Source organism: Lycium ferocissimum, chromosome 10, assembly GCF_029784015.1.
Source record: "Lycium ferocissimum isolate CSIRO_LF1 chromosome 10, AGI_CSIRO_Lferr_CH_V1, whole genome shotgun sequence".
NCBI classification, from domain to species: Eukaryota; Viridiplantae; Streptophyta; class Magnoliopsida; order Solanales; family Solanaceae; genus Lycium; species Lycium ferocissimum.
In genome coordinates this window covers 25424834-25496922 of record NC_081351.1, presented here as the reverse complement: position 1 = coordinate 25496922, position 72089 = coordinate 25424834, and the positions used below count along the sequence as shown (strand labels likewise).

Below are 72089 nucleotides of genomic sequence, written 5' to 3'. Positions count from 1 at the left end.
AAGCCCATGTCTAAAGTAGGATTTACAAGCAATTTTAAACAATGGAAGTTTAAGAAACTTCAAAATTATCAGCTACCCACAAACAGATCAGACAAGAAACAACAAGCAACCGCAACATAGATTCAAGAAAAGCAACCTCAATGAACTCAAAAAAGACAAAATATTGACAAAAAAATCAAGAAAGTAACTAACTTTACCAATATAACAGGAAAGCTGACCAAAAAGATTAGAACCCCATGTCCAAAGTAGGATTTACAAGCAATTTTAAACAATGGAAGTTTGAAAAACTTCAAAAACCTTAGCAAGCCATAAACAGATCAAACAAGAAACATCAACCAACACCAACATAGATTCAAGAAAGCAACCTCAATGAACTAAAAAACAAAACTTTGACAAAACATTCAAGAAAGTAACTAACTTTACCTCACAAACAGATCAAACAAGAAACACCAAGCAACCCCAACAAAGATTCAAGAAAAACAACCTTAATGAACTCAAAAAAGACAAAAAAAAATCAAGAAAGTAACTAACTTTACCTGATATAACCGTGAAGCTGACCAAAAAATTAACACAAGAAAAGGGAAACAAGTACAGACAACCCCTTTTACAGCAGCTTTTTTTTCAAACCCCTAAACAAGAAAGATGACCTTTCCAAAATATCTTTCTCCAAGTGTGTGTGTTGGCTGTTTTTATGGGAAGTTTTTGTTTTGGTATGTATATGCTGATGAACTGTTGGGAGTTGTGATAATATCTACACAATAAAATAATATTAAAGTTGATAAAAAAGTGCAAGAGAGAGAAGCCTTTCTTTTCTTTTTTTTTGGTATAATATTATATGCTTATGTACTGTTGGAGTTGTGATAATATCTAAAAATAAAATAACATTAAAGTTGATTAAAAAGTGCAGGAGAGAGAAAGTCTTTTTTTTTTTTTATAGAAAAGTGTGGAGGTCGAGTATTAAGATAGAAGGGTAGTAGATGGTCGAGTGAGAGGTAGGGGCTAGTCCCCTCTACACGTATTTTTAGTAGTAGTAGTATTTAGTGATCAAGTAATTGTCTATTCTTCGATATGTATTCATTCTATTGGGTCTTTGCTTTGTATCTTGTTCTCTTGTTGTTATTTTCTTTTGTTCTTATTTTATATTTTTTTACTGTTCCATCGAATTCCTTTTTCTTTTTTTTTTATTTAATTTTCTTTCTTTTCGAGCCAAGGATCTTTTAGAAATAGCCTTTCTGTCTCACAAAAGATAGAGGTAAGATTTTGCGTACATCCTACCCTCTCCAAACAAATTATACTTGTATGTTGCTATTGGTATATGTATATGCTGATGAACTGTTGGCAGTTGTAATAATATCTACAAATAAAATAATATTAAAACTGATAGAAAAGTGCAAGAGAGAGAAAGAGGAAAGGGGTGTCATGTGGGACCCTGTCCTTTTCATGAAAGGAAAAGTTAGGCCCTCTCTTGCCCCTTGCCCCCTACCCCTGCCCCCCACCTCCCACTAGGAGGAAAAGTGTGTGATGTGGCACTCTGTCTTTCCTTGATATTTTTAGTCTTGAATAAAAAATAAATAAAAAATAAAAAAAGAACATTTTGGCAGATTTTATGAGTCATTTAGATTTAGATATTTTAAGAGCATACATCACAAAGTTGCACCTCCAACTATTAGTTCTCATTAACTTTTTCCTAACTACCATTTAAATATACATATCTAACCTATTAAATATCTGATGTAAGTCAAAGGCATTCATTACAAATGTAAAAGATCAAAATTACTTAAAAGTATATTTGATAAACTATTTTAGACCAATTCCTGAAGATAAGGGACCATTTGTCATTTTCTCTAGCTTGATGACTTGGTTTTTTTTAAAACTTTCATGTGCACTAGCTAGATATATACAGACAGATAAAAGGTGTTTTTGACACGTACAAACATATCATTAGTATCTAGTGATGTCAAATATAGAGTATAAGCCCGTTTGGATTGGCTTATAAGTTGATCAAATCAGCTTATAAGTCATTTTTAATTTATTTGGATATTTGATAAAAATAAAAAATAGCTTAAATTAAATTAAAAAGTGCTTAAAATAAGTCAAAATCAAGAAGTTGCTCAATCCCAACTTTTTTTTAGCTTAAAAGTCATTTTGGTTTGACCAACAACTTTACCCTTTTATCCCTTATATTTTCTGTTAATTTCAATACTACCCTTAACTTCTAAAAACCCTTTAAGCACTTTTATCCAAACACATTAACTCCTTATTTATAAAATAACTTTCAACACTTAAAAAGTACTTTAAGCATTTGTGCTTAAAAGCTACTTTTTTTTTTCAGCTAATCCTAATAGGCTCTATATTATGAAATAGTATGATTAGTATTTAGTTAAGATAAAAAAAACTATACCTAGGTTTCTTTTTATTTTATAATCATGGTGTGGGATCGGAAATAGGTTTTTTATCTTCACAAGGTAGTTAGTGTGATAGTGTCTGATCATTTTATTTTATGTGCACCTCAATTAATTTTACATATAAAAATTTTGCATAGTATGTTTGTCCTCTACGAAAATTTGAATATATCATGATTTTTAATCCGTTTCATTAACCCACTTGTTCACATTCTTTGACTTCAACATTGTGCTTTGGTTTTGCCTCTTACTTCTCATACGTGATTTTGAATATGTTAGTGCACTTGTCCATCATGGATTGTGCAAGATTTTTTAAGGGAATTTAATTATTCTGGATTACTCCACTAATGGGTTTTTAAGATATTTATTTATACCGAAAGCTTAGATTATGTAATCACTTATAATTGTTTTAGCCGCTTAACCAATCAAATGAACCCCCATGATCTGCATCATGTCCAAGTACCTTTTTCTTTTCCAAACAAACTATCCCTTTCAAAGAGAAGATTTGGAATTTGTTTAAATTTAGATGAAATGATTTTTTTTTATCAAAGAAAGAGATAAAATTTGAAAAAGAAAAAAGGTTGTTTGTTTAATGAAACCCCCTCCAAAAGCCAATTGCTAAGACTTGAGAACCATTTTGAACCTACCCTGAAAAGAAGGCACATTTTTGTTATTTTCTCTCACATTTTAAGTAAGATATTTATCATATTTAATCAAAGTTACTTTTGTGACAGGTGATGCAAAGTTAAATGATTTTATGTAACCCAAAAAATAAAAAAGTGGCTTTTGGGTACATTTTTTTGCACGGATTTTCCTTCAGAGGTGCTGGTCTTTAATTTTGCCCCTCAAATTACAGGTCTTTAATTTTTTGCCCTTTGCTTAAAAAAATGGCCGAAAATATCTCGAGGTTCTGGGCTCGAATCTCGCTCAGTAAAAAAAAAAAAAAAAAATTTCGCCAAGCAAGGTTTCGCAAAAATTCTGCCTTATAAGGCAGAATATAGTTATGTCTTAAGGCAAAAGTTTGCCTTGCGAAATTTCGTAAAGGCAGCAGTTTTTATTTACTTTGCCCGAATAGGTCTAAGTTGCTACGAAATTCTGTCTTGAGGTTTTTTTTTTTTTATACTCTACTGGGGTTCGAATCCAAAATCTCAGGGATATTTTCGGCTACTTAAAGTGCCGAAGGGAAAAAAATTAAAGACCAACAATTTGAGGGGCAAAAATTACATATCACCCCTGAATAAGGGCATTTGTGCGAATGACCCTTTTGGATAAATAACACAAAGGTGGATGACCAACCATGAAATTTACTCCCTAAATCCCTTATTAATTATGTTCGTGATTTTTTTTCACCATTCTATTTAATTCATTCAATATACTCTTTTTACAAAAAAAATGAATTAAAAGGGGAAATGAAAAGTTCTCTCTTCTCACACAAAAAAGTTCATACTAAGGAAGTGTATGGTATTTACATGTATTGTTTTGACCTAATCATATTAAATCCTATTAATTAACACATATTCTCGCTTCAATTATTAATTACTTAATAAATTAATATGATACGGTACAAACACAAGGTGCGGATACATTTCTTCCTTAACCCCACCACCTTTTCAAAATTGATATATGAAATGTCCTAGAATATAGAAAATACTCAATCATATTCACTAAAATAAAAAGGGAAATCCAAAATCTTAATTGGATTTGCTTCACTGTTTTGTCCATGGACAATAGTACAATGACATTGAGTTGAGCCAAACAGAAAGAGAACAGCAATTTTGGAAAGAAAGAGGGATAAAAATAGAAATAGCAAATCCAAATGTTAATAATACCATAACAATAGTTTGATAGTACTAAAGCAGTAGTTTCTAGAAATGCTATGTTTTCAGATAAGGCATTTGAAGTAGTCCTATTTAACAAGAGTACAAAGACAGTTCACAAAGGGAACAATGATAAGACGAGTGAGTGAATGAGATTTGAACCAACCAAAAAGGTCCCCCTTCTCTATTAAGCAATGTGTCCCTATCTCCTCCTTTCAAGGGGATGTTTTTTCCTCTTTACTTTGGATAATGTTTAAATTTGCTCTTGTGCTATTCGAAATTGAAATATTGAATAATACTTCCTCCGTCCAAATTTATGCGATATAGTTTGATTAGACACGGAGTTTAAGGAATAAAGTAAGACTTTTGAATCTAGTGATCTAAAACAATCAAAAGATATTTGTATGGTTATAAATCATCTCGTTAAGCGTAAAAGATAAAGTTTAAAGTTAAAATGTTATCAAATAAGGAAATGTATCATTTTTTTTTAACGAACTCAAAAGGAAAGTGTATCATATAAATTGGAATGGGAGTAGCATTTTTAGCCAAGTCTTTAAGAGAGCAAAAGTGTTTATTTTTAAAAAAAAGTGAGGTGTTTGGTGAGTCCAGAACCAAAATGACCCCAAAAAAGTGCTTTTGAACCAAAATACCCCAACAAAAAAAAAGTGACAAAACTACCTTTAGCGCAGTAAATTACTGCGCTAAAGGAATTAAATGTAGCGACGTTAACTCCTTTAGTGCGGTAATTTGCGCTAAAGAACCCTTTTTTTTTTTTTCTTTTTTTCTTTTGGTTAACTCACTTTTTCTTTTTACACTTTTTAACGTACTTTGGCCATAGATTAATTATCTTCAGACCCCGAAACTTCAATATTTTATATAGAACCCTATTTATTTTTGTGCGATTAATAAGATAAGACTCAATACATCAAGGATAAGCAAAATTTTGTATTGCCGTTTTAGTGGTTGAAAAGTGCTTGAACTCTATTTTTGTTTGAAAACTTAGTGTCATTAGCTTTAAGTTCTTTATGAAAATACTTAAACTTGTTCATTAATAATAAATCGAAAGTAGTAAAAATACAATCATCAAAAAAAGAAAAAACTTAAAATACATTCATCAATTCATGCCCTTGAGTTGATGAAAAACTAAACATACTAATATTCTTCAAAATAACAACATCATCATAAATTAAACATAAAACTAAAATCACAATATTCTTAATCATCATCGAATAGAAGTCCTCGATATCGTCCTCGAACAATGTTTTTGGGTTTCTTAAGACATATCTTTTTTTTGTAGATGTTAATTCCCTACCAATTGATGAAAATCTACAACGTCTTGCATTTTGTTGTTTTCTTTTCTAGCCAATTTAGCATGTAACATCTACAACGTAAGTTGTTAGCATTTTGTTGTTTTCTTTTCTAATCCTTTGTACGGCGAAATAGAGTCTTATTTTTTTGAGCTTATTTTAAGCACAAAATGACTTTATTTACTCGAGGCATGGTTATTGAGTACCTTGTTGGGATTTGAGCGTTGAAATTTTGCAAGTCACGAACAAGAAGTTGTGATTCGGCGTACTGATATGCCCATTCGCGATGTAAACCACAATAATATTCACGTGGATCTGTATATTTCAGTTCACGAAAATCGTCATTACGCATTATTAAAAGGTGAGGCTTGAAATCGTCTAGCACGAATTCACTGTTATCAATTGAGGAATCACCAGAATAGTTGCTATGATTTGAGTTGTCATCATCACTGCTATTTGAATCCTGTGGAAAAAATACCGATCAATCTATATTTCTACGATTCGACATTAAATTTTAAGTAGATACTAAGTAGCAAAAGGTATTGAATTTTAAGTAGATAAGAAGTAGCAAAAGGCTCTTTCTATAGGAATCAAACTCAATAGGCTGTGGGATCATGACTATGACCCCACCAACTTTATTTAATACGGACAACTATTAATAATATCATGGGGAATCATCTTCATTTGACATTTCACGGTCCGAATCACTTGGATATGAATCGATGTAACTATGTTGACCATATTCTACCCCGAGGCAACGTATTTTCATCCGATTGTTCTCTTGCGAAAACGTTTAAGAAAGCAAAATTCAACTCTTGTGGAGTGCCACGAGGCATTGACATAGCACATCTTTTTGGGCGTTTAAGCCCTAGTGACCTCAAGTTTTGTTCCGTCTTTGCCTCCTAAAATGCCAATTCCACTCGTCCGTCATCATATTGTTGTAACGTTGGTTGTATCTCTGGTTCGGGTTATTCGAGTATTCAAAATCTTTACCCAATTCCCATGTCCTACCCATTGCGTCGAATATGTCTCATAGAGAGAACGATATAACACGACTAATATCTCCAAATTGATTAAAAAATGACATAGTAACTCAATTTTGTATGAAATTTTGTGTGGTTGGTAGTTATTTGTCAAATTACGTTATATAACACTTGTTGCATGAAACACAAATTTTGGATTTGAATTATGTCGTTTTCCTGTATGACAACTGAGGGTGACAACTGTTACACCTCGAAAAATTTCGCGTTACCAAGACTGTAGACGGCTTAGTAGGAGCTCAAGGGAGAGTAAAGTTATACAAGGATTAGGGATGAAGATTATATTATATGAGTATAATAACAACATATATATGACATTTGGAGACCGTATGGTATAAATCAGTTAATACGTTACTTGATGAATAGCCCTCGTAACCGTAAGTTAAGGTGTGGCCCATATGGCGGGGTTTTATAAAGGACATATGAAAAGTTATATGAGTAGTACATGGGAAGTTGAGCAAGTCTTAAGAAGGACCCTTAAGCCAAATATGGGCATAAGCCCTCCAAAAGGATGATTTAAGTATACGTTTTCGGATTATCTGACTTAAAGAGGCCAAAACGCCATTATAAGTTTGGAATTTGAAAACACACCAAAAATGAAAGTTGTAGATAATTGAAATAGCTTTCCAACCATAGGTCGTGATCCCTCGTACGATATCGAGATCAAACGTTATAAGCATTTTAAGACAGACTGTCAGAGCAGAGGAATTTACTCTGCGCAAACGCCCCCCAAGGTGGCGCGATCGCGCTGAGCAATTTTTGAGTCGGTGCAGGCAGATTCTAAAATGTTATATAAGGGGGCTTACCCCCTTATTTTCAGACCAAACACCCCTAAATATTTCCAAAAACGCTGGAGAGTTCTCCCAACCTCCCTTTATCAAATTTTAACCCAAATCGCGTATAATCCCCGGATTCTGGTCCGGACAGCGTATAATTACTATTACAAAATCGTATAGAGACGAGTTTTGGCTCAAGTTCAAGGTGGAAAGTGAAGATATCGCAATATTAACATGAGTAAGGTATGAATCTCTTCTTATTAATGTTAGTTTTGGTTTATTTACGGAAATAAAGTTGTTAAATAGTCGTATAACGAGTTGGTAAGTTGTGAAACTTGACAAACATCGTGTGGGATGTTTATGGAACATGATGGTGTTGGAAATGATGTTGTTGATATTGGTATTGTTGTTGTTGTTGGTTGTTGAATTATGATTTCGGGCTGGACACGTAAACGGGGAGATGCTACTAGAATTTCGGCAGATTTTAAGGAGATTAAATTTGAAGGCTTAGGATAAGTATATAACAATGGGCCTAACCATAGTATGAATGATCTTATATGTAGATTGCGAGACCAAAAATAGGTGGGAAAGCCGAGACGTGAATTTTCAGGTATGTTAAGGCTAGCCCTTTCTTTCTAATGGCATGACTCCTTTCTTGAGAATCCATAAATGTTTTCTAAAATGTCCGTATTCTCAAAAGCCAGAGATTTATGATTCTGTAAGCTTTTATGACAACAACAATGAGTATGTTTTATAATGATAATGATGATGTTAAGATAAGATGTATTATATGATGATTATGTTGACGATGATGATTCCATTTCTAGAAACTACAAAGTTTATGATTTTAATGTTATTATGAGAATGTTGAGTTACTTCATGATTTTCTTGATTCTGTTCATTGTTATTGATCTCACCTTATAATAATTGTTCCTTCAAGGTGAGGTAGAGCGATGATGATTATTCCATAATATAATCGGAGGCTACCGACCTTACGTCACTCCGATAGAGTTGTAACTTTTGTTTGGGATCTCATGCATGCTTATGTTATGTATGACTACACTGGGCCTAGTTGGCTGGGCAGACACCACTACGCTGGGCATAGTGGGCGGCTTATAGATAATGATAATAACACCGTGTCCACATGGCACGGGCAGACACCACTACGCTGGGCATAGTGGGCGGCTCATGAATAATGATAATAACACCATGTCTATATGGCACGGGCAGTCACCACTAGTGGGCGGCGTGAGATGGTTACCCCAGACGCGGGCTAATGATTATGTTATGTATATATATATGAGAAATGTTTTCTTTAAAGTTAAGCATGCATAGTATCTGCCTTAAGAGGCAATCAGGTATGCAGGTTATCTCTTTATTTCATGTTATGTTCCATATTTCTTATCATGTTATTGTTCGTGCCTTACATACTCAGTACACTGTTCATACTGATGTCCTTTCTTGTGGACGCGTTGTTCATACCCGGCGAGTTCGGGTAGTCGATCGGGTGAGCTGAACCAATAGGACTCTCCCTCGGCCCGCGGTCGGTGCGCTCCATTTGGTCCTGAGTTCTGTGAAATTTTGGTTATCTTTATTTTTTTTGTGTAGATATGTGTAGATGCAGGCCTTATCTTTTTTGCTACGAGATATATTCCTTACAAGTCTCAGAACGATTGTATATAGTGGGAATATCATGTATCTTTATGGTCTCCTATTTTACTGCACACGTACGAGCGCATGTAGTAGCCATATGGATGTGTTGTCATCCGTTGCACGTATGCCTATATATACATATCCACGTGTATAAATTATGAGTTTTTCGAGACAGAGTTTATTACATAAATTTTGCAGCAGATGCTATCGCTCAGATATGAGTTAGAAATGGGCCACCAGGTTATTCAGCATATGGTAAGTACGAGTTTAGAGGTGCTTGGTCAGCAGTGATCGGCCACTCGTCACGGTCCATGGGTTTGGGTCGTGACAACAACACATTGCAGTCATATAGCGCAGTGAATTACTGCGTTATGTCAAAATAATGCAACGCAAGAATTACTACATTATTCGACATAACGCAAAAGATTTACGCTATTCGCATACACCTGACATACTTATTGTTAATCCGTACGTTATGCAACACTCCGTACTTAATTTGATTTGACGTAACCTTGTAAGACACACTAATTGCGTAAATGCGTTGGTTGAATATTCAAACTTCAAACCTTATTAATACAGATTTTGTATGAAAGAAAAAACACAATTTCTAAGTTTCATCCAATTTTTAACACAAATTCTAAGTTTCATCCAACTTTTACATTTTGTGCTCCTCCTAAATTAGCCAAAAAAAAGGAAGATGTTCCAAAAATTAGAGTTTCTTTATTCTGGGATATAGAAAATGTATTCGAGGAAAATAATTTGTATTATGATTCTCCCCTAAAATACCATGTTAAGTTTTCACTTAACTTAAAATTCTCAAAACTACTCCAAGCCTTGTATAATAGACTAAAAGTTAGTAGGAGTGATTTTAATTTAAATATAAGTGGAAGATATCCAATGTCATTTACACCATAAGGTGTAACTAGTTATGGATAGTGAGTGGTACATTCAAGACGATGGTTCTTTAGCGGATTATTCGAAGGCGCGCGCATGATTATAGGGAATGCGTAACTTTAAACGTCCTTGAAATGTACGTGAGGGTCCCCGTTAATCGACTTGAATTCATGGCTACGGCTCGGGAAGCCGAAATAGACCTCGTCGGAAGCCCGTCTAGAATTGGTAGAGTCACTCAAGCGGAACCTACTTATGAACACAATTACCTTGACGAGTACTTATGAAGGCATTTTGACGACGAAATGCCTGCGGATAGTTTAAGTCGACAATTTGATGGGCGGTGGTAAATATTCATTATTTACATTATTATTATTATGTGTAGTGGCATATATTTATTACTTGAATGCTACTAATGATGTTGATTATATTTTTAGGGGTTATACACGATATGGATCATATCGGACGGACGTCTCTCAATCGGGATGGATGAATCGGTTGGAACATTCTCGGCTATCCAACTACTCAAAACGATGGTCCTTATCGGTTTCGGTGCGATTGATTACTATCGGTACGTCTATTTTTTTTAACATTAATAGTATTATTTGATGTGTAGTAGTTAAAATACTCTACTTTCTTATGTAAGGAGAATGTGGTGGTTGCACCAAATTATAGGCAAAGACCTGCTATGGATAGTCCGGATTATCCGAATTATATAATGACATCATCTAGTGATAGTGAGGAAATACCTAATGCGGAGGAAAGTGAAGATGAGATTGAGGTTGGAACTAATCCTTAATATCAAGTAGAACTTTGGCGATTGGTCGCACATGATGAACGATTCGACACCAGAAGAATCGAATTCACATCACCCATTTTGAACAACAAGAGTCGACCCAAGGATCCCGTTGCAAAAGCCAATTTCAACGAAAGTAAGAGTCGACCTTGGGCATAGGTTCGGTGGCATGAATCTTTTTTGCAATTTTGACTAAAAAATAGTACACTTAAATCTAAACCCTAAATCATAAAGGACTTAAAGCTAATGACACCAAGTCTTCAAACAAAAATGGAGTTCGAGCACTTTTCAACCACTAAAATGGCAATCCGAAGTTTTGCTTATCCTTGATATATTGAGTGGGCGAGCTACCTTATTAATCGCACAAAAATAAGTAAGGTTCTATATAAAATATTGAAGTCTCGGGTCCCGCATGATTAATCTATGGCCAAAATCGTTAAAAAGTGTAAAGAAAGAGGAGTTAACCAAAGAAGAAAAAAGGGGGCCCTTTAGCGTAGTAAATTACTGCGCTAAAGGAGTTAACAATTTGTCGTCGTTACACTCCTTTAGCTCGGTAATTTTTAAAGGTAGTTTGTTACCTTTTTTTTTTGTTGGGGTATTTTGGTTCAAAAGCACTTTTTTGGGGTCATTTTGGTTCTGGACTCGGTGTTTGGTAAGCTTTTAAAAAAAATAAGTGTTTTAGGAGAGCAGTAGAAACTCACTTTTGGGAAAATAACTTAGAAACACTTTTTAAAAACTTGATCAAACGCTAATTGCTCCACAAAAGTATTTTTCAAATTAATTAGTCAAACACAAACTGATTCTCACCAAAAATATTTTTGAAAATAAGTTGGTTTTAGAAACTTGATCCAAGAGGCTATAACTTTGTTTCCGTTAAACTTCTGGTTTAGTATTATTTCGTTAAACTTCTGGTTTAGTATTATTTCAGTCATTAGCGAAATTTTTTATTTTTGCCTTTAATTCCTAATAGAGCTCATAATTGAGTTTAATTCAAATCACAATCAAAGTTAAAGGCTAATTTGGACTTTTTCCTTGAAGAATTTGGAGTTGGGGAGTCCCCCCCTAATTGACACTGAAGCTCGGTTAATGGGAATGACAAATGCAAAACGAATTGCTAGCAACAACTATAAATGGACTAAAAATATAATGGAAGGCAAAATTTAAAAAATTCAAATGGTACAAATCTGAATATTTGCCCTCCGATTTTAAATTTTATACTATGACATAGTAAATATATATATATATATATATATATATATTTATACAACCAAACAAATGTTTTGTCTTTTTAAGTGCCTATATTAAAGATTGATTAAACTATCTTATAGTTCAACAAATACTTATATAGTAGAAGATTTAAAGGATCGTTATGTTCTCTAAGCTTCGGTGATTTGCATGATCCGAAAACGAGTCGGATCATGTTGGATCCATTCTATGCAACTTTTATTTTATATTTTAATGAAATGTCGTTTTTTCTTAACATATGACCTCATACAATGGTAATTCTTATTGTTACGTCAATTTTTATTTGTTTTTTACACCTATCAAAATATAAAAGTTAATTTCTATTTTCGCGATATAAAATATGGATCTCCTTATTATAGGGACCTCAGTAAATCTGCTCCAAATACTTGCATAATTCTAACCAGCTACCATACGACTCCTAATTCACCAAAAAGATATAATTAAAACCACACTTAATTAACATTTGAATTTAGGTCTTCAAGGATTTTTGAATCCTTTTGGCACTATACTAAAAAAAATATTATATCAAGAGCATTTAATAATTTATATATAATTAACCTTATTTATGCGATGTAATTTTACGGTCAAAGAAACGTTGATCTCTTTATCCGAACCCAACTCTGCCCACGAAAGGAATGGAGTGGTGAATATGAATGCACATTTCATTTCCCACTGCCACGTAAAAGATAAGAGAAAATGAAAAAGCAGAAAACGACCATTACCCTTTTGTTGTGAAATTTTTTCTGAAAAGATTGTGATTTTCTTAAATGCTTTTTTTTTCTTAAAAAAAAAATCGTTGTGCCTTCACAAAAACTAAAATAAAAGTAAACACACAATTTGGGAGCTAGAAGCCTTGATTAATTAATACATTAAGCTTTGACCAGATTGTATTTGTAGATACGTGTCTGAAAAATGACTTACTCCACTATTATTTAAGTTTGGTTGAATTAATTAGTGATCTCTATGAGTGTTAGAAAAATTAATCATTTTTAGCTGAAGCTATGATTTAAACTTCACATTTTTTAAATTTTATGATAGGGGTATTAGTAACTGCTTTCTGAATTTAATTTTATATACATATTTAGTGAAATTTTTAATGCACACAAAATTTAAATTTTATTGAAGCTATTGGTTTGGCCGAATCGTAGCCGTAGGCAATCTTCTAGCTCAGTCCTCGCTTTTTACTTCTTCATGTTTAACTTATAGCTTGAATTTAGCAATTACAACTTATAGCTTGAATTTAGCAATTACAACTAGAAACTCAAACTTAGAGCTCTTTTCTGGTGTGAACAATGCAGGGAAATTTTGTTTATGTATCTATAAAAGTGGAAAAATAAATTAGAAACTTAATCAAAGCATGCTAAATATATATTAATGTATCATTTTTTTTTAACAGATTCATATATAATGACACGGAAAGTAAATAAAATTCATACATAATGACACAGATGGAGTAATATACAACAATTCGGAGTTTTCAAATTATCTCTATAGAATTTAACAGAATATAGCGGAGTACTTACTCATTTGAGGTCACTAATCGCTTTATTTATTATAAAAGATATTTGTAATTTTCTTTTAAATAATCAATATCTTCCAGTGCGTGCGAAGTGTTTTTTTCGATTCTATACGCTAATAAATTATTGGGTTCTGAAAATATCTAGAGTTAGATATTTTGTTGATAAAAAGTGCAAGAGAGAGAAAGAGGAAGTTGGGTGTGATGTGGACCAATCTTTTAATGAAAGGAAAATTAAAGTTTACCGTCCTTTTTTTAAACAATATTTTAATTTCATTACACATTTTACACACTATGCTTAGACTTTGCCCCTCCAACTTCGTTTAATGTTGAATTTGATTGCATTTACTTTCATTTGTCTTAGCCTTTTAACCTATCATTTCATGTCAAACGATCATTGCCCTTTCCAGACTATAGTATATCCCTTCCTTTTTCAACGTGGGATTGTACTGGGTATGTTATTATTGTTGTCGTAATATATCGCTTCTAAACAAAGAGGAATTGGAAAAATTACATGTTTATACTGTACAATAACAACATACTCGGTGTAATTCCATATATGGAGTCTGGGGTGGGTGGTGTGTACATTGATCTTACCCCTACCTTGTGAAGGCAGAGAGGTTGTTTTAGAAAAATCATCGGCTCAAGTAAAACAATATTAGGCATGTTTGGAAAAGAAATACAGTCATGAAGAAGCCATGTTGAAAATAATAGAGAAAAAAAATTAAGAACAACAATAATATGATGACCGAAGTAAAGGAAACAACAGGTGGTAATAAAATTCGCAGAATAAGATAAGGAAGTAACAATACTATTAGTAAGAAAAACTAGACAACGCTCGACTGCCAACCTTCAACCCAGATTTTCGACTTTCATACGCTTCTATCAAGCGTCATGTAGTCGGTAAGGTACAGGTGTATCATGTCTTGTCTAATAACCTCTCTTCAATAATTTGGCCTACCTTTACCTCTCCTTTGACCCACCATAGCCAACCTCTAACACGTTCTCACTGGGGCATCTCCTCTTCTTATGCCTGAACCACCTCAGCCAAATTCATGATATCTAGTCAGCACCTAATGATCTACTACCTATTAGGTGAATCATCAATAATGGGTAAATGCTGATTTTGGTCCTTGTGGTATAGTATGACTTTGTGCATATAAATTTTAACCGATTAAAATGTGTGTTTTTGGTACCTTTATGTAAGAAATATATATATATATATATATATATATATATATATATATATATATATATTTTTTTAGGTATATTACTCTCAAATATGGAGTAATAATATAATCTTAACATAACATGTGTAATTAAATGGTGAAACGATTAATACTTCAAGAAATTTGTGATTATTCACAAGTAAGGGATCAAAGTGCAAAATTCAAGTAATTGACGATTAAATATGCCTAGTCAAACGTCAGAAGGAATAAAATTAAAGTTTATCTATAATTGAGGGACTAAAAATAGAATCGGGTGATTAATTCTATAGCACTTTTCTTCTTAGTTAAACCCATAAATTCTAAAAAATGGTAAATCTTTTTACGGAAAAGGGCCAAATATACCCCTCGTTATACTTTGGATCCAAATATATCCTAACTTCGTTATCTTTTTTAAAAAATATCCCATACTATTAAAGTTGACGCGGTGGACATCTAATTACATGTGCACTAATATTTGATGACGTGGATGCCACGTGGCATGCCACCTATCGAAGACTAACCTATTTTACTCCTCTCCTTTAACCACTAAAATTTATTCCCTCTACCACCGTTGCCACCATAACCGCCACTAATACCGGCGTGTTGTGCAAGATTTGGTGGGAACTTGCCTGTTTTGATTTTTTTTTTTTTAATTTCTTTACAATTGTTTGATGTTTTTGGTTGACACGTGTGCCTATTGTTTGTTGTTTGGGTTTTCCTGGTATAGGCACTTGTGCGGGGTTGCTGCCAAAGAAGCTTGCATTATCTTAAAGAAATAAGAATTTCTGATGGCAAGCTGCAAGAAAAATCTTGATGCGACATGCTTTCCGACGGCTAGCTCGCAGAAATATTGTCCAAGAATTCCCATAATTTCCGACGGATGAACTCAATTCAACAGTTAGCCGCAAAAAAAAAAAAAAAAATTCATGGTAGAATTTATACCAATACACCTCCAAAATAATAGGTTAGCCTCGATTCATCTGTCGATCCTTCAAGTCTATTCTTGCACAGCACACCAATATTAGTGGCGGTAATGGTGGTGGAGGGGAAGGAAATTTTAGTGGTAAAAGAGGAGTGGAGTAAAATGGGTTAGTGGTGATGAGGTAGCATGCCACGTGGCATCCACCTTATCAAATATTAGTGTCACATAGAATTATATGTCCACCTTGGTCAACTTTAACGGTAGAGATATTTCGTCTTCAAAGTAACAATAAGAGATATTTGGGACCCAAAGATACTCTTGAGGGATATTTGGCCCTTTTCCGATCTTTTTAAATTATTTTAGTAATGTGATTTTGAGTTTAGTTCGTACCTTTTTATCACATCCTATCATCGTCCTATCTCATCTAAGGATTAGCACTTTTAAAAATTCACCTATGAGGCTATGACTAATTACATTACTAAGTAAACTATATATTCCTATAATATTATTTTTTTTCCTCAGCTCAAAAGTTCTCCATCACTGTCACAAACAACAAGATATTTCACTAATTAGACTTTGTGAACTTGAAGTTTTGTCCAACAACTAAATCAACAAGTGTCATCCTAGCACAGCGAATATTTTGGCAAGAATAAGGTATAATAACAAAATAAAATCAAAGTGAAAGATCTCATTGTTAACAAATAATATAATACTAACAATCCAAATTAAAGTGCTAGTATTATATTGTTTCAGATAAGGCATTATAACTATTTATAAGTATTTAATGAGGTGGTCCACTTGTGGGAACAATGACTTAGACTTATGAGTGAGATTGATCCCAATAAAAGATCCTCTTCTCAATTACCATTGAGCCCTCCTTGTCTTGACAAAATATCATGGGACTTTTCCATTTTGAGTCACAAGTGCAACTTATTACTCTAGATTCCTCACTAAGGTTACACTAAAATAATGATAACTTTTCCTCTTTTCCCCTTTTTAAATAAGAAAAAAGAAGATAAAGAAGGTTCTTGGTAAGATTTAGACTTAAAGAGAAGAAGGTCAATTGTGAAATTGGAATTAACACCTAAATGATGTATTTGTAAAGTTTTTAATTGATTAGTTATCTGGTGTCTAGAACATGCGTTCATCCCTACAAAGTTTTTTTTTTTTTTTTTTTTTTTTTTGCTTTCTCTAAGGCTCGAACTCAAAATCTCTGTTTAAGTGTAGAGAGATGTCATCCATCCCACCACATTTCTTAGTGGTGACGCACTTGTAAAGTTGTGATTAGTTGATTGGTAGCATTGACAAAAATTTAACTTGTAACCCTTCTTAAAATGTGGAATTTGTAATCTTAAAATAAAATAGATTATCTACTATAACAGGTAGAGATGACCTTGACCTGATGCCTGAAGGCGTAAAAGCTCTTTACACTGGCAGTGTAAATAAAATCAGTTAGTAGTATATTTGATTGTTGGTCTTGTGCACCCGGATCCAGAGAATTGTTGGCAGGGGCGGAGCTAGCCCTTTGGGCGTGGGTTCGGCCGTACCCAGTAGCTTTGGTCCGAACCATATATTTGTATTAAACGTTTTGTCAAATATGTACAAATTATTAATTTAGAACCTAATAACTTTAAAGAATTAGAGCCCCAAACTCACAAACTTCAAATTCTGGCTCCGCCTCTGATGGTTGGTAGCTTGTATTTTAACAGTTCACTTCTTTGGATAAGACATCTATTCAAATTCAAACTAAATGACATACTTGGTTGGCCAGTTGGGTTGTTTCAGGTTGGATCTTCCTCCATTCAACTCCTGGTCCAATGACCTTTTCAGCATCTAGCCCAATTGAATTTTCAGAAATGGGCTTGTTCACAACAAAATAAGTCAATTTTGTTAAAAAACTTTAGTTAAGTCAATTTTTTGCGCGGATTGTCCTTCATATGTACTGGTCTTTAATTTTTGGCCCTCAAATCGCTGGTTTTTAATTTTTATCACTACTTCTCATTTAATGAAAATTTGTGGGCCAAAATACCCTTATTCGCTGGTCTATGAATCCAGATATTATGGGTTCGAACCCCAGTACTAAAAAAAAAAAAAAAAAAAAAATCGCAAGACAAGATTTGCATAGAAACTATGCTTATTCGAACATAGTTACATAAAACTATTCTTAGTTCTGTAGGATAACCTAATTTCTATAGAACTATGCCAGAAAAAACATAGTTTCTATGTAACTTGCCCGAAGAGGCATAGTTTACTATGAAATCTTGCCTTGCGATTTTTTTAAAACTCAACTGGGGTTTTAACCCAGAATGTTAGGGGTATTTTTAGTCATTTTTTTATCACTTAAAGTGCCGAAGGACAAATATTAAATACCAGCGATTTGAGGGACAAAAATTAAAGGCCAGCCCAAGATAGGGCAATCGTGCGAATTGCCCTAGTTAAGTTGTTGATCAACATCTGAATTTACATGGATGGAAACACGATGAATGAAACCAACAGGAAATAACATTTTCTTTTCTCTAAGTTAGGTGATTTTGCATTCGACCAAGTCTAGAAATAATTTTCGAATGTTTTCATTCTAGAATTCCACTTCTAAAGAAGAGAATAATGTTTTCCATGAATGATCATAACTGTTATTCCATTGCATAAATGTCATTAAACTAATTTTTATAACAAAAAAAAAAAAAAAAGGCTTAATGCATATGGCCCCCCAAACTCCCCCCCCCCCCCCCCCCCACCCCCACCCCCCCCCTTTTTTTTTTTTTTCTTTTTCACACTCAACTTCAAAGATTATTCTCCTATCAACTGTTAACAAGCCAGCTGTGTATCAAACACAATCCGACATACATAACATATATATATGAGTTTCATTTTTTTAGCCTTAACGCGTGAATGTCAATCGCATCCTACGTAAAACTCAACAATTAAAAAACCCCACCTATATTGAATTGTAAAATCGATAGAAAGAAGTGTGCTACTGTGTTATATAAGTGAAGAACCACCATTTAAACAAATCAAATAACAAAACTGGAAAATACGAAATCAAAATTGAAAACTAAAACTGAAAAATAAGAAACCAAAAATGGAAAATAAAAACTGAAAAATAAGAAATCAAAACCTATGTGGAAAACTCAACCAATTAAAACACCCCACCTATTTTAATTATACACATCAGATATTAAGTTTTGGTTTTGATTTCTTATTTTTCAGTTTTTGATTTTTCAGTTTTGGTTTCTTATTTTTCAATTTTAGTTTTCAATTTTGATTTCTTATTTTCCAGTTTTGTTATTTGATTTGTTTAAATGGTGGTTCTTCACTTATATAACACAGTAGCACACTTCTTTCTATCTGATGTGTACAATTCAAATAGGTGGGGTTTTTTAATTGGTTGAGTTTTCCACATAGGATGCGATTGACATTCACGCGCAAGGCTAAAAAATGAAACTCACTATATATGTTATGTATGTCGGATTGTGTTTGATAGACACACTGAGCAAGCTTCATTTCAAAGAGAAACAACACTTACTGAAAGTGCTACTTTAAAAAAAAAAAAAAGAAGTTTAGGGGGCCGCATATGCATTAAGCTAAAAAAAAAAAAAATCAACATTATCTTAAAAACCACAAAAAATCACTAGATAATCATTCATAACCAAAAGGTCACTTAACTTTCTTAAGTATCATAAAAAATGTAATTATTTGTTTTCCCCTAGTGATTTTTTGTGATACTTAGATAAAATTAATTTAATTAAAATAATTTTTAAAATTAAATGAAATTTTCTATAAAAATAATTTAAATAATTTTAAAGTTGAGTTACTAAAAAGAGACCAAACTCCGCCCGTGAAAGGAGTGGAGTGGTGAATATGAATGCACATTTCATTTCCCACTGCCACGTAAAAGATAAGAGAAAATAAAAAAGTAGAAAACGACCATTACCCGTTTGTTGTGAAATTTTTTCTAAAAATATTGTGATTTTCTTAACAGCTTTTTTTTTTTACTAGAAAAAAAATCGTGTGCCTTCGCAAAAAAAAAAAGAAAAGAAGAAGCACATTTTGGGAACTGGAAGCTATGATTAGTATTAAGTTTTGACCAGATTGTAAATGTTGATTCGTGTTTGTCTGGAAAATGACTTCTTCTTCTTCTTCTTCTTCTTCTTCTTCTTCTTCTTCTTCTTCTTCTTCTTCTTATTATTATTATTATTATTATTATTATTATTATTATTATTTAAGTTTGGTTGGATTAATTAGTGATCGCTAGGAATGATGGGGAAAATTAATTATTTTTAGGCGAAGATATGATTTGAACTTTACAGTTTTTAAATTTGCGATAGTGATATCAGGTGTTAGTAATTTAATTTTTGTACATATTTAATGAATTTTTTAATATATACAAGATCCAAATTATACCGAAGCTACTGAGTTCGGCCGAATTGGAGCTCGTAGATAATTTTCTAGCTCATCAGTCCATGCTTTTTACTTCTTCATGTGTAACTTATAGTTTGAATTTAGCAATGATAACTAGAAACTTCAACTGTAGAGCTTTTTCTTGATGTGAAGAACGCGGTCAAATTTTGTTTATGTTTCTATAAAAGCTTTTTCTTTTAAGAAAAAAAAAAAAACTTAATCTAGCATTTTATATATATAAATGTGTCATTATTTTTGGAACATTTTTTTTGGTTTACCATTGCACCCAGATTCGCACGGGTTCCGATTATATCCCGGATTCGCACCGCGTAGGGCCCCATTCCTAGGGGGAAGCGCTCCTTATCAAGGATTTTTCCATATCCAGAAGCTTCGAACCCATACTTAGCTACGAATAAGAAATTTCCCCCATCCACTGCACCACATTCTTTAGAAATTTTGAACATATTCAAAAATGAAATATTATATAATGAGACAGATGGAGTAATATACAGTATTAATGTATTTCTTTCAACGTTATCACTATAGAATTTAGCGGAATATAGCGGAGTACTTACTCATTTGGGGTCACTAATCAATATTAGTTATTATAAAAGATATTTGTAATTTTCTTTTAAATAATCAATATCTTCCAGTGCGTGCGAAGTGTTTTTTGGATTCTATATGCTAATAAATTATTGGGTTCGGAAAATATCTTAAGTTTGATAATTTGTTGATAAAAAGTGCAAGGGATAGAAAGAGGAGGTTGGGTGTGATGTGGACCAATCTTTTTTAATGAAAGGAAAATTAAAGTTCACCGCCATTTTTTTTTATTTTTTAACAATAGTTTAATTTCATTACACATTTTACACACTATGCTTAGGTGCCGTTTGACCATAAAAATTATTCACTTTTTTTTTGAATTTTTTTTTCATTTTTGGGCGTTTGGCCATAAATATTTCGAATACAACTTGAATAGTTGTAAAAAAAAAAAAAAACTTATTTTTCAAATTTTTTTCATTTTTTTTTTTTACTTTTTTACAACTACATTTCACCAAAAACTACAATTTCAAAACTTATGGCCAAACACAACTCCAACTCCAACTTCAAAAATTCTAAAAAAAATGAATTTATTTTTGATATTTATGGCCAAATGGCACCTTAGACTTTATCCCTCCAACTTCGTTTTAATGTTGAATTTTTGTCCATTTACTTTCATTTGTCAGGCCTTTTAACCTATCATTTCATGTCAAACGACCATTTCCTTTTCCGGACTATAATATATCCCTTCCAAAAAGAGGAATTGGAAATATTGCATGTTTATATATACTGTTAGGGGTCCGTATTACGCCATAAATTTATGAGCCACAGTCAACACTAACGAGGTACTATCTACTAGGCGAGTCATTAACACAACAACAACAAACAACAAATATCTGATCCCTAATGCACCAACACAACGCCATAAATTTATGAGCCATAGTCAACATTTAACGAGGTACTATCACTATCTCTTACCTTTGTCTCACAAGCCGAGAACCGCAAACCTTATCTCTACCTTTGGTGCAAATTAAACCGTTTCCTATAGATCATCGACTCAAAAGGAAATAGACAGATACACATATCGAAGAATAAATAACTACATGATAACTGAGTGCTATCGCTAAGGCAAAAGAAAAGAGAAGAATAAGTATTGTATTCTAATCCTCGACCTCCACACCTTTCTATCTAAGATCAGATATCTATTGTATTCTTTCTTGGTTAAACCCTTAAACTCCAAAAATTTATAGTAGGCCTTTTTAGATAATTTTAGTGATTTAATTTTAAGTCTATTTCTGTCTCTTTTTTTACCACATCCAATTATCATCTTATCTCGTCTAAGGATTAGCGCTTTTAAAAATTCACCTGGGACATTACTATTAAACTATATATTCCTATAATGCTTTCTTACTTATTTTATTTTTTTTCAGCTCAAAAGTTCTCTATCGTTGTCATAAACAACAAGATATTTCACTAATTAGACTTTGGGAACTTGTAGTTTTGTCCAACAACTAAATCAACAAGTGTCATCCAAGTACAGCGAATATTTTGGCAAGAATAAGGTATAATAATAAAATAAAATTATAGTGAAAGATCTCATTGTTAACAAATAATATAATACTAACAATCCAAATTAAAGTGCTAGTATTATATTGTTTCAGATAAGGCATTATAATTATTTAATGAAGTGGTCCACTTGAGGGAACAATGACTTACGACTTATGAGTGAGATTGATCCCAACAACAGGTCCTCTTCTTAATTACCATTGAGCCCTCCTTGTCTTGACAAAATATCATGGGACTTTTCCATTTTGAGTCGCAAATGCAACTATTACTCTTGATTCCTCATTAAGGTTAACACTAAAATAATGATTACTCTTGATTACTCATTAAGGTTAACACTAAAATAATGATTAATTGTCTTCTTTTCCCCTTCGTAAATAAGAAGAAAGATAAAGAAGTTTCTTGGTAATATTTAGACTTAATAAAGAGAAAGAAGGTCTATTGTGACTGATAGTCTGGTACTCTTAACAAACAAATTTAACTGGTAAATCTTCTTAAAATACGGGATTTGTGATTGTTAAAATTAGATAAATTATCTGCTATAACAGGTAAAGGTGACTTGATAATGTAAAAATTCTTTACACTGACTGTGTATATAAAATCAGTTAGTATATTTGTAATTTGATTGTTGTTCTTGTGCACTCAAGATTGTAACCCGGAATAAAAACTATTTGTAAGTTAGTGAGAATTGCTGGTAGTTTGTATTACTAATACCTCCGTTCCAATTTACGTGATGTAGTTTGACTGGACACGGAATTTAAAAAATAAAAGAAGACTTTTGAATATTTTGGTCTATAAGTCAAAGATATTTATGTGAATACAAATCATCTCTTTAAGCGTAAAAGATAAATTTTAAAATTAAATTATTGCCAAATAAAAATATATTATTGTTTTTGAAACGGATTAAAATGAATAATGCTTCATATGTTTACTTGTTTCGATTTACTTGTTTCGATAAGAGACATCTAGTCAAATTCAAACTAAACAGACATACTTGGACAGTTGGGCTGTTTCGTACATGGCTCTTCCTCAATTTAACTCCAGACCCAAGTACCATTTCACCATCTAGTCTAGCCCAATAGAATGTTGAGAAATGGCCTTGTTCACAACAAAAAGAATGGTATTTGCATTTATGGATTTATTTATTTTTTTTGCGCGGATTGCCCTTCCTTTGGGGTGGTTTAAATTTTATCCTTCATATTTCCAGTTTTTAAATTTTACGCCTCCATATTGTCATTGCTGCCTTTAATTTTTGCCCCTTCGTTGCAACCGAGCTTCTGACAAAAAATCATGAGGTTACGGGGTTCGAACCCCCGCTCAAGCATAAATTAAAAAAAATCGCAAGACAAGATTTGGGTTGCGTGTATGCCGGATCCGGCATATACTTGTTAAGGAATAACCAAAGTTATGCCGGACTTCCTTAACAAGTGTATACCGGGTCCGGCAGACTTTTAGTTAAGCCTTAACTAAAAGTCTTTTCCTAGTTATGCCTTATAGGGCAGACTTTTAGTTAAGGCATAACTAAAAGTATGGTCCTAAGGCGGAACTTTTCCTTAGGGTATAAACTTTGCTTTATAAGGCGGAACTTATAGTTATGCCGAGTCCGACACAACTTTAGTTATTCATTAAGGAAAAGTTCCGTCTTATGGGGCATACTTTTAGTTATGTCTTATGGGGCAAACTTTTAGTTAAAGCACAACTAAAAGTTTACCTTGAAAAGCAAAAAAAAATAAAAAAAAATATATGCCTCAAGGCAAAGTCTGCCCCCATCGGCAGACTTTTGGTTAAACATAACTAAAATTACATGGGGGCATAGCGAAATTTAAAATCTGCTTTGTAATTTTTTTTTAAAATTTTTGACAGAGTGGGGGTTGGAACCCGGAGCCCATGGGAAAATTTAAAGATTACGAATATGAGGGGCAAAATTTAAAGACCACCCCAAAAGAAGAATTGCCCGGATTTATTTGCATTTATATTGTGCTGGTTTTTAATTTTTGTCCCTCAAGACAAAGCAATTATTTTGTAAAATATAAATTTATATTTTTACATCATATTATCCCACAAATTATACCCCACAAACTTAAACAACTTATGTGCCGTTAGGTATAAGTTCCATTTTGAAGGCCAAAAATTAAAGACCAATTCATTTAAAGGGGGGACCGTGCAATTTTAAAGTATAGAAAACCTCAGTTGGTTGTTGACCAGTGGCAGAATATACATGCACGGAAGTAGGGGTGGACATAATTACCGAAAACCGAAAAACCGGACCGAACCGAATTAATTCGGTTTTTCGGTTTTCGGTTTTTCGGGTTTTCGGTTCGGGTTCGGTTTCAATTTTAAAAAAATTTCGGGATTCGGTTCGGTGTTCGGGTTTAGTATTCGGTTTTTCGGTTTTCGGTTTAAACCGAAATATTATGTATTAGCCCAAAAATATTAAATAGTCCAAGCCCATGCCTATTAAATTTAAGCCCAAAATAAATAAAACCCAAGCCCACTTTTATTATTTTGTATCAAATATCATTCATCAGAGTTCAGACATCAAAGTTCTAACCTAACGTATCCCTATTCCTAATTTAATTTTCACTTCACCGTTCACCACAACTCAGGTGTGTTTGCTTTCTTCCAATCTCGGCGACTTCTCTTCCAAGTTCGAAGCGACGGAGTAAGTATTTCTCTCTCCTCGGTTCTCTAATTTCAGTCCCCGACTAATCACGTTTGGTTGTTTTTAGGCTGCCGTGTTGTTTGTCCGTTTGTCGCTCGTGTTGTTTGTCGTTGTTCGTCGTCGAACCGCGCCCAACTGCCGCTCGTCGAAAGCTATATTTCATGGCAATTCATTCTTCTTTGTTGCTCGATGGTAGAACAAGGAAACTTTTAGAGTTTGTCGATTGTTGTTGCTACTTGGTCTATTTTTTTTTCTACTTGCTAAAAGAATGAATTGGATATTCCAGTTAAAGGAAGCTGAATATTTTCTTTCGAATTCCAAGTAAAAGATGTGCTACACTCCTACTGTTGTTGAATAGTTATATAAAAATTAGCTTCTTCAGTAAATAATGTGAAAATGACATGTTACTCAAACTCATCAAGAACCGCGCCGTTGAAAGCTGGTCTTTGAAACCCCGAATTGAAAACACCGAATTGAAAAAATCGAAAACCGAACCGAACCAAACTTAAAAAACCGAAACCGAAAGAATCGAACCGAACTAGGTGTTCGGGTGTCCACTTTCAAAACACCGAAACCGAAATATAGCAGAATCAAGTAAGGGAAACCGAACCGAAGAACCGAACGCCCACCCCTACACGGAAGAAAGACAAATGAAATCAACAGAAAATAAATATTTCCTTTGTCCACATTTTTTTTGCGCGGATTGCCCTTCAAACGCGTTGGTCTTTAATTTTTGCCCTCAAATTGTTGGTGTTTAATTTTTATCTTTTGTCCAAAAAAGTGGCCGAAAATGTTTCGAAGCTATGCGTTCGAGTTTTGGCCCAATAATAAAAAAAAATTGCAAGGTAAAGTTTCACGAAAGTTATGCCGTATAAGGCCTAACTTAGTTATGCTGTAGTTCCAAGCTAGGCCTTATAAGGCATTACTTCTGTAGTTCCAAGTTATATAAAAACTATGCCTTACAATTATTTTTTTATTCTGCTGAGATTCTACAGAAGGTAGGCCTTAAGGCCTAACTTTTATCCGAATAGGCGTAATTTGCTATGAAATTGTGCCTTGCGAAATTTTATTTTTTATACACGCTGAGGTTCGAATCCAGAATCTCAGGGATATTTTCAGCCACTTAAAGTGCCGAACGACAAAAATTAAAGACTAGCAATTTGAGGGGCAAAAATTAAAGACCACCCAATACGGATGAGAATAATTACTTGGCATAGCTACTTCTAAGAGGTAATTATTGATAATAACTACTTTTTAATTTATTTATATTTAGTAGCTACGGTGATTTTATAAATTACCATTCGTTGCTATACCAAAATACATCAAGCTTTTGTGGCTGGAGTAGTTATTGGGTGTGGCTCTGGCTCTGCCAGCCCAAGTTTGAACCTAGGGATGGCAGTGGTGCGGTGCGGTGCGGGTGCGGTGCGGGTTCTGTCTAAACCCACAAAATTATAACCCGCCCCGCCCCGCCCCGCATTGCCTCTAAACCCACGAAAACCCGCCCCGCACCCAAACCCACATAAACCCGCCCCGCCCCGCCCCGCGTTTTTGTTTTAATTTTTTTTTTGAAAATTACAACCAGATTTCTTTTTCATGTAAAATTTGAAAGATATCAGAAGACAAATTTATAATCCCACACTCTTCTGCAGCTAAACATTCTTTGATACCATAAGCCAGAATGATGATTTAAAAGCAAGTGAAACTTTTAGATCCCTTATATAGCTCATTAAACCATAGAACTATGGAATGATAGCTTTTTATCCATATCAATCATATCCACTTTCTTCAATTTGAAACTCAAAAGCAGTGAGAGAAAGCTAGGAGCGGAAAAGATGGAGGCTTTTCATTCTATTTAGATACATCTGGTTAAAAATTGAAATTACTTTTCAGTTTTTCCCATTAAAAGAAGTGTGTTCTGTTTTTTCTATATAAGTAATGCTTCTCTTTTAGCAAAGACCACTTTGAAAGTGCCACGAACCAGTTATATCATAGGCCTTCTACCAGTCTAATGAGATCTGCTAAACAAACTCCCAAACTACGTACAAACAGATGGAAAGTGAGGAACAAAGTGCAGCAAGGTACAATGATGATGTGAACATCGTAAGTGTTTGGCTGTCAAATTTGCAGTACAGGTTTGCTGATGCGTCTGCTTTTTTCCTTGTCATAAACAGAGATGGAAAAATCTTGCGCAAGAAATGTTCCATTGATGTCACTCCACTGTTCCAAAACGGAGACACACAAACATCAAGGACTACCAAGTTGACGAACTGAAACGAAACAAAGTTGCGTAGTAAATAACAACACTACAGTTGGAATGAAAATACTCCAAGACGTAAAAATTTAAAGCAGCAGCAGCAGCAGAAGAATGAGTCTCAACAAAGACAAAAGTGGAAGTATGAATCAGCAAATATAAAGAGCAAACATCAAGTGTGATAATACAGTTGGACTGAAGTAGTTAACAGGAGGCATAACAGCAAATAGAAATAAAATCAAAATTTGCAAGCAATAAACTAATAAAGTAGAATTAGCACTAACTGAAGACTGTAGTGTTGTTATTTACAAAGTTGACGGAACTGAAACGAAACAAAGTACATAAAGTAGCTATAGCCCAGTAAGTCCACTTGAATCCGGCTCTTCCTCTTCGTCAAGTAATGTTGGACATGAAACTTTGTCGACCGTAGAAGTCAAACCTGAAAAGAAACGTATGCAATCCAATTGTTTACTATACATTAGGAGGAGTAGAAATTCTGACTAATATATATATTTGCACATATGACTTTATTATCATATGTAAAAAAAAGTCATTGAGAGAATTACCTACCATTTACTTCGTTCCATAACCAAGTGCGAGCACACATCAAAGCCTCCAAAGTAGTAGGATGAAGTCTACTACGATGCGGACTAATCAACCTCCCACTAGTGCTAAATGCCGATTACGAAGCAAGCGAGAGACAGGAATAGCTAAGATGTCACGAGCCATATTCTGCAAAGTAGGAAACTTTAATCCATTTGTCTTCCACCAACTTAAACTGTCAAACGATGGAGTTCGAGGTAGCAAACTTTCTTCTAAATACAAATCTAGCTCCGATCTTGTGACCACATTAACCCTACTCGAAGCGACAAATCTATCAAAGCTAGACAGACGATCGACCTCAATAAAACCAACAACGTCATTAGAACTAGATGCTCCATGTGTAGCAGGTACTCTACTCTTATACTCTTGAAAGAGATCGAAACAGTAGGTTCGAACTTCTTGAATCTTATCTAAAGCAATTGTTTCACCATAAATATGTGGAAGATAAAACTCCACCAACTTCATCTTATACCTCGGATCAAAGATAGCAGCCACACCCATAAAAATATGCACGTCATCCCAATATTTCTTATATTTCAACAACATTGCCGATGCCATAGAGCTAATTAAAAGATTAGAACTTTTAACCCAAACTTCCAATTCTAGCTTAATTTCACAAACTTTTGAAAAGTACTGACTTGAAGTTGGATATTGACTTCCTGAGAATTGTTCAGAATATGATAAAAAAGCTTCAACTTACAACAAACTTCTTCTGCTGCACTCCATTGCCCTTCAGTTGGATAACAACGATAACTAGTGTCAGTTAGACTCAACTTCATAAACACATCTTTATAGTCTAGGGCCGTTTTCAACATTAGATATGTTGAGTTCCAACGAGTTGGACAATCATACTCCAACTTTTTGTTATAAGAAATATGTAACAACCGTGCTTGACTTCTTCAAACCTTTCAATTCTACTTGATGACCCTATCCAGTATAAGACAACATTGCGCATTACTAACACTATCTCCTATCACCTTTAGCCCTTCTTGCAAATCAAATTCAAGATGTGTGCAGCACAACGCACATGAAACAATCGACCCATCAACAATAAATCCCTTTTACAAAGTTTCTCATCTAACAAAGTCTTCATCATTGCATTGTTTGTGCTACAATTATCAACTGTAATGGTTGATAATCTTCTTTCAAGATTCCACTCTAACAAACAATTAATCAACGCACTACACAAAGTATCCTTATCATGTGGGGCAGGTACATAAACAAATCTAAGAATATGACTTTGAAGCCTCCATGAATCATCAATAAAATGCGCTGTAATAGCCATGAATCCTTTTTTGTTATTGTCCGAAGTCCACATATCAGTAGTAATTGCAATTCTACTTGTGAGTTTTTCCAATAAGTTAGAAGTTTTTGACTTCAAATTGTCAAAAATCCTCAAAATATCATTTTTGATTGTGTTCCTTGACACCATTTTGAACAACGGCTGAAGACTAGCAACAAACTTTCTAAATCCTACATGATCAACTATAGACAGGGGATATTCATGCAATATAATGGCGTGAGCAAGTTCTTTACGTGAAACATCTTGATCGAAATAATGTTGGCTACTATCATCACCCCCCGAACCGCTATCGTTTCCCAAATTTCTTGGCTTATTAGGACATCTACGAAAATGTTCTGACATAGACGATGTCCCGCATTTTCTATTTGCTTTGATACGAGCATTACAGTAATTACAAATACCATAGCGAACACCATTAACGCTTACCGGTTTAAAATGTCTCCATGATTTAGACTTCAATTTCCTTTTTTCAGATTCAGTAAATTCAATAATTTGAGAAGACCTTTGGCTCTCACCCTCAATGGGCACAGGAAGAGTACTAGAAGATGAACCAACCGGATTTTCTTCATTTTGAGATTCCATGCTTACCTATAAGTACAAAATACAGAATTTAAATACTATTAGTGAGGCTCAATGGGAACTGTACAGTGTTTTTGGTTGCAGACAAGGATAATCTTTTGAAGAATTTAAATGCAATAACACTACCAAGAAATAAAATAAAGAGAGAGGCTCACACAGAAATAATATAAAGAGAGCAAAAACAAGAGAGACTAAAGGACATAATAATCAAATAAAGAGAACGAAAATAAGAAATTAGCAGAGGTTTATACATTTACCTTGAGAAATTAGCAGAGATGGTGTTGTTTTAGGGCTTAGCAGAGATGGAATAGCAGAGATGGACAGGAACTGAGCCGTTGTCTTACTCTGTCAAGAAAAAATAAGCTGTAGTCCTTTTTAAAAAATCCCCTAACCCGCACCCGCACCCGCCCCGCACAAAATTAATTTTTAAAAATTTAGACCCGCCCCGCCCCGCCCCGCACCCGCCTGTACCCGCACCCGCGCATACCCACCCTTGCCTAAACCCGCCCCGCCCCGCACCCGCACCGCCCCATTGCCATCCCTATTTGAACCTAGCCAACGGATTTGCGTTCAACCAAATCTAGAATAGTTTTCGAATATTTTCCTTACCTGTTTGGAAAGCCACCCAGGTAATTGGAATTGGGGTGGTAATTGGGTGTAATTACACGCTTTGGCTTTGTTTGTTTGACCAAGTAATTTTACGCTAGGGGGGAATTGAGTGTAATTGACGGTGTAATTACACTCTCCAATTCTCAAGAAGTCGAGACCGGGTAATTACACCCCGTAATTACGGGGTTACTTTTTAGTTTGTTTATTTTTACTTTAATTTCTTTTATTTTTAATTTCTATTATTTTAGTTTTTTTTTATAATTTTAATATTTTTTATTTCTATAATTTTAATTTCTTTTTTTTTTTTACTTTTGAATTATTATTTTTTTAAATGTATTTTTTCTTTTTATATTATTTATTTTTCATTTTCTTTCTTCTCATTCCCAACCTTTACTTCTTGTGGTTCCATGTAATTGCTCGTATTTTTTTTATTTTTTTATTTTATTCATTTAGCATAACCTTGTTATTATTCTAATATTTGAAACTACACCTCTTAATATTGGAAAGAATGAGTCATTAACAAACTTGACATACAATGGTAGCGTTTTATTAAAGTAGAATTTCATTGTGAATGAGGTTATAGACTTATATTTTTCCTTTCTTTTGAATTATTTACTTAAGTTACGTTGGAACTTACTTATGTAATGTGAGAATTTGACATAAGAGTTTATGTTGAATTTTTTTCTTTTGGATTTTGAATTTAAGTATATTTCCACTTTTAAGTTATTTGCTTTCACATTGCATGTTGTTTATTTTTCACTTACATTGTTGGATTTTGTGTCAAACATTTGAATAATGTTATGGCATTATATTTATTAATTTATCAAACATCTAATCCATGACGTTCTCACAAAAAAAGAGTCTTCTTTTAAGTTTTATAATTAATTAAAATTAAATATTAATTTGAAAAATATATATCAATTATTTTTGTTACAATATTAGTTACAAATATATGGATTATTAATCAATATATTTTCAAGAAACAATGTGTTATTAAATAACTAATTTAATATCATTTATAAAAGCAATATTTTTTAACTATTAATTTTAAATTTTTTATAATTAAATTTTATTTTTAAATTAAAACATTTTGTGTAATTACAACGTGCAACCAAACGATACTTGTAATTACACACGTAATTACGTCATGACAAACAAACGGTCGTTGTAATTACACTTTTTTCTTGTAATTACTAGTGATAATTACTACTAGTAATTACACCAATTCCAATTACCAGGTGGCTTTCCAAACAGGCCCAATAAATCCGCTTCGGAAAACAGAGAATAATCCGAAATCCATTTTTCTCGGAGGAGGTGAAGAAACAGTAGTGAAAATCTGTATTTGCCTCATTTCACTATAGGGTGGGTTGGCTCGCTTTGAGAGTTAAAACTATTTACGAATGATCTTTCTCGTAGAGCATATTGCTGTGTCTTCCTCGTTCTATGAATCAATCCTAAATTGAACATTTCCAAAAACTTTTCAAAAATTTAAATAAAAAGTGTCTAATAGGAACACTGTGTTTAAATGAAATTTACTAGCAAATTTAAGGGGCTATCGATATATTCCGCTTAACAATTATTTTCTTATTATCACTGCTTAACAATCCCTATATAACTAATCACCATATAAACAATCCGTACAATTTTTTTTGTGCAATAGCTCAACCACACATGAGATATAAACCGCACTAGATAAGCCCGGGGTACGTGCAAAGCTGCGATTGAGAAGGTACAGTAAGAAAAATCAATCCCGAATATCCCATATGGAAAAGCACTCACTCAACCAACTCAGCCAATTCGTGCGGATAACAATTCCCTACATTGTTAACTCACGCATTACTTCTATGTAGCTTATCTCCAAACTAATGAATCACTAAAGGTTTGAATAATGTATTAGAATAACTAAATTACTTATATCTTCATAAAAGCCAGGCATTAAAAGGAAAAGATGGATAATTTCATAGATGATCATAACTTTATTTTATTGCATCAAAGTTACTAATCTATTTTTAATATCAAATAATCATTTTAAGACTTAAATATCACCCACAAAAAAAAATCATTATCTTTTTCAACAACAAAATCACTCAACTTCTCTAAATATCATAGAAAATATGTAATTTATTTTCTCCTTGTAATTTTATGTGATACTTAAGCAAATTCAGTAATTTTTTATTAAAAAATAATTTGTTGGCTTTATGGTAATAATTAAGTAAAATTGAATAATTTCTTGCTACAAAATGAGTTTACTAATTTTAATAATACGGAAAGGGGTCGAACATACCCCTGTACTATTGAAAAAGGGCCAAATATGCCGCTCGTTATACTTTGGGTCCTAATATACTCCTACTGTTATACTTTTGGATCAAATATATCCTCATCCGTTAAAGTTATCCAAGGTGGATATATAATCCTACGTGGCATTAACATTTGATGAGGTGGCATGCCACATGGGATGCCACCTCATCACCCCTAAAATAAAATTTTTTCTTCCCTCCACCACCATTGCCACCATTATTGGTTAAAATATGCCTCTCTCCAAAGTGGAATCTCCACCCACATTTTTGATATTGGCAAATCTACGGCCATATTTTTGCCGGAATGTCATTTTTCCGTTTTCTATGACTTCTCCCTCGGTGTAAACATCATTAATGAGCTTGAAGTAGTCAATACTCCCTTTCCAAACTGCGTTAACGAGTTTGTAAGTCGATTTCGATGCCTCTTTACTGCGTTTGGCTATTGGGGAATTAGATAGAGAGAGGCAGCAATGACACGCGATAATTTCTTCATTGTGATGAAGTAGTTAGATGCACGAATCATCCAATGGTTTCTTCTTATTGCCGCTCTTGCCCATAGTCCATGCTCGTTAAGGTGCCTCTCCATTTGTTCATCCAAACTCTTCGAATCAATTTGATCGGCACAAACCCATCACTCCCCCTTCTCTATTTTGTTTTCTATGTACTGCATTCAAATTGATGGATTTTGGGTAATGGACTAGATAATGCATACTGATTGGGTGTTTGGCATTTATTGTTTTACTACTTTTGGAAATGTGTGAGATTCCTTTAAGAGAGACCTATTTTAACCGGTAGTGGTGGCAATGCTAGTGGAGGAGAGGAAATTTTATTTATGAAAGAACAAATAGAGGAGAAGGTAAAATGGGTTAGGGGTGATGAGGTGGCATCCCACCTCATCAAATGTTAATGCCATGTAGGATTATATATCCACCTTGGACAATTTTAATGGTAAAGGGGTATATTTGATCCAATAGTATAATTCAAAATAGGGATATATTTGGACCCAAAGTATAGCGAGGAGCATATTTGGCCCTTTTCCGATAGTACAGCGGTATATTTACCCCTTTTCCGTTAATATATATATATAATAAATTGAAAGTTGAGGGGCCGCCTCCCTGACCAAAAAAAAAAAAAAAAAGAAAGAAAACAAAAAGGACCAGAGAATTTATGCCCTTTATGAAAAGAAAAAATAAGTGAAATGAAAGGAGGAAGATGGGGAAAAAAAAATAAAAATTATGCCCCTCTCCTTCCCTTTCTTGCTCTAAAATATAACGAAAAGGTATATTTAAACACAAAGTATAACGAAAGTTATATTTAACCTTTATCTAATAGTATAGGGGGCATATTTGACCCCTTTCCATAGCCTAAAACATCTCACTATCTTAGTAAGGGGTTCAAAATACTAAAGAGGTCAAAACAAAGTGAATGCTTAGCATCTACTCTATAGATATATACACACACATTAAAAAATAATTTTAACCGTATATAAACATTAAATAGTGTACTTTCGCTCTACCTAAGAAGTTCACTACCTGCTCCGGCCCTGAATTCAGATCTCCCTCGCTCTGCTACTTCCATACGGAAAATCCCATATATACAGAAACAAAAGAAGAAGAAGAAGAATAGTTATAGGTATGCATAAAACAGCACAATCATGGTTTACGGGTGGACCAAGTAACGATCTTGGAAAGACACAATCATCATCCCTTTTAGCTGATTGGAACGCTTACGCTGCAACACAAGATGAGACTTCATTATCATCATCATCTGATTTTGGGTTCGATCTTGAAGCTGCTCTTAGAGATAAAGTCTCCGGTACTTTTAACGTGTAAGTCTCTTAACTATTTGGATTAAAAATAAAACCCAGTTCAATTTTTTTTTTTTTTTTTTTTAATTTTGTTTGACGTGTTATGATGTTTGGTTAAAGAATTCGCTCTTAATGTATCTGAAAAATGGAAATTCAAATATCTGTATTAAAACCCAGTTCAATTATTTGGATTACAATCCAGTTTACTATTCGGTTATTTTTTTTTTGATGTGGTATGATGTTTGCTTAAAGAATTTGCTATTAATATGTCTGAGAATGAAAATTCAAGTATTTGGATTAAAACCTAGTTCAATTTTCATTTAAAAAATAAAATAAAAAATATTTGGATTGAAACCCAGTTCAATTTTCAATTTTGTTTGATATTTGGATTGAAACCCAGTTCAATTTTCAATAATTTTGACCATTATGATGTTTGCTTAAAGAATTAGCCATTAAATATATCTGCAAAATGGAAATTCAAATATTTGGATTAAAACCTAGGAGGTGGGGCAGCTTAATTTGTGATTTACATTCGGACGTAAATCTTTCGAACAGGAGGGGGCAGCTTAATTTTCAATTTTTGAACTTGTAATACCTATTACTGAGCTAAGGAAGGTGATCTAGTACCTTTCGATAGATGTAGTTTATCTCATTCTGCAACCCCATTTTGGTGTGGCGTGTATGAGCGTGATATTTGAGACTCAATACCTTGTCGGGGAGGGGGTGTTTATGGAGCAAGTTCTTGAGTCCCACATCAGTGTTATCAAGAGCGAAAACCGCAAAAAAAATTCTAAGTTCAGCTGAGGCTTTAAGCATAAAGAACAAATAAGCGTGGGCTTTAATTAAAAAAGGCTTTAGTATTAGTCCAAGACTAATAATAATAATAAGCATGAATAACAAATATATGGACAAAGAAATTGTAAAAACATTACAATAAAGTGAAATATCAATTATCTAGTGTAGAGAGGCTCATTGGCAAGGAAAACTATGTCTTAGAGTCTTGCTGATGACACTGAAGCGCACATAAAGTGAGTCGAAGCGCTCAACTTGTTTTGAGCCTCGCTTCAGGCCTTAAGCCCGCCTTTGACAACTCTGGTGAGATGATCTCTTTGACTATCTTACTTCATGAGCTAGCTTTTGGGGTTGAGTTAGACTTACAGTCCATTTCTTTATATTAGAGATTCATTGTTTACCTGATGTTGGCCCCTATCTTATATTGTGCATGCTCCAGATGTTCAGTTTTAGGCATGCGAGAGCTTTAGGGTGGGATGATTTTTGTATATAGTCTTGGACAGTCCTTACCTCATGAGCTACTAGGGCTGGGCATAAATCACCGAAAATTGGATTGCCGAACCGGGAATTTCAGTAATTCGGTTGTCGGTACTCGGTACGATATTCGGGAGTAAACTTTCACAATTATGGTATTTGGTTTGGTAGTCGATACGAGACATTAATACCGTTCGGTATTCGGTACTACCCTATACATTCATTTGCCAAACTCAGGCTTTTTTTCTGAACATGATCTGTTCTTGAAGCGTATTAAAATTGTTGCAGAGTTATGAAATGTTGAAAGAATGATATCTTTTTTCTTCGTCTACTGCTCCAGTGAAGAAGATGTCATCTTCTTCTTCTGTTAAGATCTTGTACTTCTCAAATGTGAAGCTCTCGATGTCTGGCAGTCATTTTCCTCTTCCTCCTTTACATATATCTCCTTCCTTCATCCAAGGAAATAAAATGCACCACAATAAAAGGACCTTAAATTTTGTTAGAGGCTAAAGAGCATGTTGTTTTTGAGGCTGAACTTATCAGTTAGAGCTGAAATTTATACTAGTGCCGACTCCAACTTCAATACAGTGTTACCGAATTATCATACGGGATTTTCCGTGCCGAAGTTTGATTTACCGTACTGGACCCGGACCGAACTTTAAAGAAGGGTTCCATTATGAAGAAAATGGGATTTGGGGTAAAATGGCTTAAATGGATCAAATATTGCATCTCCACAGTCAAATATTCAATTCTGATAAACAAAGGGCCCGTGGGTTTTTTCTCTCCACAGAAAGGAATCAGGCAAGGAGATCCACTTTCACCTTTCTTGTTCATCTTGGCTATGGAAGGTCTAAGCAAGATGCTGGAAAAAGCTAGACAGCTGCAATGGATACAGGGATTTAGTGTGGGCACAAATACAGGAAACACAATGACTATCTCACATTTACTGTATGCTGATGACACACTGATATTTTGTGAAGCAGAGAAGTCTCAAATCCTTTATCTGAATCTTACACTGATGCTTTTGAAGCATTGTCGGGATTGCACATCCACATGTTGAAAAGTATAATTTATCCAGTTAATGATGTTCTTAACATGGAGGAGCTGGCAGGTATTTTGGGGTGCAATATAGGATCTCTTCCTAGCACTTATTGGGCCTACCTTTGGGTGCCAAATTCAAGTGTCGTGATATATGGAATGGGGTGGTGGAGAAATTTGAAAAAAGGTTATCCAGATGGCAAATTCAGTATCTCTCATTGGGCGGAAGGCTCACACTTATCAGTAGTGTTCTTGATAGTATACCAACCTATCTCATGTCCTTATTCCCCATTCCCAAAAAGGTGCTAGATAAGCTGGACAAGATCAGGAGAAATTTTCTATGGGAAGGGAATAGCAGCACACACAAATTTCATTTGGTAAAATGGGACAAAGTATTGCTCCCAAAGTGCAATGGAGGCCTAGGAGTCAAAGATTTGGCAATTCATAACAATTCCTTACTCATGAAATGGCGTTGGAGGTTTGGCTCAGATGATGATGAAAGCCTCTGGAAGAAGGTGATCATAGCTAAACATGGTAAAAAGGACAATTGGAGCTCTAACACTGTACTTTTACCTTATGGAGTTGGGCCATGGAAGTATATCAGTAAGCTGGGTTCTGAGTTTTCTCATGAAATCCACTTCAAGCCTGGTGATGGTTTTCATATTAAGTTTTGGAAGGATAGATGGCTCAACAATACATCTCTCATGGAGGAATACCCCAGCCTCTTCAACATTGCCAGAGACAAGGATTCCTCAATTGCTCAAAACAGGATCAACAACAGTTGGGATGTGCATCTCAGAAGGTCTGTACAGGATTGGGAACTTGGGAGTCTGATGGAAATGTTAGCAAAGGTGGAAGCTCACAACATTGATGAAAGTGCACCAGACAAGTTGAGATGGGGAAACAAAGGCACATTCACAGTGAAAGAATGCTATAGGCAGCTATGTTATCATAATCAACTGCCTGATATATGGCCATGGAAGCTAGTATGGAAGACTAAACTGCCTATGAAGATTAAATGTTTCAGCTGGGTTATACTAAAGAATGCATGTCTTACTCTGGACAATCTGAATAGAAAATGCTTCCAGTTGGACAACATATGTTATTTCTGCAAGAGCACTCAGGAGACAGTTAACCACCTCTTTCTACATTGCCCACTAGCTTGTGGCCTTTGGAACATGTTCCTCTGTATTTTTCAGTTAAGCTGGGTGATGCCACAAAGTTTGAGAGAAGCCCACATGTCTTGGAGTTTATGGATAGTTGATAAGACCATCAGGAAGGTTTGGAATATGATTCCTGCTGCAATTTTGGTGTATTTGGACTGAGAGGAACAAGAGATGCTTTCATGATACCTCAATTCCTATTCAAGCTCTTAAAGCCAAATGCTTAGTTAATCTTTTTTGCTGGACAATGTTGTCCCTAGTATCTAATACTGAACATTTCTTAGATTTTATTAGTACTCTAACTTTAGAAGGAACCAATGTATAGGGGCATGCAATTCTTTTGTTTTTTTTTTTTTTTTTTTGCCTATCTGTAATTACGCCCCTGTAATTATGCATCTACTTGATGCTTTTCTAATGAAACATCTTACTTCATCAAAAATAAATAAATAAGGGTTCATCATCATCCGATTTAGATTTCGATCTTGAAGCTATCGTTAGGATAAAGTATCCGGCACTTTTAACGTGTAAGCGTTGTAACTCTGTTACTATCTGAAAAATGGAAATGAAATTCAATAGTTGGATTAAAACCTAGTTCAATTCTTTTTGACGTGTTAGGATACTTCCTTAAGGAATTCGCCATTAAAATAATTTGAAAATGGAATTCAAGTTTTTGATTAATAGTTCATTTTTCATTTTTTTTGATGCATTATGATGTTTGCTTGAAGAATACGTTGTGAGTTTTCCGGTTCAACGAATCAGAGCCAACGGATCTAAATTTTTGATGTACATTTTGAACCGGAATTTTCAATTTTAAACTTGTAATAATACCTAATAGAAAGCAAATGAAAGTGCTCTAATAACTTTCAATAAATTTAGCTTTTCCCATTCTGCAAACCAATTTTGCTGTGGGGTGTATGGGCGCGACATTAGTGGTGAAAACTTGTAAAGGGATGGGATAAAGGTTGTTGTAAATTAGTTGTACTTTATTGCAACCCTATGGCCCTACCTGATGTAATATCTTAAGTTCAAAGAGAAAAACAAGTAAAGTTATCAATTCTGGAGCACATCAATAAAATTTCTTTTTCCTAAAGAGTGAGTAAGATGTGCATAGGTTAAGATTCTATTCTCTTAAAAAATCTATAAGATCGATCTCAGTTGGAGTGTGTTGATTAAATTCTCTTAATGATTCATAGACTATTTGGTTGGAGTATGCAAAGTCACTCTTGATGAAAATTTACTGCGCCTAAGTGCGAAGTGGAGACCACTTCAATAGGCTTTTAACACGATAATTTTGAACTCCTTAGATAAAAGAATTCAGGACACAGTCGTAAGGTGTCAAAGGATTTCGATTTTCACTGGGACATAGTAACGTAAGTGGGGTATTTTCTACTTCATTGGATGAACTACTTAGTTCAAGTTTCATTCACTAAGTAGTCAATGATTTGGAAAGTCTTCACTAGCTAATGTTTCAAGTTCAAAAGACACCATTATTGATGCATGTTACTAGATTAATGTGTCAAATTTTTCTTTTCAAAATATCTTGAAACACTTGGGGGCTTGTTAGAATTAGTGTTTCAATAAATTTAAAACAATGTATTTGCTAAACTATCACATTTTCTTTTTCAAATTTATTGAAACACTTACTCTAACAGGGAAAGGGGGGAGGGGGGTGTCTATGGAGCAAGTCTCCCATTTTCTGTGCAAACATTTCGTTTTCACAACTTTACAGAAAATAAATAAATAGGAGTAAGATTGTGATACCTTCACTAAAGAAATCCCTTTGTAGCCAACAATTTACCAAATAGTTATGAGGATTATTTAGTTGATGATCAGGGTGAAATACTCAAATAATGATTAATCAGATATTGAAGGGCAAAAATAGAGCGGAATGGTATAGCGGATTTCTATAGCCGACTTCAACTAGTTTGGGATTTAGCTGTAGCAACATATTCGATTGATTTATATTAGTATAACGTGTAATGATGTTTGCTGGCTGTATTCACTCGTAAGATTTCCCACTCCGTTGATCTTGTGTTAGTTTTCGGAATTTAGGAGTTGTGTCTCTTTGATTGATCTTGCGCGAACTATGAGATTGTCAATTGCCCGGGATATTTCATTTATTGACTTCCTTGATTTGGTAGTTTGATAATTTGGGCAAAGCATTGGTGGTATATTCTTGCATCAGATAGTACCCATGTGGTAATTAGGCCTTAGATGTTGCAGTTAAAGAAGTAAAGAATATGGTTCGTCTTGAGTGTTTCAATCTAGTTGTGATATTAAAGTAGGTGAATCCTCAGTTGCTAATGATATTTGTGAACTTTTCCTTTTTCTACACAGGGTTTCTAAAGGTGTACGAGATTTACCAGGAAGCTTCCATTCCGCAACCAGCAATGTCCCATCTGGGAAGTCTCTTATGTATTTTGGCTTATTTCTTGCATCTGGTGTGTTTTTCATCTTCATCGCATTTACTATGTTCCTTCCTGTCATGGTGCTGATGCCTCAGAAATTTGCTATCTCCTTCACAATTGGTTGTGCATTTATTATTGGCTCGTTCTTCGCCCTCAAAGGTCCAAAGAATCAGCTTACACACATGACATCAAAAGAGGTACTTAATCATCCTCGGTTTTGGTTTTGCCATCTTTTATGTCTAACTTGTTGGTTTGTCGAAATAGATAAAAACACATTTCCCATTCTTTATGATAGCTTAATTTTATGAAATCTGATTATTGTTATTTGTTCTCCAGAGACTTCCTTTTACAGCGGTTTTTATTGGCAGCATGGTAGGGACTATTTACGTCTCTATGGTGCTTCATAGTTATATTCTTTCTGTGCTCTTCTCAGTGATACAGGTAAGTGGGTTCTTGCCCCCCTTTCCTTTGGTTTTAATGCTAACTTTTTTTATTTAGCTAATAATTTGGCCATAATGTATTCTTTTGTCAGATACAACTAACACTTTTAAGCTTGCTAGTTAATATTTCGAGGGTATATAGCCCAGAAAATACAAAGGTTCTAGGACAAAGATATGCTTCGAGAGTTTTCCAACTTATCAAATCTTCGTTATTACAAGTTCTATTCCAAACCATGATTTGTTTTCTCTATAATAGCCATTTTGCCCTTTTTTCCCTCGGGGAAGTGCATTCATGTCTAAAGCTACATTTTCTAGCCACTTATGGGGAACCGCTCTTCAACTAGAAGGGTGTGTTTGTTACTTCGTTATATAGGCTCCTTGGGTAAGGCACAGAGGCAGTTTCCGATAAGGCCCTCGGCTTGAGAATGTTTGTTTGGTAAGCAAAACAAAAAAAATAAAAATAAAAAAAAATTCCAAAAACATTTATTTGTAATCTAGCAAAACACTATGGGTGTGACTCGTGAGACAGGGGTGGGGGTTTGGGGGTGGGATGATCAGGGGATGGGGATTGGGGCGTTGGGTGGATGGGGAGGAGACAATGAACTTGAAATGTCAAAGGTAGTTTAGTTTTCCTTGGTTCATGAGCTGTGATATCTGGTATTTGATTTCTTGAATGTCTTTTGTTTCGGTACCAAACAGTTGGAAGCTTGGACAATGTCATATCCGCAGTTGGCATTATTTACTATTGACCACCCTATCTGAAGTCTGCTATCTCCTAATTCTTAAGTACTAGCCCATATTGCATAATTTTTGTAGATTTCTTCACCTTATTTTGTGATTAAATGAAAGAGTTCTGTCTACATGCACGGTAAACACAAAGTCTTAGCTTACGTTGTCTGAATGGACGGAGTGATTATTCTATTTCAAAACAACCCAAGGGACGGTTTAAGAGTAACTGGGTAAAAGACTTCACAATATAGTGGGACATTGTGTAACAACAACATATCTAGTTTAATCCAACAAGCTGGGGTCTGGGGAGGGTAGGATGTATGCAGACCTTACCTCTACCTTTGCGGGGTAGAAAGGCTGTTTCCAATAGACCCTCGGCTCAGTAGAAACGTAGTCAATGCAGGACATTGTGTCTTGCCTGAATATAAGCAACAAATTTTAGGACCTGTCAAATTACGTCCTGCACTGCAAGGAAGCTTTTTATACTGGAGCTTCTTGTTTTAAGGAATAAGTTTCAGTTGGCAAAGTCAATTTAGTTCAATAATATTGAAACACTCGACACCCTGAGATTAAAAAATATTGATTACAACTTTGCTTTATGATTAGTTGGAAAGATAAAAAATACTTCCTGTAACATACATCATAGACACCAAGTAACTCGGAATATTTTGCTTTAGGATGTTGACCAAACTTTCCTGAGTTTGCTTTGTAATATTCCCTACCAAAAGGGTATAGCAATGAGCATAACTTAGTAAGTGGATACGTGAGCGATAGAAGTTGCAATAAGACTGAACGATTTAGTAGAAAGTGGTGACATAAGTGGAGTTCCGAGTCGAAGTAGGAACTACAGTAGTGAAAATCTGTATGATCTTTATATGAACTATATGCGGACTCGATCCCCTTGTTTTTATCTGCTTTTCCTGCATAACTCTGCAGATTTCTGTGGTCACAAAAATCTTAGTAAAATACACTTGATGTAGTTCTTAATGGTCACCTACTTTAGGTGTACCAATAAAGTGTAAATATGATTCATATTAAATTGCAAAAGTCAGATTCCAGTCATGAAAACAAATGTAGATTCTGGTTACCTTTGACTCAAAAAAAGAAAAAAAAAAAAGAAAGAAAACAAATATAGATACAAGTTGACATTTCTTCAACCTCTTTAGGACTTTAACTTAATTCTTATTAATTATTATCATAATCCTACTAAGTTGAACAAATGAGCAAGAAAGAAACAGCAAGTGTGACTGTTAATGAAGTCATGGTTTTATAGGATGATGGTGAATAACTGGAAAGCATATGCAGTTGTAAATAGTAAGAGGGAAGGGGAAATGTCCATAGCAAATGTGGATCGTCAATTATGTTGTGAAGTAAAGAATTAATTGGTTGCATAAAACACGGATTAGCTTATATAATTTATAAGATGTTCAATTATATAAAAGAAAAGAAAGAAATCAATCCTAAGAATGAAGAAAGAAATTAATAAATAGGCGAACTGATACTGAGTCAATTTTCCATCCCTATACATTAGGAGCCAAACTGAGATAGCCTCTAGAGGCCAGCCAATAACCCATCAAAAAGCACAACTTTTAGAACCATCTGAGAGGGCAAAACTGTTAAATTAGTGATTTGATTAACTACCCGCACCCTCCTATCCTTCTAAATACTAAAAAACGGAGAAAAAGAAAGAATAGAACTTGCACCCCAGGGTGTGACTGGTGGTCAATAGAGTGGGTTGGGAATCATGAGCTCTGCGGTTCAAATCCTAGGGAGGGAAGAACGCCAGCTGATTTCTTCCCATGTGTCCAAGCGTTGGTGGACAAAGTTGCTCGGTACATGTGCTGGTGGGAGGTAGCCGGTAACCAGTGGAATTAGTCGAGGTGTGCGCAAGTTGGAAAGGAAAAAAAAAAAAGAAAAAAGAACAGGACTTATGGAAAGGAAATTAAAAAGTGCCCACACCTTAATTACAGCCAACTCACACAAAAATGGTAATCATATGGCCTAAGCATTTAGCTTCAACATTTTATCAAAAATCTTTCAGATAACCCATTCTTCAACAGTAAAAGAAAAGGCAATAAACTCCAACACTTCACAGGGATTTCTGAAGTAAGAATATATGATACATTTGTTACTGAAATGTTATGCCGCTTCTACTAGTCTTACAAAAAAAATTGATGTATTTTAACAATGTTGTGGCTTTTTCTCAGTTCAATGGATGTTATGATCTTTCCATGAATCTTCAGTTGTAAACATAACTAATGTGCTGTACAATTCTGTTTTTGCTAGGTCCTTGCTCTATCTTATTATTGTATCTCCTACTTCCCTGGAGGTTCAGCTGGAATGAGATTTCTTTCTTCAACCCTTGCATCCTCTATTTTCAGATGTTTTGGAAGGTGACGGGTTTCCCCCACTTTTAAGAATAGCCCAAGTTTGAGAAAATTGTGTACCCTTGATGATTTATTTGAATGATAGATGATGAGAAGGGAATCAAGATTCATTTTTGGCACTTGTTCTTGCCTTGGTTTTTGCACATTTGAAGTCTATTATTAAGTAGTTGGATTAGTTGTTGATATAGTTGAGTTGTTACAGTGAGCTGTAAGACCAAAATCTAAGTGTATTGCGTTTTGGAGGGAAGAATTAGAAATTGATTTTCGCTCCAAAGGATGTGGCTTAGTGTCGATGAAGTAGGTGATAATCGTGGGAGATTAGGGTTAAAGCCCCAATAGAGAAATGAAATGCTAAGTGATTCATTCTCATCTGCTTAGGCCTTAGAGAACGAGTTATGCCTGTCTTTGGTAGAATAGAAGCTGAAGCGAGTCATGAAGTAATAACCTATTGGTTCACTAACTTTTGTCCACTTGTTGATATATATTAAGAGTTCCACCCAATATCTATAAATATTTGATATTAAGAGAGCTTAAATATACCTAATTTAGTCATAGAAGTGTTTTTCGAATATTTATATACCAAAGGTTAACGTGGATCGACGTTATGTCCACTTGTTTTACGTTTCATAATTTTTCCGACGGTTTTATATTTGTAAGACGTTGTCTGTTTAAGATCATATTCGGTTTGTCCAATAAATAAAAAAATTATTGATTTTTTTATAAATATAGTTTTCAATAATTAAATTTGTTTGAAAAAACTTTACAAACTTAGTCGGCAAAATCTGAAATTGACATTCACGGTTACATTACCCGGGATTTTTACATTGAAATCTATCTATCATCATCTTATAAGTAACTAAAACTGAAAATTTCAGGCCAATTTGGGGGAAAATTGAAATTGAATGGGATAAAAAGGTGTTTTTTTAAAAATCGATGTCCATATCTCAATGTTTCAAGCTTCCACCATTCTTTTATTCTAAAGCCAAGAAACCAATTTAGATTTAACATTTATTAATAAGTTAATGCTTTCAAGATTGGATTGAAAATATCATATATGCTTTAAAAATTAAAAAAATCCTAATTTAGTGCAAAGATAGTACGAAAAACATGTTTTTCATGCCTTGAACAGCTTGAAAATATCATGCACCTAATTATTTGGTTTAGAAATAGTCAGAAAACATGTACTGAGTTAAGGACCATGTTAACGTCTAGAAAAACTTTTTAAAGATGACATTTGCCTAATTTCCTGTCAAATCTATTACAGCAAAATTTATAATATGTTTTCTCTACCAGTGGGTAATGTTTATGCCATTTTGAGTAATATATAGAACGTGAAGGACGTAAAAAAGGACTGTCTTTTGAATCTCAAGTATGAAATAACCAACGTCTAGTATAAGATTATAGTCATAAAACTTTTATAGGCATAGTTCAAAAAGGGAAAGAAGAAAACAGTAGGTGGGGTTGGAAGAATCAGGGTAGAATATTTTTGACCCACTTTGTTGAAAAAAATTATCTAACATCGCCAGTAAAAGGAATTTTTACACCATTAGATCATTAACTAACCCGTGTTAATTTCAAGATTATAAATGGGCAACTCGCAGGAATGCCCTTATTTAAAAGGAATTTTTACATCATTAGATCATTAACTAACCCGTGTTAATTTCAAGATTATAAATGGCCAATTTGTAGGAATGGCCTTATTTTGGGGTGGTCTTTAATTTTTGCCCATTAAATTGGTGGTCTTTAACTTTAGCCCATTAAATTGGTGGTCTTTAACTTTTGCCCTTCGTTAGAACCCCTAGGTTTTGGGTTCGAACTACCCCTCTGTCAAAAATCATGCAAAACTCTGCCTTAAGGCAGAATTTTTCCTTCAGGCAAAATTTTGCCTTAAGGTAGAGTTTTGACGGTAAAATTCTGCCTTGCGAATCCAAACCTCTACCTTGCGATTTTTTTTTTTTTTTTTTTTTGGAGTTCGAATCCAGAATCTCGGAGTATTAGGCGAAGGACAAAAATTAAAGACCACCAATTTGAGGGGCAAAAATTAAAGACCACCCCAGAAGAAGGGCAATCCGCACAAAAAAAAATGATTATAAATTCCACAAGTAAGGCTTGCCTTAAGATATCTTTTGTTTAACGGTATGTATAACTTAAACTTGAAATGAAATAGTCTTACGTTGTACCGGTTGGGTCACGACACTTTTTAACTCGTATCTGAGCCAAGCGATTGACTTGGATACTTTCGATGAGTCGTATCATTACTTGTAATTTAAATTTAATCTATTTTGACATGTTCAATTTTAACCCAATGTTAACACTGGTTTGCGACCCTTGAGGTTAGATTTGCGCACCTAACAAACAGTAAATACATATATATCCTCACCGATTGTTTACACCAAACTAATGAAATTAACTTCATCGATTCAATATTAAAGTGAAAACACATATCATTAAAGTGAAAACACATATCACTTAATCTTGGTTTAATGATAAAGGTATATGTAAAAATTACATATTTTGCATACATTGATTTGATATAAATAATTTTTTACGCAAACACAGAAGTTGCCACATGAAAGGCGTCACTGATTAGGAAAAAGTTAGGGACTTAAGTCAATGTGTTCCTATCTGTTAGGCAATTATACTACAAGTCTACAACAACACTCCTCATGTTGTTTTTGTAGTTCCAGTACATAAGATTCAGAGGTTTATGGGTGGCTAGTTTGGCCTAATAATTTGGCATGGCACTGAGTATAGGAAGTACTCAGTAAGTTTTATTAACCGCCCCCAATAAAATAATAGCGAGAATCAATATGCAAAGTACTATTCAAAAACAAAACATGTGCAAATATAATATTCAACATTAATAAGGCACATAATGCAGTAACGACATAAATATATGCAATAACCAATAAGAATAGCAAGCACAACGTATAACAATATGCAACAATATTCCAGCATTTAAATACACAATCAAGATGGCGTATGTAACAATATGCATGATGAAAAATTCTTCAAACTTTACTCAAAACAAGATATAGGTAAATCACTATAGAATAAACTACAAGTTCTCAAAAATAAATCATAAATTTCAGTATTTTTTAGAAAAGCCACATTTTTATTTTTCGAAAATTGATGTCCACTTTTACTTGTAAGTTGTATAGTTTGAAAACCCAAGACATAATTTACCATTTTATACCTTTTTTACCGTTATTATTAAGTACTGTTGCTTATTTATACGCTATAGACAAGTAAACATGGACGGAGGGAGTAACCAACAAAAATTATAAAAAAGATTTTGATCTCAATCCAAAATTCTTATTGATTTCCACCGAATCAACTCACTTAATTTAGAGGATTTTTGAAATTTTGTGTGTTCTCGTTAGAGATCACAGATAAAATAATAGAATATAGGAAAGAAAACATAAATAATAAAAAGATAAATAGAAAATTGAGAGAGCCGAAATATGATATTAGTTGGAAAATGTTCAAGATAGATTCAAACTTGTGTCTACCAGTCATGACACCTTTGTCTAATTTGCGATCGGAGATGGAAGAATCAAATATTTAATCTAATTTATGCAAATTTTTTCGTGTGAAAACAATAAGAATAGCAAACAATATAACAATATTCCATCATTTAAATACACACATCAAGATGGCGTATGTAACAATATTGATGATTTTTACTCCAAACAAGATATGTATTAAGCTTGAGAGATTTTTTCCACCGATATGCAGTTGAAATTTATGCTATAAAATATGATTTTCCACCTCATTTCCACCGAATCAACTCACTAGGAAAACTCATGGTGGGAAAATAACCAAAACTTCTTAATTTTTAGTGTGAAAATGAAATTTTTCAAGTGTAAAAGTAGAGATTTTTTAATAGTGCGTACAACCATTAAAACTTTTTTTTTCTTTTTTCGGTTAAACAGATACTACTGATATATATTCATAGCAACATACATCTACATTTTAGTTACATTAGTAGGACCATTAAAACTTGCGCGAACACTATTTTGGTAATGTGAGTTGTATGTTTTAAAATATATTTTCGCACAATAGCTCAAGGGAAATATTATTTTGCCAGTTTGATTGATTTGTAAATAGAGATGGTCGGATAGCCCTTTCCCCATCTAGTCATATTTTATCTTCATTCACTTCAAGTCTCTTTCATTTTTTTGAGATTTTGATTAGCACTTCTCTTTCTGTTTTAGCTTCTTCAACAACAATACTCCCTCCGGATAAAAAAGAATGTAAAACTGTCGATTCCCTTGAAAAATACTAACTTTTAGGCAAAAATAGGTAATTGGACTAAACTACCTCTAATTAAATACTTGTTGGGATTTGATCACTTAACACTTAATAAGGATAATTTTGGAAGAATAAGGTTAATTGTTTCTAGGTTGGTAAGTGAAAACTCTTTTTGAAAAAGAAAAAGGATAAGTGAACACTCTTTTTGATCCGGGGGAGTATAGTATAGTATTATTTTAGAAAAAGAATTTGATTATCGGTTAATGAGTATTCTGCAAATGTATTTGGCTAAAATATTTTACAAATATAATGATATCGTCAAAAAATGATTAATTACTTACCCCCCCCCCCCCCATGGAAGTATTTATGCATAATTCAATGCACTTATTGACAGGGATGAAATCAGAATTTTGAGTTTACGAATTCTAGAAAATACTTATTGGATTGTCGATAAATTATTTATACATATTGAGTGAAGTTTTAACACAAGTCAATCCCGTAAGCAGAACTGTACTCCGCCCACCGCCCCTTCTTATTGAGGCTAAGCTTTTGCAATGAACCAATTCTTGAAACCTCATGCAACAAAGGCTTAGTACTTTTTTGAGCCTATTTTGTTTTCATTTTAACAGGATTAAGAAAAAAATAAAGATAAAAGAAAATTAACCAACAGAGAGGAAGAGTGATACTTAATGGTTATGAAATTTCATAACGTAATAATTTCAAAGCATTTTGTCACAATACTAAACATTATTACTACTATTAGGAGCTCTCTTGCCACAAGGCATCATATCCTATTTCTTCCAAAGGAATTGAAGAGCAAAAATGAGAAAAATCAAATGCAAATTCTTCCACATCAAAAATCTCGTTCACTCCCTCTGGACAGGCTATTGTATCTGCATGAGACAATTCCATCATCTCTAGCCACTCGAAATCGTCGATTACAAGCTCCTCCTCCTCGATTTTCGCGAAATTCGGGGCCATTTCAATCACCATTGGTTGTGTTACACAATCTTGTACAATATTATCACAATTTGGTTCTTGTTCTACTTCATATAGTAATTCTCTTAGTGTGTCTTCATCAAATTGTATCACTTCCAAATCTTGAAATTCATCAATAGTGTTACGACTCATCAAATCTTGAGAGCTAATAGGAATTTGTGCATCCATCTTAAGATGAAAAAAAAAGTTAGAAGCAAAAGGCAATGGAAGAAGAGAGAAAATGCTATCTATTCGGAGATTGCATATGGTTGGACGATAACTTTATGGCTAAAAAGCTTAAGAAGTGAAGGCCTTAAATAGGCTCAATAAAATTCTAAGACATAAAGATTTCTTGAAAATGTCATATACGTAACATTTGCTGAAAAGAAATTGTACAAAGAAATATTTGGTGGATATGGGTCATGAGAAACTTCTTTTTAATTTTCGAAATGATGAGAAACTCTGATTATTTTTTTTGGAAAAATTAAATGGCATAAATAATATTATACTATTACTTTTCACTTTTTTCCTTGTCAGCAAAACTGATGTTGCTTTTTTGCAAAAATGGGGTATGCTTATCCCTTTATGAGATAAAAAATTGGGAAAGCGAAGTGTTTGGTATATAATAATTTTAGTTGCGCTTGAGGGTAGGATGTTATTGAGTGCAATATGACAAGTTGGTTAACACCATTTACAGCTCAGCAAAGTTTTTTTTTTTTTGGTTGAGTTTAAACTTCTATCCATGAACATGGTAAAAGAACTTTTAAACTATCAGATCACGTCAAAAAATACTTATAAATAATTTTTGATGATTAGTAAAATTGATTACCTGATTAATGAAAGTAGCAGAGATGAGGATGGTTAGATAGATGTGGTCAGGCTGTATGAGGGACCTGGTTAGTAACAAAGATATAAGGGGCAAGATAGGAGTAGCCTCTGTGGTGGATTATTCTATTTCAAAACAACCCAAGGGACGGTTTAAGAGTATCTGGGTAAAAGACTTCACAATATAGTGGGACATTGCGTAACAACAACAACATACCTAGTTTAATCCCACAAGTTGAGGTCTGGGGAGGGTAGGATGTACGCAGACCTTACCTCTACCTTTGCAGGGTAGAGAGGCTGTTTTCAATAGACCCTCGGCTCAAAAGGAACGTAGTCAATGCAGGATTGCAAGGAAAATAGTGGGACATTGTGTCTTGCCTGAATATAAGCAACAGATCTTAGGACCTGTCAAATTACGTCCTGCACTGCAAGGAAGCTTTTTATACTGGAGCTTCTCCATTTAAGGAATAAGTTTCGGTTGCCAAAGTCAATTTAGTTCAATAATATTGAAACACTCGACACCCTGAGATTAAAAAATATTGATTACAACTTTGCTTTATGATTAGTTGGAAAGATAAAAAATACTTCCTGTAACATACATCATAGACACCAAGTAACTCGGAATATTTTGCTTTAGGATGTTGAGCAAACTTTCCTGACTTTGCTTTGTAATATTCCCTACCAAAAGGGTATAGCAATGAGCATAACTTAGTAACTGGATACGTGAATGACGGGAGTTGCAATAAAACTGAACGATTTAGTAGAAAGTGGTGACATAAGTGGAGTTCCGAGTCGAAGTAGGAACTACAGTAGTGAAAATCTGTATGATCTTATATATGAACTATATGTGGACTCGATCCCCTTGTTTTTATCTACTTTTCTTGTATAACTCTGGAGATTTCTGTGGTCACAAAAATCTTAGTAAAGTACAGTTGATGTAGTTCTTCATGGTCACCTACTTTAGGTGTACCAATAAAGTGTAAATATGATTCATATTAAATTGCATAAGTCAGATTCCAGTCATGAAAACAAATGTAGATACAAGTTGACATTTCTTCAACCTCTTAGGACTTTAACTTAATTCTTATGAAGTATTATCATAATCCTACTGAGTTGAACAAATGAGCAAGAAAGAAACAGCAAGTGTGACTGTTAATGAAGTCATGCTTTTATAGGATGATGGCGAATGACTGGAAAGCATATGCAGTTGTAAATGGTAAGAGGGAAGGGGAAATGTCCATAGCAAATGTGGATCGTCAATTATGTTGTGAAGTAAAGAATTAATTGGTTGCATAAAACACGGATTAGCTTATATAATTTATAAGATGTTTAAATTATATAAAAGCAAAGAAAGAAATCAATCCTAAGAATGAAGAAAGAAATTAATAAATAGGGGAACTGATACTGAGTCAATTTTCCATCCCTATGCATTAGAAGCCAAACTGATCCAGCCTCTAGAGGCCACGCAGTAACCCATCAAAGCACAACTTTTAGAACCATCTGAGAGGACAAAAGATGTTATTCCTGTTGATTCCCGTTCCTCTCCACAGAATTGTTAGATTAGTGACTTGATTAACTACCCGCACCCTCCTATCCTTCTAAATACTAAAAAAGGGAGAAAAGGAAAGAATAGAACTTGCACCCAAGGGTGTGACTGGTGGTCAATAGAGTGGGTTGAGAATCATAAGGTCTCCGGTTCAAATCCTAGGGAGGGAAGAACACTAGCTGATTTCTTCCCATACGTCCAAGCGTTGGCGGACAAAGTTGCTCGTACATGTGCTGGTGGGAGGTAAAAGGTAACCAGTGGAACTAGTTGAGGTTGTGCAAGTTGGGAAGGAAAAAAAAGAACAGAACTTGAGGAATGGAAATACTAAAAAGCGCCCACACCTAAATACAGCCAACTAGCACAAATTTTTTAATCATATGGCCTAAGCATTTAGCTTCAACATTTTATCAAAAATCTTCCAGATAACCCATTCTTCAACAGTAAAAGAAAAGGCAATAAACTCCAACACTTCACAGGGATCTCTGAAGTAAGAATATATGATACATTTGTTACTGAAATGTTATGCTGCTTCTACTAGTTTTACAAAAAAATTGATCTATTTTTAACAATGTTGTGGCTTTTTCTCAGTTCAATGGATGTTACGATCTTTCCATGAATCTATCAATTGTAAACATAACTAATGTGCTGTACAATTCTGTTTTTGCTAGGTCCTTACTCTATCTTATTATTGTATCTCCTACTTCCCTGGAGGTTCAGCTGGGATGAGATTTCTTTCTTCAACCCTTACATCCTCTATTTTCAGATGTTTAGGAAGGTGACGAGTTTCCCCTACTTTTAAGAATAGCCCAAGTTTGAGAAAATTGTGTACCTTTGATGATTTGTTTGAATGATAGATGATGAGAAGGGAATCAAGATTCATTTTTGGCACATGTTCTTGCCTTCGTTTTTGCGCATTTGAAATCTATTATTACATAGTTGGATTAGTTGTTGATATAGTTGAATTGTTACAATGAGCTGTAAGCCCAAAATCTAAATGTTTTGTGTTTTGGAGGGAAGAATTAGAAATTGATTTTCGCACCAAAGGATGTGGCTAAGTGTTGATGAAGTGGGTGATAATCGTGGGAGATTAGGGTTAATACCTCGAGAGAAATGAAATGATGAAGTAATAACCTATTGGTTCACTAACTTTTGTCCACTTGTTGATATATATTAAGAGCTTTTGTCCACATGTTATATATATTAAATATCCACCGAATATTTATAAATTCAAACTTCAAATCTTGGATCCATCTCTTCTGACGTTGATGTCAATATCTCAATGTTTCAAGCTTCCACCATTCTTTTCTGCCAAGAAACCAATTTAGATTGCTTCAAGATTGGATTGAAAATAGCATATACCTAATTTAGTGCAAAGATAGTACGAAAAACATGTTTTTCATGCCATGAACAGCTTGAAAATATCATGCACCTAATTATTTGGTTTAGAAATAGTCAGAAAACATGTACTGAGTTAAGGACCAACATAACGTCTAGAAAAACTTTTGAAAGATGACATTTGCCTAATTTCCTGTCAAATCTATTACAGCAAAATTTATAATATGTTTTCTCCACCAGTGGGTAATGTTTATGCCATTTTGAGTAATATATAGAACGTGAAGGACGTAAAAAAAGACTGTCTTTTGAATCTCAAATATGAAATAACTAACGTCTAGTATAAGATTATAGTCATAAGACTTTTATAGGCATAGTTAAACAGGGAAAGAAGAAAACAGTAGGTGGGGTTGGAAGAATCGGGGTAGAATATTTTTGACCCACTTTGTTGAAAAAAATTGTCTAACATCGTCAATAAAAGGAATTTTTACACCATTATATCATTAACTGATCCGTCTTAATTTCAAGATTATAAATGGGCAATTCGCAGGAATGCCCTTATTTAAAAGGAATTTTTACACCATTAGATCATTAACTAACCCGTCTTAATTTCAAGATTATAAATGGCCAATATCGTGAATGGCCTTATTTTGGGTGGTCTTTAATTTTTGCCCAAAATTGGTGAATTTTCGCAAGGCTTAATGTTTGGATTCGAACTACCCTTCGTTAAAAATCATGCAAAACTCGCCTTAAGGCAAAACTTTTCCTTCAAGCAAAATTTTGTCTTAAGGTAGAGTTTGACCAAAATTACGCCTTCGAGTCCTCTCTACCTTGCGATTTTTTTTTTTTTTTTTTTTTTTTTTTCTTGGCGGTTCAAACCCGAAACCAAGGAATTTTAGGCGAAGGATAAAAATTAAAGATCAGCATTTTGAGGGGCAAAAATTAAAGACCACCCCTAGCGAAGGACAATCCGCACAAAAAAAATGATTATAAATTCCACATTTTAAGTAAGGTTCATATCTTTTGTTTAACGCTATTTATAACTTAAACTTGAAATGAAATAGTCTTACGTTGTACGGTTGGGTCACTAATTTTTAACTCGTATCCGAGCCAAGCGATTGATTTGGATACTTTCGATGAGTTTCATTACTTGCAATTTAAATTTAATCTATTTTGACATGTTCAATTTAACCCAACTTTAACACTTCTGGTTTGCGACCCCTGAGGTTAGATTCGCGCACCTAACAAACAGTAAATACATATACATCCGCACCGATTGTTTACAACAAACTAATGAAATTAACTTTAACGATTCAATATTAAAGTGAAAACACATATCACTTGATCTTGGTTTATGATAATGGTATATGTGAAAATTACATATTTTGCATACATTGATTTGATATAAATAATTTTTTACCCAAACACAGAAGTTGCCGCATAAAAGGCGACACTGATTAGGAAAAAGTTAGGGACTTAAGTCAATATGTTCCTATCCGTTAGGCAATTATACTACAAGTCTACAACACTCCTCATGTTGTTTTTGTAGTTCCAGTACATAAAATTCAGAGGTTTATGGGTGGCTAGTTTGGCCTAATAATTTGGCATGGCACTGAGTATAGGAAGTACTCAGTAAGTTTTATCAACCGCCCCCAATAAAGTAATAACAACAATATACAAAGTACTATTCAAAAACAAAACGTGCAAATATAATATTCAACATTAATAAGGCCCATAATGCAGTAACGACATAAATATATGCAATAAGCAGAGGCGGATCTAGGATTTGAAGGTGGCGGGTGCCATAATTTTCTTCAATATACATCCTGTTAGGAACGTGTATTTGGGTTGGGTCCATCTCTTTTGAGTTTTCAAGTCAACTTAATAAGTGGACAAAATTTGCAAATATGAAAATTACATCTCTAAAATCAAGAAACGAACATAATTAGCATCTTAAATAAAGAATCACACCCATTAACAACATAGGTATAATCAACATTTTCACCAAGGAACTTACATCTTTTAAGTATATTAAAAAATGAACTTGCACAAGTAAAATAACATCTTCAATAAGGAAATTACACCAATCAAAATAAGAAAAATTATAGAAAACCTCTTCAATAGGTAAATCACACCCCATAAGTAAATGTAGAATTAGATAAACTATAAGTTCTCAAAAATAAATCATAAATTTCATGTTTTTTCTAATGCTTATGAAATTTTCATCACAATTTAATTAATAAATTGATTTAAATTGAATTTAACAATTATAGAAAAGCATGAATTTTTATAATACACTCCCTCCGTGCATTTTTATTTTTCAGCCATACCAAAATTGATGTCCACTTTTACTTGTAAGTTGTATAGTTTGAAAACCCAAGACATAATTTACCATTTTATACCTTTTTTACCGTTATTATTAAGTACTCCAATTCAATTCTCACTTTATTTGTTGCTTATTAAGAGTGTCCCAAGTCAAATATATACAAGTAAACATGGACGGAGGGAGTAACCAACAAAAGAAATTATAAAAAAGTTGAATTTTGATCTCAATCCAAAATTCTTATTGAGACTCAGATTTGAGATTAAAAGAAATACTTAATTTAGAGGATTTTGACGTTTCTATTTTGTGTGTTCTCGTTAGAGATCACAGATAAAACAATAGAATATAAGAAAGAAAACATAAATAATAAAAAGATAAATAGAAATTGAAAGAGCCGAAAAGGGAATTGACCGGTACAAGGGAACTAAAAAGCAGAAAGAAAAATGGTAGTTGGAAAATGTTCAAGATAGATTCAAACTTGTGTCTACCAGTCATGACACCTTTGTCTAATTTGCGATCGGGAGTGGCAGGATCAAATATTTAATCTAATTTATGCAAATTGCAACATAACTATATAATTTTTTTTTTATCAATTTAAGGGGTGCCATGCCACCCCCACCCTAAAGGTGGATCCGCCCCTGGCAATAAGAATAGCAAGCACAACGTATAACAATATGCAACAATATTCCAGCATTTAAATACACAATCAAGATGGCGTATGTAACAATATGCATGATGAAATTCCAAACTTTACTCCAAACCAGATATGTCACTATTAGAAACAGAGATTTTTTCCACTGATATGCAGTTGAAATTTATGCTATAAAACATGATTTTCCACCTCATTTCCACCGAATCAACTCACTAGGAAAACTCATGGTGGGAAACAGATTCCCATTGAAACGCTGGAAAACTTCTTAATTTTTTCGTGTGAAAACACTAAGTACTATTTAGATTTTTCCCACCGACATTCAGCGGAAAATAACCACCGAAAATGAAATTCAGTGTAAAAGTAGAGATTTTTTAATAGTGCGTACAACCATTAAAACTTTTTTTTTTTTTTGGTTAAACAGATACTACTGATAGGTATTCATAGCAACATACATCTACATTTTAGTTACATTAGTAGGACCATTAAAACTTGCGCGAACACTATTTTGGTAATGTGAGTTGTATGTTTTAAAATATATTTTCGCACAATAGCTCAAGGGAAATATTATTTTGCCAGTTTGATTGATTTGTAAATAGAGATGGTCGGATAGCCCTTTCCCCATCTAGTCATATTTTATCTTCATTCACTTCAAGTCTCTTTCATTTTTTGAGATTTTGATTAGCACTTCTCTTTCTGTTTTAGCTTCTTCGAGAACAATACTTTACCCGGATAAAAAAGAATGTCCACTTAATCAATTGCAAACCCCTTAAGAAAATACTAACTTTTAGGCAAAAATAGATAATTTGACTAAACTACCTCTAATTAAATACTTATTGGGATTTGAAGAGCAATTTTGGAAGAATAAGGTTAATTGTTTCTTGATTGGTAAGTGGAAACTCTTTCTGGAAAAAAAAAAGGGTAAGTGGACACTCTGTTTTATCCGGGGGAGTATAGTATATTATTTTTGAAAAAGAATTTGATTATCGGTTAATCCATATTCTGCAAATGTATTTGGCTAAAATATTTGACAAATATAATGACATCGTCAAAAATGATTAATTACTCACCCCCCCCCCCCCCTCCCCTCCGCCCATGGAAGTATTTATGCATAATTCAATGCACTTATTGACACTTATTCAAAATTTTAGGATAATTACAGAATTTTGAGTTTATTTAATTCTAGATTCTAAAATAACTTATTGGATTGTCAATAAATTATTTATACATATTAAGTGAAGTTTTAACACAAGTCAAACCCGTAAGCAGAACTGTACTCCGCCCACCGCCCCTTCTTATTGAGGCTAAGATTTTGCAATGAACCAATTCTTGAAATCTCATGCAACAACAAAGGCTTAGTACCTTTTTGAGCCTATTTTGTTTTCATTTTAACAGGATTAAGAAAAAAATAAAGATAAAAGAAAATTAACCAACAGAGAGGAAGAGTGATACTTAATGGTTATGGAATTTCATAACGTAATCATTTCAAAGCATTTTGTCACAATACTAAACATTTTAAACTACTATTAGGAGCTGTCTTGCCACAAGGCATCATATCCTATTTCTTCCAAAGGAATTGAAGAGCAAAAATGAGAAAAATCAAATGCAAATTCTCCCACATCAAAAATCTCGTTCACTCCCTCTGGACAGGCTATTGTATCTGCATGAGACAATTCCATCATCTCTAGCCACTCGAAATCGTCGATTACAAGCTCTTCCTCCTCAATTTGCGCGAAATTCGGGTCCATATCAATCACCATTGGTTGTGTTACACAATCTTGTACAATATTATCACAATTTAGTTCTTGTTCTACTTCATATAGTAGTTCTCTTAGTGTGTCTTCATCAAATTGTATCACTTCCAAATCTTGAAATTCATCAATAGTATTAGGACTCATCAAATCTTGAGAGCTAATAGGAATTTGTGTATCCATCTTAAGATTGAAAAAAAAAAAAAAAAGATAGAAGCAAAAGGCAAATGGAAGAAGAGAGAAAATGCTATCTATTTGGATATTGCATATGGTTAGAAGATAACTTTATGGCTAAAAAGCTTAAGAAGTGAAGGCCTTAAATAGGCTCAATAAAATTCCAAGTCATAAAGATTTCTTGAAAATGTCATATACCTAATATTTGCTGAAAAGAAATAGTACAAAGAAATATTTGGAGGATATGGGTCATGAGAAACTTCTTTTTAATTTTCGAATGATGAGAAACTTCTGATTTTTTGTATTTTTTTTTTGGAAAAATTAAATGGCATAAATAATATTATAATATTACTTTTCCCACTTTTTTCCTTGTCAGCAAAAGTGATGTTGCTTTTTTGCAAAAATGGGGTATGCTTATCCCTTTATGAGATAAATTGGGAAAGCGAAATGTTTGGTATATAATAATTTTAGTTGCGTTTGAGGATAGGATGTCATTGAGTGCACTGACAAGTTGGTTAACACAATTCAAAGCTCAGCAAAGTTTTCTCCAGTTTTTTTTTTTTAGTTTAACTTCTATCCATCGACATGGTAAAAAAACTTTCGAACTATTAAATCACGTAGAAAAATACTTATAAATAATTGTTCACGATTAGTAAAATTGATTACTTGATTAATGAAAGTAGCAGAGATGAGGATGTTTAGATAGATGTGGTCAAACTATATGAGGGACCCGCTTAGGAACGAAGATATAAGGGGAAATATAGGAGTAGCCTTTGTGGTGGATAAGATGCGGGAAGCGAGACTGAGATGGTTCGGGAATAAGAGGATCGAAACACATATGCACCAGTAAAAAGGTGCGAGAGGTTAATTAGCGGTGCCAATTATGAGGAGAGGTACAGGTAGACCGAAGGAGAAATAGGAAGAGGTGATTAGACAGGACATGACACATCTTCAGCTCACCGAGGACTTGGCCCTAGATGGAAGAGCGTGGAGGTCAAGAATTAGGGTAGACGGTCAATTAATAGGCAGGGGTAGAGCAAGGTTTTAGTCTGGAGCACCTATTCGTTGCCTTACTTGTAGTAGTAATATTATGCTAGCATAATCCTATTCTTCTATTCCTTTGATATACGGGGTATGTTGTTGTTGTTGTTGTTGTTATTGTAATCCTATTCTATTCCTTTGATACTAGCGTGTCTTTTACTTTGATTACTTTTCTGTTAGTACTTTTCTTTCTTCAGCATTTTTATCATAACTTTTGTCTCTTGTATTTCTTTCAAATCTGTTCTGAAAAATAATTTTCTTGAGCTGAGGGTCTATCGAAATAGTCTCTCTACCCAAAAAGGCAGGGATAAGGTTTGCGTACACCCTATTCTTTTCGGATCCTATTTATGGGATTATACTGAGTATGTAGTTGTAATTACCTGATTCATTTCAAATTAGAGATTCCGTATGGCCAAACCAAGCAAAGCCACATTAGCACACATGGTCGGCCTCCAATAATTTCTTAGCTTTTCCTTTGATTATTTTCTTCTAACAACTGCAGTTAAGTATTGGAGACTATATGACTCATCAAATTTATATATGTTAGCTTTTCAAGTACTTGATGGGTACATTTAGATGTTGAAACAGTACACTTGAAGAAGAACAGTTTAGAGTGGACATTTGCTATGAACATGTTGGTAGCTTCTGTTTCTATACTACAAAGATGTGACTACAAAGAGGTTTAGACAAACAACTACTTCAAAGATGCGACTAAGAATAGGTTTAGACAACAAGAATGATTAATCAATCTTCGATTGTTATATTAGAAATTAAATTATGTGACGATCTTATCTAAAAGCATAAGCTGTTAAGGTGAACATGCTATTGTTTATGCTGGAAAAAGTTATTGTATCGTCCTGGTGTTGATTAATTAGCCCATTAGCTTGTCCTCCTCATAAATACTATCTATAATAAATAGATAAATACATCACTATGAATGTTGGAAAAAGGACAAATTTCTACCATGATATGACGCTAGGGTTTGCGAAGTGAGGAAATTTGCATCTTCAATAGAGGACTTTAATTTTACCTTGTGGATAAAAGGAATATGTCCGCTCCACTAGAATTTCCGATGATAAGTGACTCAAGTCGTGATTGATGCGAATTGAATCTACTTATGCAAAGAGAAACCAATAAGTTTTCTGTTTCCTAAACTAATATTTTTCAGTTAAATGCTTACATTTTACATAATAATGTGTTCAATATAATATGCTCCTTCATATACCTACCTGATTTTTTTTGAACCAAATACGTAAAAGTATTTTTAAAATCAGAAACCAATAAGTTTCCTGTTTCCTAAACTAATATTTTTCAGTTAAACGCTTACAATTTACATAATAATGGTATTCAATATGCTCCTTCATATACCTACCTGATTTTTTTTCTTGAACCAAATATGTAAAAACATTTTTAAAATCAATGGGTGGTGATGACACTTAGAACTCAAGGTTTCTGAAGTTATCTAAAATTTACGGGGTTGAAAAGAGCATATTTTTAGTTGCTTAATTATACAGACGGATCTTTCTACAACAATCATCCTCTATAACAATTTTTCACCATAACACTCAAGTTTATTTTAGAACCGATTCTTTATGTAATGTTATATGTTATCTATAACAATACTTATTTCTCTATAGCTATCAAAATATATCGAAAGACGCTATTATAGAGATATTTAACTGTATCATCAACAATTAAATGATGATTAAATATAAACAAAGATAAGATAAGGATATACGAAAAGAACAAAGGATGAATATGTTTTCTAATAATATTTCACGTTTATAAATCAAGATTAAGGATATACTATAGATTAATTTTTCTAATAAGAACAAAGGATGAAACGTTTGGTTTCAAAATATATAACGTTTGGCCCCACTATATCTCTTCACATGGTTGGTTTTCCTTTGCCCACGTACATATTGCATGGCCTGTAGCTTTATTTATAAGCCTTTTTTAAAGAATAAATAATTTAGAATCTCTCAACTGCATTTTTTTCTGTGAAATAAAAGTTAGTACAAATGTTATTATCGAGCATTGTGGCGAGATGATTGATATCTCCTCTTTCTGAAAAACACAAATTAGCGATAAAATTTGATATTAATTACTTAATTTGTTAATAAAAGTTCTAGCTAATAGGAATTTAATAATCTGTCGTTAAGCAGGATAAACAGCGAAGTTTGTTGTTTAGCGACAAAAGTTATCCGCCGATAATTTCTGTTTTTATTATAGTAATTAGAGTTCTCATATTTCAGCCCTAAAAATGAAAAATCTTCATGCATAGTTGGCTTGCTTGAAGCTAATCCAAATTAATTGGATCAAATTTGTTTCAAATGCCCAATGATTAATTCGAAAAGAAGTAGCAAATTTCAGATAAAATTTAAATTGAAAAAGAAAGTTGGATAATAAACAAGTAGAAACAGTTGATAGTATTCTTTAAAAAAATTGAGTGATTCTTTTCTCCACTACTATATTGGGCGTGGAAAAGATGAAAACTTGCACATATCGATGGTGAGAGGCTTTTTATCAGCTAATGATTTGGAGACAAGAAGACATGACATGTACTCCAAAATCAATGTACATGATTGTCAATTTTCTTTCCATCTTGTTGACACTTACATAAACCTAATTTTGTGAGAATAATGCAAAAAAGTATTAAAGAAGAAAAAAAAAAGATAGGTTGCAGCTAATTTCGGTCATCATTAAAGAGATATTATGGGATGAATTTATCCTTATTTTAAATTAAAGAGATATTAGAGTGCAGGTCAAAATATAACCCTTAGGAAATTATCCTTCCGGACAACGTAAGATTCGGGTTTAATGTTTGTTCGTATATTTCTCAACTTTACAGACAAAATATTAGACTATCATCCAACGTTTGTAATAATTTATGAAATTTTAGATTGTGCAATGGTTTAACATTTTCTCATAAAATTCTTAGTTTGCTCAAAGCGGAACTTTAGATAGTGGTCAAAAAAGGTCCATAAATTGCAAGAGAATAAAATGAGGGTCATTTACTAAATAAATATTCAAAAAAGGGACTCAAGCTGCAAAAATTTGAGGATATGGTGAGATGGATAGAATCGATTCATCAAAATACTATAAAAAGCATCACAAAGCATTCTGAAAAAAAAAAAAAAAAAAAAAAAGGAACTGTAACTACAACAAACTAACATTCAAAGATCCGGTTTGAGCCTTAAAAATGGAGAAATTCCTTATAAGTAGCACTTACCCCCATAAATATGCCCAAAATGGCATGAATCTAGATTAATCAGATCGATATTGGGAATACCAAGTAATTGACAAAAAAAACAATTAGGATCCAAACAGAGTTGTCTGGAAAGGGAGAAAGACAGACTTACGCAAATGTTTATGTAAAAGAGGAACTGGTAATTAATTAATATTGTTTTTAGTTATACATTTTTGCTTAACTATGCAGTTTTAATTTATATGTCAAATTTACACCATTCTAGCTCTAAATTTGGCACTCTTTAATACAATTGTATCAAATTACATGGTCTTCCTACCAAATCGATCATTTCATAGTTGTAAGGAAATAACCTCCGGCATGAAAAAGAAGATTTGAAATTAAAAAACAGAAAGAAAAGAGTTTGAATAACCATGGTTAAAATCTTGTTCCTGCTATTGATACACTAATATGACATGTATTTTATTTTACTTTAGGCCAAATTTTATTATTTAACTATGATTAAATTATTAAATAAAATCTAATACAATTACTTCAAATATTCGAACAAGAAACTAAAAAATCTAATACAATTACTTCAAATATTCGAACAAGAAACTAACTGTAAACCAATGTTAGTTTACAGTTAAGCTAGGGCAAAAATTAAAGACCATCCAATAAGGATATTTGTGCGAATGACCCGTATAAGCTAGGCGATTTTGCATTCAACCAAATCTAGAAATAGTTTTCGAATATTTTCCTTATGTTGGAAACAGATGTACACCCATCAATGGGAAAACCCATAATTTGCTTCATTCATGAAGGCAAGCTACAACTCGACTAAATAACTCCCCATAGTAAAGAGAGGGAGAGAGTTATGATGCATGAATTAAGTGGGAGTTAAGGGATAAGGGGTGATGCAACTCTTGAATGAATTGGAGTTATAAGTTTCAACATTGTCCTATAAAAAGGATGAGTAGAGATCATCCAAACACAACACAAAATACATTGAGTAAGTTTTCCTTAAACAAAAGAGTGTAGTCGCTGTGGATAATTTACGAAACTCCACAAGTGATCTTGTAAGAAACCGTTCAGCAATTAGTGTTAATAACACACATCGATCCTAGAGAAGAAGGTGTGTATTATTCCGCATGAATCTCCGAGATTAATTCACTCATTGGTATCAGAGCCATCATGGTTAGATGTGTTTATCTTTCACCATTGCATGATTAAAGTTTGGTGAAAGACATATTTTTTTCTATTTGAAAAAAAAAAAAAGTTCTCCATTTCACCTCACGGTAACAACTTATTATACTACTTGTGCTTTCATTATTCATTTTATTTAATGTAAATGAACAATGTTTTTGTTGATTTGTTACGTTTTCGAATTCAACATTGTTGGGTTATTTTCTTCTTATTTTGAGCTACTTGTTGTTTTATTATGTTTTTTAATTTACTTATTTAATTCACCATTTTTTATGCTTTTTTCTGGATCAGATTTGTTTAGGGTTTCGCGATGTCACCGGGGAATCTTTCAAATAATTTTTTTTTCTTCGCGGAGTAGATCTGTGTTACACCTCGCATTTTCGCACATTTGGATATTCCGAGCTAACTGCGGGAAGTTAAGGGCAAGGCCGATGTCGACCTTGTTTTAAGACGTAAGTCGTTTATGAATTATGTTGGGAAGAGACATTAAGGAAAATTTGGGGCCAAAAGTTATTTATAGAAAGTTGGTCATTTCATGAAAATAGCCACGAAGTGGCCGGCCACATAGGGTGTGGACCATGGCCACATGGATGGCTATTACATGTTGACTAAAAGATGACAAGGCAAGGGAATAAGTCATCCTTTGTGACTTGGGAAATTTCAAGAAGCTTAAAGAAACTTGGAGGGAAAGAAAAGAAAAATCTAGAAAAAATTTGGAGAAAAATTAAGGGCCATAACCGGCCACATGCATATATTTATATATATATATATATATATATATAAGTGAGGACCAAACAAACACATGCTTCATCATTTAAATTCTAGAGAGTTCAAGAGAAAGGAAGAAAAGGAGAGAGAGAGTCTCTCGGCCAAGGGCTGGCCGAGAGGTGCCCCTCTTTTGTTCATGAAAAAAATTATTTTTCTTCTAGTTTGTGACTAAATGGAAGGTCCTCTACCATATGGAGTGGTTGTTGGAGCAAGCAAGGCATCCGTTTGCATGGTTCATGTCCTAACCGAGAAGAGGTAAGGTGAAGAAGATGATGCTCAATTCTTATGTTCTTATGTTATGTGTGTTATGGACGTTTGAATAGGTTGTGATGTGTTGAAATGGATGAAATTCATGATGTTGTGCATGCATGGGTGTGGCCGAAAATATGTAGTATGGTATAGAAGTGTAGAACTAATTTATTTAGTGTTGGTTGATGTTATTTTGAATGGTTTGTGCATATTATAGTAGGTAAACATAAATGAACTTCATGGAAATACAAAGGTGGAAGGGCAACCGTGTAGGTGTAGTGTGTGTGTGTTATGTTGGAGTAAGGAATTAATTATGTTCAACATGTTTGCGCGTTGTTGTAATGCGTAGAAAATGAATGAAACTCATGAAATTGTATGTTTGGAGGTTGGCCGTGTATGGGCTGGTTTGGGGGCTGCCATGTTAGACTAATTTTATGTAATATTTGGTTGTTGTTTATGAGTTGGGAAGAAAGAAATGTATTGTTATTATTCTTATTGACTTGGAGGATGTTGGGCGAAGTAGTATGTTGATCGAATCGTTTTGAAAGTCATATGAATTGAATGTGAATGGGATGTTGTTAGTAAGATTGTTGGCATTATTGTTAATATTGTGGCCGAGTTCCATTCTCGGGTTGTTGTTGTTGAATTGGGCCGAGTTAGAATCTCGGGGATGGCACATTTATAGGGAGATCTTGTCGAAATTTCTGTTGGCAAGTGTCACTTCAAGATTTAATCTTTAAAAGTTCTAATCACTATTTGGTATATGTGACCAATTTGTAGATTTTGGTGAAATTGGAAGCTGAATTTGGAGCGGCGTACAAGGCGGAAAAAGGTATGTAAGACTTCACCCTTCTTTCTATGGCATGTCTTAGACGTACTAAGTTGGATACGGGCCTCGGGGATCATTCCTTTTCTCGAAATCCAAGATTGAAATTCGCTACTATTCATTCAGTAAGATTGAACTAGATATGGTGCGAAATGTTGGAAAACTTCTTAGACCTTTAGAGCTTGTATAAATGAGACCCGATTACCTTAAAACTCTCATAAGCAATGTCATGAAACGTCTTACACGTAGATTGTGTGCGCCGCCTCATTTGACCCGAGGTAGGCCCATTGTTCCCGGATTTTCCTTATTACTTTCTTTGGCTTGTTTTGGAGTGGAATCCTAGGGAAACTTCAGACCCTTGTCCCGAATATCAAGCAATAGGTACAACGCTATCCTAATGTAAATATGTCGATGATTCCTTGACTAAGGTAAAGAATATGGTCTTGTAAGGATAACGATGGAGTCGAGAATGAGAAAGTGCCTACGTTAGAAATGTAGGTGACATACCTTGCTATAGGAATGAAAATATGAGAATGTTAAACTAGTTCTGGATATCCCAAGTCTATTACAGGTAATGACTATTCTAAGGATTCTAAATACCTGGAATTGTGCTTTATGACCCCGATTGATGTGTGAACCCGACATACATATATATATATATATAACGAGAATCGTAGCGCTATATAGACGCCGATAAATATACCCGGAATATGATAGTAGAACCGGAGCGCTATAGACGGCGGTGAATATATATGATATAAGTGTGTGCATGTGACAAAAAGAGTCAGAGCGCTATAGACGCTGATATATGCATGTGATATGAATATATATATATATGATGAACGAGCCAGGGCGCTATAGACGCCGATATATTTATGGGGAAAATGGAGATAAGGGCAGAGCGTTATATACGCATATCCACGATCGGTTGGAGTATGGCACATGATATCGTCCGGACGCGGGATGCCGGACGCGGGGTGTGCCTATTATGGTTAAATGGATCGGGCCGCCGACGCCTCGGCAATATAATATATTCTTTTTTTTTTATATATATATATATATATATGTGTGAGTAAGGAAAGCTAAGAAAGTACGACATCGCCCGGGCACTTATAGGTACGGGCTATCCTCTTATCTCATCACAGATTCTATAATCCCATGGTATTGTTGTTCATACTTACGTTCTTGTTCGTATTATTATTACTCATGTCTTGCATACTCAGTACATTGCTCGTACTGACCCCTCTTCTTCGGGGGCTGCGTTCATGCCGCGCAGGTACACCCAGGCGGATCGAAGTTAATGTAAAGATGTTCCAGCGAAGTTGGCAAGCTCCATTTGGCCTGGAGGAAGCCGAGTCGAGTATACGTGCCGGATTCCCGATTACGCTAGAGACTTTGCGACGTAGTCGTGGGTTTTGGGAGTCAATTTGTATTATAATACAAGTTTGTACGATTACATGTTTTACTTGATTTAAAAGCAATAAAAGAATGTTTTAGTAATCTTATTGTATACACCGACTTAGAGGTTCAAAAAAAAAAAAAAAAAAATTCAAGTACGTAGTAAGGGTCAGCGGGTTCGCTCGCTCCGGTTACGGGGTCGGGTGCCCATCACACCCTAATCAAGATTGGGGTGTGACAAAGTGGTATCGAGCGAGGTCGGTCCAAGGGTTGTCGCAAAGTCGTGTCCCGTAGTCCCGTTTATGGTGTGAAGCCGGCCACATCTATAAACGAGGTCGCGGGGCATTTAGGAAATGTTGAACTTCTTTCTGTCTAAGATCGTGCGATAGAGCCAAGTCATAGGAAGTAAGATTCATTATATTAATTGTTGATTTCCGTAGGCGCCCAGTGTCGGCGGAAAAAGGCGAATGATGGTATGGAAAGTCAGAAAAGGTAAGATGGGACTGATATACTTGTTCTGTTATGTGGAGCTTGGGCGCCGGACGGGGAGAAATAGCCATACGTACGGGCGGAAGGTGAACATCGAGAAGAGAAAGGGTAAAACGGTCCTTGTAAAAGAAAGGACGTGATACGAAGATATTTCGAAAGTCAGTAAGGCTTCGATCGGCTTTGGAACGGTAATAAAGGCCATGTGAGAAAGCGGACGCGAAGATATGAGTGTTAAGGTACCAAATCCCACCAAAGTTTCGAGGTTAAGCGTGCTCAGGTGGGAGTAATTCTAGGATGGGTGACCCCCTGGGAAGTTTACAAGAAATTCAACATATTCAGACAGATGAGACAAATGAGAAGTTGGGTTAGCCTAAGGAAAATTAGGATATACAGAATGGTTGGGGACTATAAGAAGATGCGTAAGACGGGACAAACTACCTCGGTGAGGGGACAGGAGGTACTTCACAACCCTGAGAATTAGGATAGGCTTGAACAGCGTTTGGACGTATTTTGTGGGCTAGTTAGTAGTAATTGAATATATGTGTATGTGAAGGCGTAGGATATTCTAAATATGATGGTATCGGTGGACACGTGAATCCCAGCAACCGAAGTCACGGTACAAAGGCATTAATCGAGTAAAGAATACCGAAGTTCCAGTGATAGCAAGAGTAACTGGTTCAAGTGTTGCCAAGTAAGCTGTTATTATTCCACTGTAGATTGAGATTTGGAATGAGGACATGAGACGAAGTATAAATGGATAATGGGATAGGTGCGCCCCCCAAGGGGGGAAGCAGGTGAGAGAAATGTAAGGATGAGATAAAGACAGTTGATACGGTAGGGCGTTTGACATGAACGCTTGAGCTACTAAGGAGACCCTTTATTGAAGTGAATTAGTAAAGTCGGGGGAAACCGACAACGAGTGGATAGAAGTCCGGATAATGTTCAAGGTAATATGAGAAGTTCGCACAAACTTTGAGTAGTGCGACGCCGGAAAATGGACGTGTATGAAAAGAAAGAATACGACAAAGAGAACGGTATTGGATAGCATAAGAGCTAGTATGGAGGATGGGAACAGCTTTGAAAAAGAGCTCCCCCGAGGTACTTATGCGACCCTGTAAGACTAGTTGAACATTCGAGGACGAATGTTCCAAAAGGGGGAAGGATGTTACACCTCGCATTTTTCGCACATTTGGATATTCCGAGCTAAGCTCGCGGGAAGTTAAGGGCAAGGCCACTGTCGACCTTGTTTTAAGACGTAAGTCGTTTATGAATTATGTTGGGAAGAGACATTAAGGAAAATTTGGGGCCAAAAGTTATTTATAGAAAGTTGGCCATTTCATGAAAATAGCCACAAGTGGCCGCCACATGGGGTGTGGACCATGGCCACATGGATGGCTATTACATGTTGACTAAAAGATGACAAGGCAAGGGAATAAGTCATCCTTTGTGACTTGGAAATTTCAAGAAGCTTAAAGAAACTTGGAGGGAAAGAAAAGAAAAATCTAGAAAAAATTTGGAGAAAAATTAAGGGCCATAACCGGCCACGCATATATATATATATATATATATATATATATATATAATATATATATATATATATATGAGGACCAAACAAACACATGCTTCATCATTTAAATTCTAGAGAGTTCAAGAGAAAGGAAGAAAAGGAGAGAGAGTCTCTCGGCCAAGGGCTGGCCGAGAGAGTGGTGCCCTCTTTTGTTCATGAAAAAAAATTATTTTTCTTCTAGTTTGTGACTAAATGGAAGGTCTCTCTCATATGGAGTGGTTGTTGGAGCAAACAAGGCATCCGTTTGCATGGTTCATGTCCTAACCGAGGAAGAGGTAAGGTGAAAAGATGATGCTCAATTCTTATGTTCTTATGTTATGTGTGTTATGGACGTTTGAATAGGTTGTGATGTGTTGAAATGGATGAAATTCATGATGTAGTGCATGCATGGGTGTGGCCGAAAATATGTAGTATGGTATAGAAGTGTAGAACTAATTTATTTAGTGTTGGTTGATGTTATTTTGAATGGTTTGTGCATATTATAGTAGGTAAACATAAATGAACTTCATGGAAATACAAAGGTGGAAGTGCGGCAACCGTGTAGGTGTAGTGTGTGTGTGTTATGTTGGAGTAAGGAATTAATTATGTTCAACATGTTTGCGCGTTGTTGTAATGCGTAGAAAATGAATGAAACTCATGAAATTGTATGTTTGGAGGTTGGCCGTGTATGGGCTGGTTTGGGGGCTGCCATGTTAGACTAATTTTATGTAATATTTGGTTGTTGTTTATGAGTTGGGAAGAAAGAAATGTATTGTTATTATTCTTATTGACTTGGAGGATGTTGGGCGAAGTAGTATGTTGATCGAATCGTTTTGAAAGTCATATGAATTGAATGTGAATGGGATGTTGTTAGTAAGATTGTTGGCATTATTGTTAATATTGTGGCGAGTTCCATTCTCGGGTTGTTGTTGAATTGGGCCGGTTAGAACTCTCGGGATGGCACATTTATAGGGGAGATCTTTGTCGAAATTTACGTTGGCAAGTGTCACTTCAAGATTTAATCTTTAAAAGTTCTAATCACTATTTGGTATATGTGACCAATTTGTAGATTTTGGTGAAATTGGAAGCCGAATTTGGAGCGGCGTACAAGGCGGAAAAGGTATGTAAGACTTCACCCTTCTTTCTATGGCATGTCTTAGACGTACTAAGTTGGATACGGGCCTCGGGGATCATTCCTTTTCTCGAAATCCAAGATTGAAATTCGCTACTATTCATTCAGTAAGATTGAACTAGATATGGTGCGAAATGTTGGAAAACTTCTTAGACCTTTAGAGCTTGTATAAATGAGACCCGATTACCTTAAAACTCTCATAAGCAATGTCATGAAACGTCTTACATGTAGATTGTGTGCGCCGCCTCATTTGACCCGAGGTAGGCCCATTGTCCCCGGATTTTCCTTATTACTTTCTTTGGCTTGTTTTGGAGTGGAATCCTAGGGAAACTTGGACCCTTGTCCCGAATATCAAGCAATAGGTACAACGCTATCCTAATGTAAATATGTCGATGATTCCTTGACTAAGGTAAAGAATATGGTCTTGTAAGGATAACGATGGAGTCGAGAATGAGAAAGTGCCTACGTTAGAAATGTAGGTGACATACCTTGCTATAGGAATGAAAATATGAGAATGTTAAACTAGTTCGGATATCCCAAGTCTATTACAAAATGACTATTCTAAGGATTCTAAATACACAGGAATTGTGCTTTATGACCCGATTGATGTGTGAACCCGACATATATATATATATAATAACGAAATCGGAGCGCTATATATAGCCCGATAAATATACCGGAATATGATAGTAGAACCGAGAGCGCTATAGACGCCGGTAAATATATATGATATAAGTGTGTGTGCATGTGACAAAAAAGAGTCGGAGCGCTATAGACGGGCGATATATGCATGTGATATGAATATATATATATATGATGAACGAGCCGGGCGCTATAGACGCCGATATATTTACGGGGGAAAATGGAGATAAGGGCGAGAGCGTTATATACGCATATCCACCGATCGGTTGGAGTATGGCACATGATATCGTCCCCCGGACGCGGGATGCCGGACGCGGGGTGTGCCTATTATGGTTAAATGGATCGGTACAACGACGCCTCGGCAATATAATATATTTTTTTTTATGTATATATATATATATATATGAGTAAGGAAAGCTAAGAAAGTACAAATACGCCCAAGGGCACTTATAGGTACGGCTATCCTCTTATCTCATCACGATTCTATAATCCCATGGTATTGTTGTTCATACTTACGTTCTTGTTCGTATTATTATTACTAATGTATGCTTGCATACTCGGTACATTGCTCGTACGGACCCTCTTTCCTTCGAGTTTGCGTTCGTATGCCGCGTTGTGCACACCCGGAGCGGATCGAAGTTAATGTAAAGATGTTCCAGCGAAGTTGGCAAGCTCCATTTGGCCTGGAGTGAAGCCGAGTCAGAGTATACGTGCCAGGATTCCTGATTACAGTTAGAGACTTTGCGGTACCGCAGTCGTGGGTTTTGGGAGTCAATTTGTATTATAATACAAGTTTGTACAGTTACATGTTTTACTTGATTTAAAAGCAATAAAAGAATGTTTTAGTAATCTTATTGTATACACCTGACTTAGAGGTTCAAAAAAAAAAATTTCAAGTACGTAGTAAGGGTTAGCGGGTTCGCTCGGCTCCGGTTACGGGGTCGGGTGCCATCACACCCTAATCAAGATTGGGGTGTGACAATCTGTATGCAATATGTTGATTTTCTAGAGTTTGATAAGTAAGCAACAATGACAACAACATATCCAGTGTGATCTCATAAATAGGGTCTAGGGAGTGTGGGGTTGTAACACCCTGCATCTTGGAACTAAGTTTAGACTCAGCATTAGAGTTTTAGCGGAAAAAATCGAAGGTTCGAACGTTTTGCGAAAATGGTTGATACACCTACTTCGGGCAGCGATAACTCCTTGATCAGTTTGAAATTTGGGAAAGTACCCTTAATGAAAGTTATAGTATGTAGAAATACCTTTCTAACGATATAAGGACCAAGCCAATCAGAGATCGGATCAAGGAGATATGATCGTCTCAATATGGCTAATAGTAAGGCACTTGAAATCCTATCGAATCGGCTAAGTTTTCGATACGTCTGCCTTCCAGCCAACTTTCGTGAAAATCTGTTATGAATTTGGGAAAACTTCCTTGATGAAAGTTGTAGCCCTTTGAAATAGCTTTCCAACGGTATATTATGGGTCTTGAACAGAGTTATGTACGAGAAGTTATGCCCATTTTACCGAACACTGTGCAAAACCAACACCCGTCGCTTCTCGGGGAGCGTGAGGGCGCGTGAGAGAGCTCGCGATGGCCCCGCTTCGCGGAGAGATCGCGCAACTCTGAGTTTTTAGCTTCAGAATGTTGCGTGATGCACCCGCATCGTGGAACCATCGCGAAACGGGTCAGTTTCGGGTCAAAAGGTCGGGTTTACACGTTTTAAGTTATATTTAAGATTTGGGGTCTATTTCCCCATTTTTATTCACGAAAAATTAACTCCTTAAAGTCAAGAAGAACAAGTCCCAAGCCTCAAGAACCCTACAAGGTAAGTTTTATCGCTTGATTCTAGGGTGAATTTAAGTCCACTAATCCCTTTCTAACTTGAGTAAACTCTTAATCCATAGAGTTAGGATTGGAACATTTTTGTTGGATGTGGAAACCCTAGAACCCGAATTCAAGAGTTGGACTTCAAAAAGGTAATGTTTATACTCTCTAATCATGTATAGTTGTGAATTGATGAGTTCTTGGGAGAATAGTAAATGGGTTTGATAAAGAGGATTATATAAACTATGCTAGAGTTTGGATTGTTGACTTGATTGTTATAATGATATGGGTGATGGAGAATGATGTTAATTACATCTAATTGAGATTGT

General features: G+C 34.4%; 4 protein-coding genes across 5 annotated transcripts in view; 1 reads left to right on the top strand and 3 right to left on the bottom strand.

Moving 5' to 3' along the window:
- Positions 1-777, bottom strand: part of LOC132032970 (zinc finger protein CONSTANS-LIKE 9-like) — a 6089-nt gene extending 5312 nt beyond the window's left edge. Inside the window, exon 1 of the mRNA XM_059422792.1 lies at positions 537-777. The gene's annotated coding sequence lies outside the window, so the exon portion shown is untranslated. The remainder of the gene's footprint in view (positions 1-536) is intronic.
- Positions 778-33915: 33138 nt separating this feature from the next.
- On the top strand, positions 33916-52211 carry LOC132032969 (protein transport protein SFT2-like). 2 transcript variants are annotated; one of them, XM_059422791.1, is made up of 4 exons: positions 33916-34203; positions 39987-40254; positions 40394-40498; positions 51885-52211. In XM_059422791.1, exons 1-4 carry the CDS (start codon positions 34010-34012, stop codon positions 51993-51995), a joined length of 678 nt encoding a protein of 225 aa, XP_059278774.1. In that variant the 5' UTR covers positions 33916-34009; the 3' UTR covers positions 51996-52211. The 2 variants fall into 2 exon arrangements, with proteins under 2 accessions (XP_059278774.1, XP_059278773.1); XM_059422790.1 differs by lacking the exon at positions 51885-52211 and adding an exon at positions 43513-43732.
- On the bottom strand, positions 48548-49129 carry LOC132035244 (uncharacterized). The gene has a single exon (XM_059425521.1). The coding sequence runs from the start codon at positions 49032-49034 to the stop codon at positions 48627-48629; it is 408 nt and encodes a 135-aa protein (XP_059281504.1). The 5' UTR covers positions 49035-49129; the 3' UTR covers positions 48548-48626.
- A 4802-nt stretch (positions 52212-57013) lies between the features above and the next one.
- Positions 57014-57609, bottom strand: LOC132035243 (uncharacterized). Its single transcript, XM_059425520.1, has one exon. It carries the CDS (start codon positions 57452-57454, stop codon positions 57047-57049), a length of 408 nt encoding a protein of 135 aa, XP_059281503.1. The 5' UTR covers positions 57455-57609; the 3' UTR covers positions 57014-57046.
- Positions 57610-72089: the final 14480 nt, after the last annotated feature.

Excerpts from the sequence above, each read along its gene's own strand:
- LOC132032969 (XM_059422791.1), top strand. The coding sequence starts at position 34,010 with ATGCATAAAACAGCACAATCATGGTTTACGGGTGGACCAAGTAACGAT. Across the intron at positions 40,255-40,393 it reads CACACATGACATCAAAAGAG|AGACTTCCTTTTACAGCGGT; the intron begins GTACTTAATCAT and ends TTTGTTCTCCAG. Across the intron at positions 40,499-51,884 it reads TGCTCTTCTCAGTGATACAG|GTCCTTACTCTATCTTATTA; the intron begins GTAAGTGGGTTC and ends TGTTTTTGCTAG.
- LOC132035244 (XM_059425521.1), bottom strand. The coding sequence starts at position 49,034 with ATGGATGCACAAATTCCTATTAGCTCTCAAGATTTGATGAGTCGTAAC.
- LOC132035243 (XM_059425520.1), bottom strand. The coding sequence starts at position 57,454 with ATGGATACACAAATTCCTATTAGCTCTCAAGATTTGATGAGTCCTAAT.